Below are 66,504 nucleotides of genomic sequence, written 5' to 3' on the forward strand. Positions count from 1 at the left end.
CTACAGGGCAGTCGTACAATCTCAGCAACCTCCGCCTCCCAGGTTTAAGGAATCCTTCTGCCTCAGCTGCCCAAGTAGTTGGCACTACGGGTGCACACCACCATGCCTGGCTAATTTTTAAATTTTTTTGTAGAGATGGGGTCTCTTTTGGTTGCCCAGGTCTTCAACTCCTGGGCTCGAGCCTCCAGTCTCAGCCTCTCAAATTGCTGGGATTCCAGGCATGAGACCCGTGCCCGGCTGGGGATTCTTCCAGCTGTTGCATGTTTCTGTCCCAGTTGTTTGCTCTGAGACTGAGGGTGACCACCCTGGGTCCACTGTGAGATGCACGTGTGCTGAAAATCCACAGCTCACCTGATCCCTGAGGCCCTACTCTGGCTGCTGGAGCACAGAGGTGTGTGGATTTCCCAGATGTAGTCTCCATTCACAGCCAGGGTCCACCCCTCCTCACCACACCTGACGATCCCCTTCCCCGGGAACAATCAATCACCATGCAGGTGGCCGAAAGTGCCTTTGGGAGGATGGGAGATAGAATGACCGTGGGAGGTTCTGGCTGTGGAACACGATCCTTTCTTGATTCAAGGGGCCCTGGGTCTGGAGCCTGGGGATCAAGATCCTTACCTCGGTGACATCTGCAAAGTTCCCTTTCCTAAGTAAGGGCACAGTTGCAGAGTCCAGGGACGTGAGTGACCATCCCCGCAACTTCCTCTCTTTCCATGCTCTCGTTCAGGGAAAGCTCCTGGGGGGTGAGAAGCTGTTCTCACCACCTCCTTCCCACAATGACAACTGTGGACAGAGCTCGGTCCCTGCTGCCTGCGCTGGGGTCAGCTCCAGCCAGGTGGGGTCTGCCTACTCTTCAGCGGCTCAGCCTCAGGCTCTTTTACCCAGGGTCTTCCCGGGGGCTCTAGTGCAGGACCCTGTCTGGCCCCTCCCAGCTTCTGGGGGCCCCTGTGTGCCCAGGGTTGCACCTGTATCCCACATGGGTTCTTGGATTTAGGGTCACTTATTGTTGGGTTTAGGGCCCTCCGGATGATCCAGGGTGGCCTCATCTCCAGCTCCCCCCTCCATGACAGCTGTGAAGACCCTCACTCCAAATAAGGTCTCAGTCATGGTCCCAGGGATTAGCAGGTGGACTTGTCTCTGGGCTTCTAATTGGCCCAGTTGCCCTCTTAACTGACTCTGGTTTAGGCCTCCCACTGCTGTGGGGATGGGGTGCTGGGGGAATGAATGGGTGTCCCCTGTTGGGTTGGCGTGGCAGGGCTGGGAGGTGAAGGTCTTGGGCAGAGCTGGCCCGGCCACCACCACTTGCTGCCCTACCTCCAGGATGGGCTGCAGGGTGGACAGCAGGTGCCACTTGGCCCTGGGCTTCCTTCTGGGGGAGCGGGTGGGAGGCGAGGCATGCACCCTGGCACTGACACACTCACATGGGTGTGCACACGCAGGCATGCACACTCCAAACAGCAAGGCTCACCTGGGAGACCAGGGAGGGGGAGGGCTCTGTGGGTGGTGGGGTCTGAGGGCCTGGGATGACAGGGCTGGAGGAGCAGGGTAAGTGCTCCACAGGGGAGAGTATGGGGGTGAACGTGGGGGTAAGCGTGGGGGCCTGGCATCTCAGGAGGGCCCGGGAGTAGAGTCACCACCATGAGTGTGTGTGAAGGACTCCATGCTTGCAGGTGATGGTGCTCGTGGCCCTTCTCGTGTGGGCTGCAGGGGGTCTGTGCTGGGCTGGACCTGGACAAATGTCCTTCCAGAAACTTCTGAGCTTCCCTCTCAAATTCCTTCCTGTGGAGCCCCTTGAAAGGGGAGTTTATTTGCTTTTCCTTTTCTCAGAATGAGGCAAGTGCCCTTGAACAAAAGTGCCTGAAACCGGAGCCGGACAAGCCTACAGGGGACACCTGAGCAGGAGTGGGCGGGGCTGTAGGTTCAGGGTTCAGAGCCAAGTTCAGGGACAGGTGAGCTCTGGGGGTGTTGGAGGGACTGCCCTCGGGCATCTGCTGGGAAAGAGCTGCCTGGCCGAGCTCAGGCCTCGAGGAGGACAGAGTCCAGGTGGGGCGGGGTGGGGTGGGGGTGAATGGGTTCAGGGTGCCCGACAGAGCTGGAGAAGTAGGGGGGCACAGTACGTGGCCCTGACCTGAGGCCCCTCCTGAGGTGGGGCAGCCTATACCAGGGACCCCTCAGAAAAGGGACACCTCTGCAGGCCAGGTCCCAACAGTGTCCTGGAGCAGGAGGTGGCTTGAAGGTCCTTGGAAACCTCCACATCTGGAAGGTGGGGCCGGGGGAATCCGTGGCCACATTCTCAGGGCCCCAGAACATGGCGTGGCAGGATGGTCCCTGGGCCTCCCACACAGGGTGCCCCAAGCACAGAGAGGGCTGTGGCTGAGGGGACCCCTGTACCGTCACCCTGGCCCTGCCCTCCTCATTGCTCAGCCAGAGCCCCCGCTTGTTCCAGACCCATCCTGGTCCTCCGTGGGCTACTGGGTGACCCCTGGCCCTACTGCTCCTACTGCATTAGAAGCTTTCAGTCTGCCCCGTCCCTTCTCCCCAAGGCAGGATCCCTGTGTGGCTTCTGGGCCTCCACCCCAGCCTCCCTCCTGGCCACCTGGCTCTGCTGCCTGAACCTGCCCAGCTCCCAGCCTCACTCCTGCACATCGTCCCCCCCGCCCTCTGGGTGAAGTCGTAACCTCGAGTCACTTGAGCCTGTCCACACTGGCACGGGGCTCAGCACTGGCCACTGCCCGCTGGGCTCTTCACTTCCTCTTGGCCTCTGCACTCAGCTGGGAGTCAGCTCCTCTGAAGGTCACCCCTCTGGGCTCCTGTACCCACGGTGTGGCTCTCAGCCCCACACCCCATATCACCCATGTTCTCCATGCCTCACAGGAGCCGGAGCCCGGAGGAGGTGCTGCTCTGTGTGAGGTGCCCCAGCACCTGGCCGGCTATGTGCATCCCATAGTGTGCATCCCATGGCTGCCAAGAAGCAACGAAAGAGTGAAGGGAGCAGGGGAGAAGGAGCCTGGGGACGAGGGGTGGGAGGGAACAGGCTCAGGGGAGACAGGGAGCCTGGGGGTGAGGTGGTGGGAACAGGCTCAGGGGAGACAGGGAGCCTGGGGGGCCAGGGGGTGGGGAGGGAACAGGCTCAGGGGAGACAGGGAGCCTGGGGGCGAGGGGGCAGGAGGGAACAGACTCAGGGGCATGATTTAAGAGAACAGCAACATTGGCCGGGCGCGGTGGCTCAAGCCTGTAATCCCAGCACTTTGGGAGGCCGAGACGGGCGGATCACGAGGTCAGGAGTTCGAGACCATCCTGGCTAACACGGTGAAACCCCGTCTCTACTAAAAAATACAAAAAACTAGCCGGGCGAGGTGGCGGGTGCCTGTAGTCCCGGCTACTCGGGAGGCTGAGGCAGGAGAATGGCGTAAAAACCCGGGAGGCAGAGCTTGCAGTGAGCTGAGATCCGGCCACTGCACTCCAGCCTGGGCGACACAGCGAGACTCCGTCTCAAAAAAAAAAAAAAAAAAAAAAGAGAACAGCAACAAAGACCTCTGCCCCTTGGCTGGTTCCAGGCCTAAGGAGGAGGCTTTGTCACTCTCCTGGGACCATCACCAAGAATCGTCAGGACTGAGCCCTTAGTGGGAGCATAAATTGGTTCAACCATTGGGAAGACGTGTGGTGATTCCTCAAGGATCTAGAACCAGAAATACCACTTGACTGAGCAATCCCATTATGGGGTATATACCCAAAGGATTTTAAATCATTCTACTATAAAGACACAGGCAGCACTATTCACAATAGCAAAGACTTGGAACCAACGCAAATGCCCATCAATGATAAACTAGGTAATTAAAATGTGGCAGGCCAGGTGAAGTGGCTCACGCCTGTAATCCCAGCACTTTGGGAGACCGAGGCAGGTGGATCACATGATGTCCGGAGTTCGAGCCCAGCCTGACTAACATGGAGAAACCCTGTCTCTACTAAAAATACGAAATTAGCCAGGTATGTGGGCATGTGCCTGTAATCCCAGCTACTTGGGAGGCTGAGGCAGGAGAATCGCTTGAACCTGGGAGGTGGAGGTTGCAGTGAGCCAAAATCATGCCATTGCACTCCAGCCTGGGCAACAAGAATGAAACTCTATCTCAAAAAAAAAAAAAAAAAAAAAAAAGGCCGGGCGCGGTGGCTCACGCCTGTAATCCCAACACTTTGGGAGGTGGAGGTGGGCAGATCACGAGGTCAGGAGATCAAGACCACAGTAAAACCCCGTCTCTACTAAAAATACAAAAAATTAGCCAGGCACAGTGGCGAGTGCCTATAGTCCCAGCTACTCGGGAGGCTGAGGCAGGAGAACGGCATGAACCCGGGAGGCGGAGCTTGCAGTGAGCCGAGATCACACCACTGCACTCCAGCCTGGGCGACAGAGCAAGACTCCGTCTCAAAAAAATAAAAGAAGAAGAAGAAGAAAATGTGGCATATATATGCCACGGAATACTATGCAGCCATAAAAAAGAGTGAGCTTGTGTCCTTTGCAGGGACATGGATGAAGCTGGAAACCATCATTCTCAGCAAACTAACACAAGAACAGAAAATCAAACATCACATGTTCTCACTCATAAGTGGGAGTTGAACAATGAGAACACATGGACACAGGGAGGGGAACATCACACACCGGGGCCTGTCGGAGGGTTGGGGGCTAGGGGAGGGAGAGCGTTAGGACAGAACCTAGTTCATCTGGGGCTTAAAACCTAGACACAGACACACCCACCAAACACACCCACACACCTCACACCCACACACATTCACACCCTTACACACACCCATACACACATACACCCACAACCACAAACTCCCACATCCCCCCACACCCACACCCACCCTCACACACATCCCCACATGCACCCACACATCACACACACGCATACACACACACCCTGCACTCACACCCACACACCTCCCCCCCCACACACCCACACACATCCATACACTCGCCCCCACACACACCCACAAACACACCCACACACACCCCCACCACCCTACACCTTCCCACACTCCCGCACACACCCACAAACACACCCACACACACCCACACACACCCCCACCACCCTACACCTTCCCACACTCCCGCACACACCCACATACACCCACACACACCCACACACACCCCCACCACCCTACACCTTCCCACACTCCCGCACACACCCACATACACCCACACTCACCCACACCTATGTACACACACCCTCCACACACCAACACACCCACCCACCCACACACCCACACCCGTGCACACACAACCCACACCCTCACACCCCCACACCCCACACATCCATCCCCACACACAACCCAGCACACATACCCACACACACCCCAACACACACAGCCACAAACCACAGATGCACACCACACACCCACCCACATGCACTCACACATTTCCGTGCACACATAGACCCCACACATTTGCACACAGTCCCACACAGTCCCACACACACTTGCAAACACACATACCCACACACACACAGCCCCACCCCCTACACCCCTTCCACACACACACCCACAGACACCCACAAACACCCACAAACACCCACACACACCCACACACACACCCATACCGCCCCCACACACACCCACACACACATACCCAGCTTCAGGGCGCTTTCACAGGCATGTGTGTGCACACACCGGTTGTTCCACAGGGCACTGAGATAGCAGCACAGGCTCGGGGAGGGCCTCCCAGGACAGCTTTGCCTGGTTTCCCTTGCTCCCTGCAGGACCCTGTGTGCTGTCCCCCGCTGTTGAGGGGCTGCCGGGCTGCAGGCTGGAGGGCTACCCGGAAGTGCCTAGTTGGGCTCTTCCTCAAGCCTGGCTGTGTTCTGTGCGGCACGCCCCTGGGAGATGACGCTGGCCTCGTGCTCCTGCACCCGGGCCCTGCCGTGGTTCCTCAGGGGTTCTCAGGAGAGGACACCCTCCAGGCGCAGCTGGCTGCTGGGTAGGCTCTGCCCTTCCACGTACACAGGGCCCACTGCCTGCTGGCACCGAGGCTCATCTGCCAGGCCTGGGAAGCTCCTTTGGGATGTCCACCCTAGACCATCGCTGCAACCTGGCCACCCGAGACTCCACACCTGCCGCGCCGTACCCGAGACACGCAGGGAACATCTCAGCAAGCGGGCAAACCCCCGAGTGCAGCGTGGGCAAGTGACGAGTGCGGATCACTGTAGAAAGCAAGCCATGCTCCACGTCCCCAGACGCCTGGGCCCAGCCACCAGCCTCTGCCACTGTCCCTATGCATTGGCCTGTTCTGCATAGTTCGTGTCTCTGCCTCTGTCCCTGTGCGTCAGCCTGTTCTGCATAGCTCGTGTAAGCAGAATCAGACAGTGTGGTCTTTGGCGACCGGCGTCACTCACTGACCATGTTTCCGGGCCCATCCTTGCGGAAGTCTGGGTCCAAACGTCACTCTGTGTGTGAATGAAGGGCAGCACTTTGTGTGGGCAGACCACAGTTCGTGCGTCTAACCATCAATCAATCGGCGCTGTTTCCACCTCTTGGCTATCACGAATAAAGCTGCTGAGAACATTCGTGTACATGTTTTTTTGTACATGTTTTTTGTGGACACATGGTTTTTTTTTTTTTTGAGACGGAGTCTCACTCTGTTGCCCAGTCTGGATGCAATGTCGCAATCTCAGCTCACTGCAACCTCCACCTCCCAGGTTCAAGCGATTCTCCAGCCTCAGCCTCCTGAGTAGCTGGGATTACAGGTGCACACCACCACGCCCAGCTAATTTTTGTATTTTTAGTAGAGATGGGGTTTCACCATGTTGGCCAGGCTGGTCTTGATCTCCTGACCTTGTGATCCATCCACCTTGGCCTCCCAGAGTGCTGGGATTACAGACATGAGAAACCATGCCCTGCCCCAGCTTTCATTCTTTTGCATGTGTATGTCCACTTGTTCCAGCATCCTTTGTTGAAAAGACTTCTTTCCCCCACTGAATTATCTTGGCACGCATGTCAAAATCATTTGGCTACAAGTGTCAGACTTTATTTCTAGACTCCATTCTCCTCAGTGACTGTATTTCCATCCTCTGTCAGTGTCTTTCTACCTGATTCTTACAGTTTTGCGCTGTTTAGAAATCTTCCAGTTTTCTTCTTTATCAGCATTGTTTCGCCTCTCCTGAGTTCCTTGTATTTCCATGTGGATTTTAGGATAAGTCCGTGTTTGTCAGCCTCTTCCAAAAAGCCAGTGGGGCTTTGATGGTGACTGTGCTGCGCGTGCTGGGGAGTGTCTGGGCAGCACGGCCACTCCAGCGGTGCTGTCTTCTGATCGCAGCCACGGGATGTCTCTCCATTTAATTGGAGCTTCTTCATTTCTTTCTACAATGTTTTGCTATTTTCTGAGTATAATTTTGTGCTTCTTTTTGCTGAATTCATTCCTAAGTATTTTATTCTTTTTGGTACTATTGGAAACTGCAATCACAGCTCACTGCAGCCTCAAACTCCTGGGTTCAAACCATCCTCCCACTTCAGCCTCCCTAGTAGCTGGGACCACAGGTGCACACCACCACTCCCAGCTAATTTTTTTTTTTAAATTTTTTTGTAGAGATGGAGTTTCACTTTGTTGCCCAGCCTGGCCTTGAACTCCTGGGCTCAAACGATCCTCCCCCTTGGTCTCCCAAAGCACTGGGATTGCAGGCATGAACCACATTGTGTCTGGCCTGGAATTGTTTTCTTGATTTCAATGTAAAGTTACGTGTTGCTGGCTGGGCGCGGTGGCTCACGCCTGTAATCCCAGCACTTCGGGAGGCTGAGGCAGGCGGATCACGAGGTCAGGAGATCGAGACCATCCTGGCTAACACGGTGAAACCCCATCTCTACTAAAAAATACAAAAAATTAGCTGGGCGTGGTGGTGCGCGCCTGAGGCAGGAGAATGGCGTGAACCCGGGAGGCGGAGCTTGCAGTGAGTCGAGATTGCACCACTGCACTCCAGCCTGGGCGACAAAAGCGAGACTCCGTCTCAAAAAAAATAAATAAATAAAGAATAAAGTTACGCGTTGCTTGTATATAGAAAAATAAATGTATTCATTTGTACTTTGTTCCATGTGAGATTAAGAACGGTTTCTTGGCCAGGCGCGGTGGCTCAAGCCTGTAATCCCAGCACTTTGGGAGGCCGAGACGGGCGGATCACGAGGTCAGGAGATCGAGACCATCCTGGCTAACACGGTGAAACCCCGTCTCTACTAAAAAAAAAAATACAAAAAACTAGCCGGGCGAGGTGGCCGGCGCCTGTAGTCCCAGCTACTCGGGAGGCTGAGGCAGGAGAATGGCGTAAACCCGGGAGGCGGAGCTTGCAGTGAGCTGAGATCCGGCCACTGCACTCCAGCCTGGGCGGCAGAGCGAGACTCCGTCTCAAAAAAAAAAAAAAAAAAAAAAAAAAAAAAAGAACGGTTTCTTGTCTACTGATCCTGCAAGCACGCGTGAACTCATTATTAGTTTGAATAGCTTTTTGTGAACGCCTTCAGATTTTGTGCATATAAGATTGTGTAATTCACTGCCGGGTGTGGTGGCTCACACCTGTAATCCCAGTACTTTGGGAGGCTGAGGTAGGCGGATCACCTGAAGTCAGGAGTTTGGACCAGCCTGACCAACATGGTGAAACCCCAACTCCACTAAAACACAAAAATTAGCTGGGCGGAGTGGCGGGCGCCTGTAATCTCAGCTACTTGGGAGGCTGAGGTGGGAGAATCGCTTGAAACCAGGAGGCGGAGGTTGCGGTGAGCCGAGATTGCACCACTGCACTTCAGCCTGGGCGGCAAGAGTGAGATTCCATCTAAAAAAAAAAAAAAGATTGTGTAATTCGCAATCCTTTCTTTCCAACGTGGATGACTTTTATTTCTTTTTCTTGCCTAATTGCCGTGGATAGATCCTGCAGTCGAAGAGTGGGAGCAGACATCCTTGTCTTCTTGCTGCTCTTAAGGGAAAGCATCCCCTTCTCCACCAATACATACGACTTCCTTGCACGTGTGTGTTTGCTTAACAGATGCTCTTCATCGGGCTGACGCCGCTCCCTTCATGGCCCGGTTCGTTGAGTGTTTTCTCGTGGAGGCGTGCCGAGTTTCCTCCTACGGGCTTTCTGCATCTCGATGATAGTGTGTTTCTGTTTTTTATACTATCGATATGGGGTATTCCAGTATTTTAGTTTATTATTATTATTAGTTTTTGAGACAGGATCTGGCTCTGTTGCCCAGGCTGGAGTACAGTGGTTCAACCGTCGGCTCACCGCAACCTCTGCCTCCCTGGCTCAAGTGATCCTCCTACCTCAGTCTCTTAATTGGAATCACAGGTGCGTGCCATCAAGTCTGGCTAATTTGGGTGTTTGGGGGGGGGGGTGTGTGTGTGTGTATTTTTTGCCATGTTGCCCAAGCTAGTCTCAAATTCCTGGGTTGAAGCCATCTGCCCACCTCGGCCTCCCAAAGTGCTGGGATTATATAGGCATGAGTCACCTGGCCTGGCCCATTAACTGAGTTTTGTGTGTTAAGTCAACCTTGTATTCCTGGAACAAATACCACTAGGCTACGGCGTATAATTCTTTTCTATGTTGCTAGATTCAGTTTGCTAGTACTTGGTCGAGGATTTTTGCATCTATATTAATAAGAACTACAGGTCTGTAGTTTTCTTGTGATGCCTTTGTCTGGTTTTGGTATCAAGATAATATTGGCCTCATAGTATGAAATGGAAAGTGTTCCCTTCTCTTTTCTTTTTTAAAAAAGTTTGTGTTGGCCGGGTGCGGTGGCTCAAGCCTGTAATCCCAGCACTTTGGGAGGCCGAGGCGGGCGGATCACAAGGTCAGGAGATCGAGACCACAGTGAAACCCCGTCTCTACTAAAAATACAAAAAATTAGCCGGGCGCGGTGGCGGGCGCCTGTAGTCCCAGCTACTCAGGAGGCTGAGGCAGGAGAATGGCGGGAACCCGGGAGGCGGAGCTTGCAGTGAGCCGAGATCGCGCCACTGCACTCCAGCCTGGGCAACAGCGTGAGACTCCGTCTCAAAAAAAAAAAAAAAAAAGTTTGTGTTAATTCTCAAAACTTGGTAAAGTTCACCAGCAAAATCGTCTGAGTTTAAGCTTGTTTTTGTGGGAATAATTTTTTTTATTACTAATTCCATCTCATTGTTATAGGTCTATCCAGATGGTCTAGTTCTTCTTGTTTTTATTTTATTTTATTTTTGAGACGGAGTCTTGCATTGTTGCCCAGGCTGGAGTGCAGTGGTGCAATCTCGGCTCACTGCAAGCACCAACTCCCAGGTTCAAGCAATTCTTCTGCCTCAGCCTCCCGACTGGCTGGGACTACAGACCTGTGCCACTATGCCTGTAAATTGTTGTATTTTTAGTAGAGATGGGGGTTTCACCATGTTGGCCAGGCTGGTCTCAAACTCCTGATCTCAAGTGATCTGCCCACCTCAGCCTCCCAAAGTGCTGGCATTACAGGCGTGAGCCATCATGCCTGGCCTCTGTTCCTTCTTGAGTCAGTTTTGGTAGCTTGTGTGTTTCTAGGAAGTTGTCTATTTCACCTAGGTTATCTAACGTTTTGGTAAACCATTATCCACAGTATTTCCTTATAGTACTTTTTTTCTGTCTCTCACATGCACACACACACATACAGTTTTTCTCTGTCTCTCACATGCACACACACACACACACACACACACACACACACACACACACACACACACACAGTTTTTCTTTTTGGTCAGCCTAGCTAAAGGTTGTCAATTTTGCTAATCTTTCTTTTCTTTCCTTCTTTCTTAAAAAAAAAATTGTTTTTTTTCCTAATAGAGACAAGATCTCACTATGTTGTCCAGGTTGGTCTTGAACTCCTGGACTCAAATGATCCTTCTGCCTCCAGCCTCCCTAAGTTCTGAGATTACAGGTGTGAGTCACCATGCCCAGCCTACTCTTTTCAAATAACCAACTTTTAGGTTTTTAAAAATTGTTTTTCTATTCTCCACTCATCTCTGGCCTAATCCTTATTGCTTCCTCGTTTCTGCTAGCTTTTGGTTTAGTTTACTCTTCATTTCTAGTTTCTTAAAGTGGAAGTTTATGTTACTGACTTGAGATTTTCTTTTTTTTTTTTTTGAGACCGAGTCTCGCCCTGTCGCCCAGGCTGGAGTGCAGTGGCCGGATCTCAGCTCACTGCAAGCTCCACCTCCCGGGTTTACGCCATTCTCCTGCCTCAGCCTCCCGAGTAGCTGGGACTACAGGTGCCCGCCACTTCACCCGGCTAGTTTTTTGTATTTTTAGTAGAGACGGGGTTTCACCGTGTTAGCCAGGATGGTCTCAATCTCCTAACCTCGTGATCCACCCGTCTCGGCCTCCCAAAGTGCTGGGATTACAGGCTTGAGCCACGGTGCCCGGCCAAGATTTTCTTTTTTAATACAGGCGTTTGCAGCCAAAATTTCCTTGGAAGTTCTGCTTTTGCTGTATCCCGTACACGCCTGTGTTTTTGTTCTCATCACCTCAGAGGGTTTTCTATTTTTTCTTGTCCCATTTTCTTTGACCCATTTGTTATTTAGGAGCAGGTTGGTTAATTTTCACATATTTGTGAATCTCCTGATTTCCTTTTCATTATTATTGTTATTTTTTTAAAAAACAGAGTCTCACTCTGTCTCCCAGGCTGGAGTGCATTGGCCCGATCTTGGCTCACTGCAAGCTCCGCCTCCCGGGTTCACGCCATTCTCCTGCCTCAGCCTTCCAAGTAGCTGGGACTACAGGCGCCGCCACCACGCCCGGCTAATTTTTTTGTATTTTTAGTAGAGATGGGTTTCACCGTGTTAGCCAGGATGGTCTCGATCTCCTGACCTCATGATCCGCCCGCCTCAGCCTCCCAAAGTGCTGGAATTACAGGCGTGAGCCGTCATGCCCAGTTTTTTTTTTTTAGACCGAGTTTCACTCTTATCACCCAGGCTGGAGTGCAATGGTGCAATCTTGGCTCACCGTAACCCCCATCTCCTGGGTTTAAGTGATTCTTGTGCCTCAGCCTCCTGAGTAGCTGGGATTACAGATGCCTGGCTAATTTTTGTATTTTTAGTAGAGACAGGGTTTCACCATGCTTGGCCAGGTTGGTCTCAAACTGCTGACCTCAGATGATATGACCACCTCCGCCTCCCAAAGTGCTGGGATTACAGGAATGAGCCACTGCACCCGGCCAGTTCTTCTTTAAATGTTTGGTAGAATTCAGGAGGTTTTTGATTACTGACAAGGCTGGAGTGCAGTGGCACCATCACAGCTCACTGTAGCCTCAACTTCACGGGCTGAAGCCATCCTCCTGCCTCGGCCTTCTGAGCAGCTGGGAGTTCACGTACACACCACTGTGCCTAATTATCAATTTTTTTTTGTAAAGATAGGGTCTTGCTAAATTGCCCAGGTTGTGTTCAGGTGATCCTCCCATCTCAGCCTTGCAAAGTGCTGGGATTATAAGCATGAACCACCATGCCTAGCCTCTTTTTCAATTATTATTTCATTATTTTTAAAATTTTTTGTGGGTACATAGGAGGTATATTTATGGGGTACCTGGGATGTTTTGATACAGGCGTGTAGTGTGACAGGCACACATCACAGAGAATGGGTGTCCCCCCCTCAAGCATGTATACTCATTTTAGTATTATTATTATTATTATTATTTTTGAGACAGAGTCTTGCTCTGTCGCCCAGGCTGGAGTGCAGTGGCCGGATCTCAGCTCACTGCAAGCTCCGCCTTCCGGGTTCCCGCCATTCTCCTGCCTCAGCCTCCCGAGTAGCTGGGACTACAGGCGCCCGCCACCACCCCCAGCTAATTTTTTGTATTTTTAGTAGAGGTGGGGTTTCACCGGGTTCGCCAGGATGGTCTTGATCTCCTTACCTTGTGATCTACCTGCCTCAGCCTCCCAAAGTGCTGGGATTACAGGCATGAGCCACCGTGCCCGGCCTATTTTGGTATTATTTTTAAGCTGCTCCACACAGAGCAGGGCTATGCCACAGGCAGCATGGTCCAGAGTAGCCTTGTTTTTTAATGTAAAGTTTCCAACTATAAATAACTCCATTAACAAAACGGCATCTCCTAAATTTTAAGTTCTCACCCTTGTCCATGCTGTCCCTCTGCAGCTGAAGCCAAATGGGTCCAGCAGGGACTCGGGCCTGGGACAGCCAGAGTCTCTTCCCAGAACATTGAGTCTGGGACTGGCCCTGCCCGGGAATGGTTATCTGAATCAAAGCGGAAAACTGCTAGTTTGAAATGTCTATAAACATAACCCAACAATACAAAAGGGAGCAGCGTAACTGATCGTTTAGGAGAAAAGACTCAGGACCTCGTGGACCTGAACTTAGACAAAAAAAAAAAAAGGGAGGAAAAACGAAGCACGGTGACCTCCCGGACTGGGCACTGTGCAACCTTTCAGTGTGGCTTAAACATGAACGACCATCTCCTTTCAGGTAGACAGCAATAACATGCTTTAGGTTTTAAGACTAGTGTTGATGGAGTTGAGGTAAAACGGATACATTATTTTCTCAGAGGAGCTGCAAGCTGGACTCTTGGAAAGCACGTGTCCACCAAGATTTGCTAGAGCCTCATGCCCTGGAAAAACCCACTCAGAGCACTTTGTCCCTAGACACCCTTTCTGGTGGTGCGAACGCACTCTAGTCCACGTTCCCCACACTCCAAGGACACCAGGCCCGTGTGGCACAGGCTTGGGAGGGAGGGAGGGCCATGAGGTCAGAGGAAGAGGAGTGTGCAACACCCAAACCCCGCATCCAGGGGAGCCAGCGTGCAGGACCCAAGGCCATGTGGCCAGACGCCCACCACAGACACAGGGGATACCTTCTCTTGGGGCATCCACAATTCTGCAGCAACTTTAAAAATTCGCTATTTTCTCGCTTCTGTTGAAATGCAGGTTTTGGACTTGCTGAAATTCACCCCTGACACTTGTTCTGAACCCCAGAATTCCTCTCCCAGCCCAGAGCCTGCAGTGGACAAAGCCAGGCCCCTGGGCTTTTGGCGGTCCCAGGCCCTGAGGACCCAATCATGATTAACCTCAAGTCTCTCTGGGGTGCCCTCCTACTCCAGGCTGAGCATGAACAACTGAGACAGAAACCAGCCAACTCCACGCGGTTATGTGGGGCCTCCTCTCTGCCCTCCATACACCCATGCACAAGTGCACACACCCACGCATGCAGACCCTGCCACGCACAAACCCACTGATGCACACAGACACACACGGGTAGATACTCACCTATATGCACGTACACACTCGCTCTCCATGTGTCCACTCAGCCTTGTGTACACGGCCATGCACACCCACCCTCATACACACCCACCTGCACCTGGCTCCACACAACACACATGAGAAGGCAAACATGACGCTCAGGAAGGCGGCCTTTCAGGGCAGCGTCCAGTGTCCATCTCTCCCGGCAGGACCCCCACATGCCACCCCTGCTGGAGGCTTTGGCTTCCAAAGAAGAATCTAGTAGGTTCAAGGCTGGGTGGGCAGGACGGCAAGGATATAGCCCTGCCTGGGACAGAGCCTTCCTGGGGGAGGAGAGGGCACGGCAGGGACCCGAGGAGAGCTGGGCTGGGGTGATTAAGACAGGAGCCGTGTGGAGTAAGAACAAAGCCTTTACTCGCGCTGCGCTCGGCAACAGCAAAGCAGGAGGCGGAGGGGAGGTGATGGCCCCTGGCCCGTTTCCCTCCAGGGAAGGCAGCAGGCGGGGAGGTGGGTCTGCTGGGATGGGCGAGTCAGGGGCAGTCTCACCCCAGGGGGCCCCAAACAAAAGGCTCCTGCTGTTGACGGGCCCAGGCACAGTGGGGCAGGAGCATGACCCAGGAAGGAGTCCTGAGCCACAAGTCAGAGCAGAGAAACACCTCTGTGGTCCCAGTCAAGAGGCCTCTGAATGAGGCACCTGGGCTGGGAGCAAAGCTCTGGCTGAGAGCATGACCTTCCCGGGCCTGAGTCCCACTGCGGTGCCCGGCTGTGCACCCAGCCTGCAGCAGAGAGGGCAGCATCCCCCACAAAGCCTGCCAGGCTAAGCCCTTGCCATGGCTGTGGCTGGGCCAGGACCTTGATCTGGAGCCTGCTCCTTGGCACCTAGCCAGCCTGGCACCCGCCTTCAGCAACAGGTAATGGAGCCTGGATGGCAGCTCCCTCCCAGGTGCCCAGGTGCTGGGGTGGACGCCTGTTGCCGTGGGATCAACTCTGAGGCTGGGTCAGTGGGAGGGGCACTGCGGCCCCGGCCCTCAGCCTGGCTGTCTTTGTTCTCCCCAAAACACCCATCACTGCAGTCCACCGGGGGCTGGGAGACGGGGGCTGCAGGCTATAGTGCCAGAGGGTGTGCCAGGTGCTTGCATCTCACTGGTATGGCCATGGCACCTGAGGGAGTCCACTGAGGCCATGGGGGGCTCCAGCTCCCTGCACCTGGGACAGAGCGAGGCAGCCCTGGGTCAGGGATGGTTGGTGTCACCGAGAGATCGGGGCACCCTGCTTCTGCCTGGGACACCAGTCCGTGTCTGGGTAGAGAAGGCAGTGGACAGACTTAAACCTGGGGAAGGAAGAAGTGGGGGTCAGGGCTGTGGGTGGAGAGAGCAGTGGAGGTCAGGGCTGTGGGTGGGCGTGCTGATGCCAGAGCCCCTGTGGGGCTGAGGGCTGCCCATACCACTGCCCACTCACCGTGTGGGGTCCTGCTGCACGCTGAAGCCTCCAGCCACGTTCACCACGTTATGTGGGTTCTCAGGACCCCCATAGCTCAAGGTAACCTGGGAGAGAACGGTGTGGGCAGAGAGTGTGGCCTGGTCTGGTCTCGGGCCACGCTTCCCCCGGCCAGGAGCCCTGCTACAGCCCCCTTGCCCACCCACTTCTCCCCAAGTCCTCAGGGAGGCCAGGCTTGGGAACAGCATTGAAGGGTGCCATGAGCTGAGTGGGGGACACCTCAGGCGGAGCCTGGGGGACAGGAGCGAGGGATCTGAAACCTCCAGAGCAAAGCTGACCCTCATTCCGTCCCTGCTCCACGTGATGGGACCTGCTCAAGTCCCCATCAGCACACAGACCACGCCCACTGCCCAGCTGGCATGGGGCCTCCCTGGCCCGAGAACTGTGCTTCTTCCCTCGTCCCTCCACCCCAGACACCACGCCCACACCCCTTCTGTACCTGAAGACCCTGTATCCAGCAGACCAAGCGGCCTTTCCAGGGTCCACCCCCAGCCACATGCAAATCCCACCTGCCTGCTCAGCCGGGCATCAGGCCAGGGCAGTGGGGCCCCTGGGGGAGTCAGGGTGAGGCAAAGCCCACATGGCAGAAGGACGCAGAGTGGCGCCGGTACCTGCTGGAGCAAGGTGTCTGGCGGTAGCCTCTGCAGGTTCTCCAAGTGGGAGTGGAAGAGGGGGCTGTGCAGCAGGCGGGCGCCCAGAAGCCCCTCCACGATGTAGCCCACCGTGCAGTCGTCCGGCAGCCGCACCTGCTCAGCCGTGCTCATGAAGCTGCCCAGGCTGGGGGGAGGCCGGTCAGCAGCTTTCAGGTCTCAGCCTCCGCCTCCCAGCCCAGGCAGCTGAACCCCCACTCACCTGGCCCACGGGCTCATCTTGAGGGCGAGGCCTCTGCTGAGGCAGAACCCGGCCCCACCAGTAGCAAACCAGAACTTGACCGTGGTCACCTGGGGATGGGGCGCCAGTCAGAGCTTCCGGGACAGGGCTTCTCACCCCTGACTCTTCATGGGACTCCCCAGGCATCTTTCTTAAGCTGCCCCTTAGGAGATCCCACTCAGGTAACAGAAGTTTCCTGGGGTAAGAGGGGCCGGGGGCTTCTGCAGGCCATTGATCCGTGGCCTGCAGACCCTCCCCACCTGGTCCAGACACCCCCTCTCTGCCCAGTACAATGAGGGCCTCCTGGCCTGCTCCTGAAACACCACGTGCAAACTACCTGGGTGGATCAGCTTGGGCCCCCAGCCCTATGCCCTTCTCAAGCCAGCTTTCCACGCCCTCTGCTGTGCCTCCTGGGCTGGCATCAAGAAAGGAATCTGCTCTGGCACTCACAGTTCTGCCACCCTGGACCCTCTCGGTGGCCTCGATGGGGTGGTCCAGGCTGGGCCGCCCCAGATAGATGTCCTGGCTGGGTGAGAAGCTGGAGAGCAGGTGCAGGAGGCTCCTGGGGTTCACATAATTGTCATCGTCCACGTGGCAAAACCACCTGTGGGCAAGGGGAGTCCTGGGCATGAGGGCCTGGCACAGCTGGACAGGAGGTCCCCACCCAGCTTGGCTCTGGGCTCTCCGTGGGTCGGGTCAGTGCCGCGTACTTGCGCCCAGACTCGATGAACTTGTCGTACTCCACGGACATCTTGCAGCAGAGGGCCTGGCGGGTGCGCACGGCCGAGCAGTTGGTGTTGATGACACGGCCACCACCTGCGAGTCGGAGACAGGGGAAGCACGCAGATAGAGGCTGGCACAGGAGTCAGGATAAGGCCTGGGCCCCACCTGCCCCCAAGGGCCAGGGCATCATGTGGCTGTCTGACATGCCTGGACTCCTTGCCTGGGTCCAACCACAGCCCTAGCCCTCACGGGCTGACCCTGCTGGTGCCCCCGAGGCTGAAGCAGACGCCATCAGTTGGGATCTCTTGAAAGGAAACAGGACGGAGGCAGCTCGTCCTGACCTGGCCTGGAAGGGCGGGTTCCCTGCTGGGGCTTCTTCAGGGGACGTGGCACTAGCCCCACGCCCTGGGAAGCAGCCAGTGTGAGAGGCTGGTGGGCAGCAGAGCTTGGCTGGCAGGGTGTGCCCTCCGCAGGCCGTGTGACCTGGGCAGCGTCGTGGCCTACCCGGGCCTCCGGAGCCTCGACAGAGAGGGGCACCCACAGCAGCGCAGTGGCCGCGGCTCGGGGGTCTCGGGGGCCAGGTCCCGCAGGCGCCGGGGCTGGGGGACACTCACCACCCTGGAGCTCGAGCTCAGGGTCGTCCCCGTCGGTGAAGATGAACGTCTGGGGGGAGAAACAACCTATGAGGCGTCGGGGGCGCTGCCCAGGCTGGGGACCGACCCGCCCCGCGCGGAGCCTCCAGGGGCTCGGGCCGGGCCTAGACCCTGGGATCCGGGGAGGGTGGGCGTAGGGCTCGCCGTTGCGATCGGGGTCCGGCGCACCTGCCGGCGGGCCCGGGAGATCCAGGTGTGCAGCAGCAGTCGCAGGCGCGGCCCGTGGTTCTTCCGGGTGGTCTTGACGGCTATGAAGACGTCGTCTGGCCGCAGGCTGGGGGCGGCGGGCGGGGACGGGGGCGCGCGCGGGGCCGGGGCGGGGGTCCGGGCCGGGCCGGGCGCGCGGGGCAGCGGCAGCGGCAGTAGCAGCAGCGCGGCCAGGGCCGCGGCCAGCGCGAGGCAGGCCCGGCACAGCGCCCCACGCGCGCGGCTCATGCGGCCGCCGGGACCCCCGGCGCCGGGAGACGAGAACCGGGCCGGAGCCGTGGGTGGGCTGCGGCCCCTTTAAGAACGCAGTGGTCCCGCCCCGCCCCGCGCCCCGGAAGCGACGGCTCCGCTGCCCCGGAAGTGGACGGCACGCCGCGGCGGGGTGGGTGCAAGATGCCGCTGCCGGTTCAGGTGTTTAACTTGCAGGTAACGAGCCGAGGCCGCGCCAGGCCTCCGCGCCCCCGCGCCCCCCGCCGCTGGGGCCGGGCTGAGGTCGAGCAGGGGCGCGGGGCCTGCGCCAGGAGTCGACCGGGCGCGCTCCGTGCGGGGTCTCCGCGGGCAGCGGCGTCGGGGGCTGCAGGGCCGAGGGCGCGTCTCCGCCGTGGCTGCGCGCTGCGGTCGGGGGCCGCCGGGCCGCGCCCGCCCCGCCTCCCCTCCCAGCAGCTCACGGGAGAGGTTCCCGGCCGCCCCGACGCTAACGCTCTTTCTCCCTTCAGCAGCCAGCCAGCTCTGTGTCAGGGTCGGGGGGTGCAGAAAGTCAGGACAGAATGAGGGATAGCTCGGCCCCCAGCTCGGCCTCCTCGTCAGTGACAGATCTGTACTGCACCCCTCACAGCAGTAGGTCAGACCTCCTCCTGCCCGGTACGGCCGGGGACTTCAGCCTGAGCGCCAGCCTGTCGGCCTGTACGCTGCTCTACGAGGTACCTTCCAGGACAGGGACCCCCGAGCGAGGGAGGGGGGAGCAGGGCCCCGGCCGCCCCTGCTGTGGCTGGGCCCCTGCTGCTCTGCCGGCCGAGGACAGGGACGCAGTGCCAAGCGCAGGAGGGGAGGGTGCCCCGGTGGGCCCGGGGCCTGCGGAGGGAGCCGAGCTCTTGGTGCTTTTCCCAAAGGAGCGCGGAAGGCCCACGGGTCCGGCGGGTGCCCGGCATGGCGGCTTTTCTAGCCTGCTTTAAGCCGAGGTCCTGGCTCCTCTGTGTCTCCCAGCTGGGGGCCGTGGGGCTCCCTGAGATGACTCTTTTTCCCTTCTCCCAACCCTGTGGCTTGATTCTCAGCCCAGTATTGCTGCTCCGGACAGATTCCGGGGGCTGGGCCTCCTGCCTCCTGGGGTTGAGGTGGCGTCCCGTTCTTCTCCGTGGCTTGGAGGAAACTGCATCAGGATGGTGGCTGGGAACGTGTAGGGGCTCTCGGTCCCTGTGTAGTTGGTTGTCCCGTGTCTGCTTTCTGGCTTTCAGAGACGAGCGACTAGAATCAGGCGAGGGGTTTCTGCTTCTGAGCCTTAGAGTCTTGTGAGGAGACCCCTCCCTGATGTGGTGGCACAGGAGCCTGGCTGGGGGCGAGGGTGACTGGGAGGGCACGCCTGGGGGACAGCAGCGGCGGGAGTGTGGTCCGATTGGCCTGGAAGATCTCGGGCGGAGCTGACCTCAGAGAAGAGTGCAGGTCTCTCGCCCTCCTGGGGCAGTCCCCAGGACGAGGTGCCAGGTGCCTGGCCCATGTTGCAGGGGGCTGTGGAGCCCATGCAGATCGACGTGGACCCCCAGGAAGACCCGCAGAATGCACCCGACGTCAACTACGTGGTGGAGAACCCCAGCCTGGTACGGAGCCCAGTGGGGGAACCTTGGGTGTCTCAGTCCTACTGGGGGGTCCAGGGCAGACTCCCCACTGCAGCCTGCACAGCAGGTAGAATGATCCTCCTCAGTGATCTCTGTTCTCTTTTCCTGATGCGAAAACCATCAGGATTTCTGATCGCTCACTCATGTGAGGCTTGTAGCCCAGCTTCAGACACTGCTGATGGAGAAGCCAGGGCAGGTCTCCTCCCCGCTCAGCCTAGCGACCAGCAGTCAGTGTCCCTTCCCGAAACCCCCTCAGTGCAGAGCCCACTCCCAAGGCTCCTACCCCGGGCCCACCCCAGGGGTCTCTGCAGGGCCTGGACCAGCAGTCAGTCTCGCCCCCATGCCCGGTTCCGGTTACGGGCCCAGGGTGACATTCTGGCTAGGACAGTCAGGCCCCGACTCCTGACCCTCAGGGCCTGGGGCCAGGGTCCCGCCTCACACCCTGCCTGACCCTGGTGTGCACCCGCTCCCAGGATCTGGAGCAGTATGCAGCCAGTTACAGCGGCCTGATGCGCATCGAACGGCTGCAGTTCATTGCTGATCACTGCCCCACGCTGCGGGTGGAGGCCCTGAAGATGGCCCTGTCCTTCGTGCAGAGAACCTTTAATGTGGACATGTATGAGGAAATCCACCGCAAGCTTTCAGAGGCCACCAGGTGAGGCCAGGGGCTTGGTAAGAGGAAGTAGAGGCCACCAAGGGAACAGGTGCCTGGGGCTGGGCCCCCTTCCGGTGTCCTGCAACTTCCACCCCTGCGCTGGGAAGTTGGGCAGGTAGATTTCTCGCTGTCTCTTGGTCAGGAGTAGAAGTGCCCTGTGTGTGTGCACACAGGGATTTGATTCCAAGGGAAGCTGTTGGAGACTGTGGCTCAGGGGCTGCCTCCCTGCTGGCTTCCCCACCTGGCTGCAGGCTCCTGGGGGCAGCAGTTCTCTCTGGGTCCCTGGTGCAGACTGGTCCCTGGAGGTGGGGTTTGAGGCTAGTGGGAGGTGCCCACCTGTGTGCCAGTTGGGCCTTTGAGGGCAGCCTGAGGTTGGCGGCTTCCTCCCCTCCCCCCTGGCCCCTGTGACCGTCACCATCCTGATGGCCAGGTCCTCTCTCAGGGAGCTGCAGAACGCACCCGACGCCATCCCTGAGAGTGGCGTGGAGCCCCCACCCCTGGACACGGCCTGGGTGGAGGCCACGCGGAAGAAGGCCCTGCTGAAGCTGGAGAAGCTGGACACGGACCTGAAGAACTACAAAGGCAACTCCATCAAGGAGAGCATCCGGCGCGGCCACGACGACCTGGGCGACCACTACCTGGACTGTGGGGACCTCAGCAACGCCCTCAAGTGCTACTCCCGGGCCCGGGACTACTGCACCAGCGCCAAGCACGTCATCAACATGTGCCTCAACGTCATCAAGGTCGGCCTGCCTCGGCTGGGGGCAGCATGGCTGGGCCATCGGAGCGCCTAGGCTCACTTGGCCCTGCCCCCTTGTCCACCAGGTCAGCGTCTACTTACAGAATTGGTCTCATGTGCTTAGCTATGTCAGCAAGGCTGAGTCTACCCCGGAGATTGCTGAGGTACGGGCCACCTCCTCAGAGACCTTGTCCCAGGATTGCTGACCACCGCTGGCCCCTCCTATCCTCCCCCACCTCATTCTCCCCCAAATCTGAATCTGCCTTCATCCCCTCTCTGGGGGCTGGGCATTGAGCTCCAGGAAATGTGGGGCGTGGGCCTCACGCATGTGGCTTCCCCCAACAGCAGCGAGGAGAGCGTGACAGCCAGACCCAGGCCATCCTCACCAAGCTCAAGTGTGCCGCAGGTGAGGGCCTGGGTCATGCCCAGCTGGCCCCACGTTCAATGTGTGTTGCTCTTCCAGCCCAGGGCAGTAGGCTGGTCCCTGCCTCAGCCAGGGAAACCTTCCCTGGCAGGGCGCAGGATGTTGTGGGGCACATGTGCGGGTGTAGGTGGCACCTAAAGTCTGCCCTGGGGAAGCCAGTGGGTGATGTGTGGTCAGGGTCTGGCTGCTGTCACTGTGGGCCTGAGGCAGGTCTGCCAGCCCGAGCTGCTCTGAGCCCGGGTGTCCTTTGCAGCCATGCTAGCACCTAAAGCTTCCTTGCACGCCTGGCTTCGGGGAACCTGCTTGGCACTGGCGGGGCTGTTTCCACGCATGATTAGGGTATCTGTGCCCAGCACTGAGGAACAGCTCCTGGGGCAGGAGAGGCCAGCAAGCTGGCTGGTGGTCGCGTTCTCCCTGGTCCCCAGGCTCTGGGTCTCACCCCCTCTCCCCGCTGCCCCGGGCTCCCTCCACTAGGTTTGGCGGAGCTGGCCGCCAGGAAGTACAAGCAGGCTGCCAAGTGCCTCCTGCTGGCTTCCTTTGATCACTGCGACTTCCCTGAGGTGAGGAGCCCTCTTGGGGACTTGGGAGGCAGAGCACGGGTTCATGGGTTGGGCTGCTTTTGTAGGAGGGTGAGGTTTCTCACAGACGGGGTCTTAGGCGTTCTCTGAGTGGGTGATGGGCAGGCAGGGGTGGCCTGGCCCTTCACCCTCTGTGACACCAGGTCTCTGCTCCTCAGCTGCTGTCCCCCAGCAACGTGGCCATCTACGGTGGCCTGTGCGCCTTGGCTACCTTTGACCGGCAGGAGCTGCAGCGCAACGTCATCTCCAGTAGGTGGGTGCCCTGGTCCGGCAGTCCCTGTCCCTCTCCACGGCTGCCGCTTTGGCCTTGCACGTCCCGGACCCCTGGCCCTGCCGTTTCCTCAGGTGTTTTGTCTGGGGACTGGTGTCCCACTGGCCACTTGGAGGGAGGGGCAGGCAGAGGACAGAGCTCTGAGGGGTCTGCCTCGCCAGCTCCTTCAAGTTGTTCTTGGAGCTGGAGCCGCAGGTCCGAGACATCATCTTCAAATTCTACGAGTCCAAGTACGCCTCATGCCTCAAGATGCTGGATGAGATGAAGGTGGGGTCCTGCCTGGGGTGGGGTTGAGGTGGGGCTCTGCCTGGCCTCCTGTCCTGGTCCTCACCAGCCCCTTCCCTAGGACAACCTGCTCCTGGACATGTATTTGGCTCCCCACGTCAGGACCCTGTACACCCAGATTCGCAACCGTGCCCTCATCCAGGTAATGTGGGGGTCAGGCTGGCACACGGCAGGTGGGCATACAGGGGGCTGTGGAGCTGACTTCCCTCCGCCCTGCAGTATTTCAGTCCCTACGTGTCAGCCGACATGCATAGGATGGCGGCGGCCTTCAACACCACAGTGGCTGCCCTGGAGGACGAGCTGACACAGCTAATCCTGGAGGGGCTGATCAGTGCCCGCGTGGACTCACACAGCAAGGTGGCTGTGGGCTGCAGGGTGGTGGGGGCAGCTGGGGGTGAGCCTGGGCCCCGCTGAGCCTGTGCCTGCACAGATCCTCTATGCCCGGGATGTGGATCAGCGCAGCACCACCTTTGAGAAGTCTCTGCTGATGGGCAAGGAGTTCCAGCGCCGCGCCAAGGCCATGATGCTGCGGGCAGCTGTGCTCCGCAACCAGATCCATGTCAAGGTGGGCAGGCGTCAGTGGGTGGGTGCACAGCGTGTGGGGCCTGGTGGCTGAACTGCTGCTTGTCTCCCCTGCAGTCCCCGCCCAGAGAAGGGAGCCAGGGGGAGCTGACTCCAGCCAACAGCCAGTCTCGGATGAGCACCAACATGTGAGGGGTGGACGTTGACCTCCAGGACATCTGCATCCCCTCCCCATCTCCACGGACCTCCTGACCTCCAGGCGGCTCAGTGCTGCCTGCAGCCCAGCTAAGAGGCCTGGCCACTGGGTGCCCCCCAGCCTGCATGCCCTTGCTGGGGCTGGGGAGGCAGGCGGCTGCTAGTTGTGGCCCTTCTGGAAGGAGAGGCCTGCAGGGCTCGACCCTGTGGGTTTCCATCCCCAGGGAGCAGACTGTGTGGCACCCAGGCGCAGCGGCCCCGCTTCCCAGACCCCTCCTGTTCCCGCCTTGGTCAGGTGCAGACAAGTGGGCGGTATCCATTAAAGAGCAGACTGAGTGTTGCCCTTGGCTGTTCTTTCCTGCTGTGCAGGAATTCCTGAGGGCTGTCTCCCTGGGGCTGGGCTTGGAGGCAGGGCCTGGTGAGACAAATGGGCAGCCTGGCCCGCGGGCTCAATAGCCCCCAGCAGCGGCCACTGTGGCCCGCAGGCTGTGCTTCCAAGGCTGTGCGGCATCAGGAAACTCCCGGAGGCTCTGGCCACTTGCCTATGGAGGCGCCTAGGGGAGGTGGGGAGGGGACCTAAGCCCCCACTTTCCTCTGCACAGATGCCCATGCGCTGCCTTCACTTAGTCATATCATTGTTCAGAAGCCCCCACTAGCCCCAACCGCACCTGCCCCGGCTCGTGCCTCCGTGAGTCTGGGGGGCGGTGGTCACAGGCTGTGGGCTCTTGCATCTTTGAAATGATTTATTCGCTTTTGCACACGCGTGCTGAGGACAGGGCAGGTCCAGCCTGGGGCCTGCTCCCCACTGCAGCATCTCCAGGCCCCAGAGTGGGCCGAAGGGGGGCATGGGCGTGTCTTTCCACATTAAGTAGCAGGAGATTCCCTGAGTAAAAGGCGTTTCCTTAAGTAGGACGTGTCCAGGCTCCAGCAGCAGTCCTGGGGGTGGGGGTTCTGGGCCTTCAGGCCAGGGCACTGCCCATGACTTCGGAGAAGCCACCTGGTGTTCCGGGTGCTGCCGGCTGAGGCTCCTGCAGCTCAGGCTGGGCCTCTTTCCAGGCCAGAGACTTCTCCAGTTTGGTTTTAAAAAGCAATCCGTGACCTGGCAGAGTGAGTGAGAGGAGTCGGGGGTCAGGAGGCGGAGGGGCCTGTTTGCCTGCTGTGGGGCGGGGGGCAGGCGCCCTCACCTGGGCAGTCCGCAGTCTCTTTGGAGGCTCGCTTCTTGCAGCAGCCGCGGCACAGGCTGAACACACATCTGTTGCCCTGGGCACAGGAAAGCTCGGGAGCCTGTGGCCAGCACCACTCCTGGGGCCAGGCTGGCCAGCAGGGGAGCAGCCCCGCTGGGAAAGTCTCTGCCAGATGCCCACGGCCTGGATGTAGCCCTGGGGACCGCCCCCAAGCCAGGTGCCTCTCCCTCACCCAACCACCCAGACTTATTCCCACTCCAGTCCTGGGCAGGGGCTTGGCTGGAAGCAAGGAGCCGTCCTGAGGCATCCATGCCACCTTGGGCCACACTGCAAACCCAGCTGGGCGGGCACCAGACCTGCTACCCCGAGTGCGGAGACCACCCTGCCCACCCACCAGAGCTGAAGCCTTGGTGGCCGGAACCCACTCACCTTTGGGTTTCCACACTGGTCACACTTTGCATATTTTGCTAGGAAAAGAACAAAAGGGTGCTGGTGAGTGAGGGCCGGGGTGGCCTGGCTGTGGGGGCTGCCCCGTCCACCTGCATGGAGCCTGCTGACGGCGTCTGTGCCAGCTGTGGCCAGCCAGGCCAGGAGGCTCAGGGAGGGCAGAGGATACAGGCTGGCCACATCTGCTTTTCCTTCTGCGAGCAATGGGTGAGGGGATGCGGGGGGCACCATCCTGCAGGAAACGGACACGAAGCAGGTGGTCTGGGGGCCCCAGCAGGACAAGCAGCCTCATCTGTCCCACCCCCAGGCAGGGACAAGGGGAGTTGTTTTCCCGCCCACAGGGTCCGGGGGGTTCCATGCCCTTCAGTTCCAGGTCTCCCAAGCAAAAGGGCCAAGAAGGGTCAAATCAAGAATTCAACCCAAAGACTGACTTCCTGCCTCTCCCGGCTGCCTCATGCGGTGGCCTAGGGGGCAGTGTGGCAGGCGGGGACTGCTGGCACCGGGCTGACGTGGCAGCTGCTTGTGGACCGGCCAGCGCCCTGGGGGTTACATGGGAAGGCTTCAGGGTCATTGCTGGTCTTCCCTGCAGCTTGTAAAGCTGTCAGAGAAATCCGGGAGGCTGCCACCTGCTGAGGGCCCAGATGAGCTGGCCCAGGATACGGCACAGGGGTCTCAGGGGAGACGGCACTGGGCTGAGGCCTTGCCGCTGGTGGCCAAGAGGAGAGGGGTGAGCAGCCTCATCCCATCTCTCCCAGTCCACCCTGCTGGCACCTTTGGCCCAGCACACACTCGCGGGGACCCCAGCCTCCCTCTCAGGTGTCCTGTGTGAGGCTGGGCAGGGACAGCTGCAGAGACCCGAGGCCCTGAGCTGTAGACAAGCCCCTCGGTGGCCACCGGGGTGGCACCTGGCTGAGGGGCTTGTCCCACAGCCCCATCTGACTCACTGAGCCCATGTCCCACATGCCTGGGCTGTGGCCTGCACAGGTTCCCTGTGCTCAGGCCCCAAGTCTGGCTGACCACTCTGCCAAGGCCCCCAGGCATCTGCTTCCAGCTCTGGGCCTTGAGCCTTGCTGACCGCAAGTATAGGTTCCTGTCACTGGCAACAGGGAGGATGGGGGTGATGAAGAGGCTCTCTCAGGCCCATCAGCAGAAGCAGCACTTACGCTTCAGAGAGGGGTCGAAGGTCTTGTGGGGGTTCCTCAGCTGCTTCTTCTGCTTGTTCTTGGACAGGACTTCCGTGCCACACTCCTCCTCCTCCAGGGCCCGCTTGCTGCGTGCACCCGCCCTCTCCTTGCTCCCCTCCCTGGGCCTGAGGGGAGGACAGCGGGCAGAGCCCAAGGACACCGTGAGAGGCCAGCAGCCACAGCCACACGGGCCTGAGCCCGGGTGGGGCCCCAGGGTGAGGAGGCGCCAGGCGGCCATGGTGAGTGCTGTTGCTGTGAGGAGCATGGGCAGTGCGCAGCCCACTCAGAAGTGGCCACTAGGGAGTCTGGGGCCTCCGAGATGGAGTCCACAGCTCGGGCAGCCCCGAGCTCTGAGCCACCAGCTCCAGGCAGGGCTGTGGCCACAGATGGCCTCACCTCTGAGAACCCAGCAGAAGCTGGGGTCAAGCTACTGACCCACGGGCAACTCCAGGATCAGAGGAGCTCAGAGAAGTATCTTATGGAAAAAAAGATTTAAAATCTCAGTGTCCACTGAGGGAGGATACAGCTGAGTCACCAGCACCCGCCACCTAGGACACCGAGGGGCACATGGCAGGTGTGTGCTGCTTGGAGCTGAAACCTCCCTCCTCCTTTCCCTCGGGCAGGAGCTGACTGGCCATAATGGTTGAGGACAAGCGGCGCAGGCGCAGCACTGTGGGCACAGGGTAGAGCCCACACCTTGGCGCACATCACTGCCCAGGGCTGGCTGGGCTCTCACCCCGGCCGGATGTAGGGCTGGCAGATCCAGTGGAAGGGCAAGTCGCCGGTGGGCTTCGCTCCCTCCTGCCTGGATATCTCCTCCTGCAAAAGCCCAAGGCCCTGGTCATGGCCCCTGGCCCTCACCCCCCGCAAGGCCAGGCTCCCACCAGCCCCAGCGCCTGCCTGACACCGCAGCTTCAGCTCCTGGCTCACGGCAGCGATGCCCTCCAGGGTCTTCACCTTGGCCAGCTCCTCTCGCAGCTGCTGGTACACCTGCAGCCTGAGACAGAGGCCCCGTCATGCAGGCTGGGCTCCCGGCTCCACCATCAGGCCCCAGGCTGAGCACTGGGCACACAGGGACCTGTGTCTCTTCTTGTCCAACTCCACTCCTAAGTCACCCCAGCCCCTCAAGACCTGACTTAGCAGCAAGTTGTTTTGACAAAACCTGCTAAATGCCCCAGGTGGGCTCTGACGGTATCTGCCTGGGCAACCCCCCAACGTGGCTTCCGCCTTAGGGGGCGACTCACGTGTGGTGCCACAGCTTGAAGAGGTGGGCCCGGACATAGGACAGCGGGCAGGGGTGCTCTCGCACGATGTCCAGGTATTCCTCGGCCAGCTCCCACACTGCAGGGCTCCGGCCCTCAAACAGAGCGGGGTTGTGCAGATTGCCCTCTGTGGGAGGAAGGGGAGGAAGGACGCCTCAAGGGCTGCTCCAGGTGGATGGCATAGGAAAGACTTGGACACTCAGGACACCCTCCTGTGCCACCTCACAAGGGACAAGGCCAGGTCAGGCCCCTCAGAGCAGACTGGGATTGATGAACACCATCTGCGAACAGCGCGGTGGGGAGGGCAGTAGGCATTGGGAAGGACCGACCTGGGTGGTGGCATCAGGCCTTGTGCATGGGGCCCCAGCTGCTGTCCCGGGCCCTGCCCACCTGCACTCATGACGCCCTGCACACCCGTGTCCCGGAGGCAGCGCTCCACATCCTGCAGGCACTGGATATTCCCATTAGCAAACACAGGGATGGCCACAGCCTTCCTGTTGACAGAAGAACACCTGTCCCTCCACCTGCCCAGCACACCACCAGGCCCCGGACAGCCCTGACTCCATCCTGGCAGGGAGCTTCTGCTCCCAGGCGATGCTGCCCCCAGCCACGGCCCTAGCCCCCTCAGTGGTCATGGGCATCAGGTGAGCCGAGCACCCTGCGGTGTGGAGCTTGGACCCTCTAGCAAGGCCCCAAGGACTGAGGGCTGTGTCACCCACCGCCCACATCCACTCACCGCACAGCCTTGATGTGCTCCCAGGATGCTGCACCTGACAGGGGCCCTTTTCTGCTCCTTGGTGCGCCCGTGCACCGTCAGCAACTAGGACAGACCAGCCGTCGCTTGACCCCTCCAAGCCCCCTCCACCCCTCAGAGCCCCTTCCCGCCCCTCCAGGCCCCTCCACCCCTCCAAGCCCCCTCCACCCCGCAGAGCCCCCTCCGCCCCTCCATGCCCCCTCTGCCCCTGCTCTACCCCTCTGAGCCCCCTCCACCCCTCCATGCCCCCTCTGCCCCCGCTCCACCCCGCAGAGCCCCCTCCGCCCCTCCAGGCCCCTCCGCCCCTCCATGCCCCCTCTGCCCCCACTCCACCCCTCTGAGCCCCCTCCACCCCTCCATGCCCCCTCTGCCCCCGCTCCACCCTTCTGAGCCCCCTCCACCCCTCCATGCCCCCTCTGCCTCCGCTCCACCCCTCTGAGCCCCCCCTGTGCCCGTCCGTGCCCCCTTCACCCCTACTCCACCCCTCTGAGCCCCCTCTGCCCCTCCAAGCCCTGTGCCCCATGCCCGACTCCAGGGACCTTTCCCTCACCATCTCAGCTCCTGAAGCAGGGCTGAGGAAAGACCATCTGGGGCCTGCCCCAAAGGCTCTGCACTCTGTGGGAGCCTCAGGCTGCATGTGCTGCCCAGGCCCATGCAAGAGTCAGGCCAGGAAGTGGCAGCATCCCCACTGCCCAAGGCCAAAGGTGTGGAGGGACTAGCTCCAGGCTGGTGGGGCACAGGGGGAAAGTGGGGCCTGGGCCCAGCAGCCCCTGTGCAAGCTCATCCCTGGGTCACCAGGGTTGCTGTCTACCTTCAGAAGGTTGAGTGTCTTGAGGGGCACCCCTGGAGACAGCAGCCCATCCAGGCCTGCCCCAGGCCAGGCTCGGTGTGCAGGGGACCCAGGCAGGGGAGCAGCTCTGCTGACAGCCTGTTGGCCCCTTCCTGACCCTCTAGGGAGACTGGATGCTGAGTATCCCCAAAGGAGGCCCTGCCGGCCTCTGTGACACTAGAAACATGGTAGAGATGCTGACATTACTCTATCCACAGGGACAAAACTCTGGAGCCAGGAAAGCAGTTTATGTTGCGAAGGCCTGGGCTTGGGGTGGTGGCACTCAGAGTCAGTGGGGGCAGGCCAGTCAGGAGGGCCACTGCCCCCATGAGGCCGACAGTGCACAGTGTCTGAGTGGACACAGGAAGAGCCTCAGCTGTGTCCTCTGCGCAAAGGCCCAGCCAAGGCCCACGACACCCCCGCGAGACCAGGGCTCACCTGGCAACCGGCCTTCTCCAGCATCTGGGCGTACCTCACGGTCTTGTCAATCTCCGGGAAGACACGGATTTTGCACGTGACAGGAACAGAGAGTTTCTCGTGGGCCAGCAAAACTGGGGAGAAGAAAGGCAGCTTCCGAGGGGGCCATGGTGTTCCCACTTTAGCGGCCAAGCCCCAGAGCCCAGGGCCCCGCAGATAGCGGAGTCCAGGCAGCTTTGCTGGGAGGTTGGGAGGCAGCCTGGGCCACCATCTGGGTGTCTCCCTCAGGTTGCTGGGCAGGCTCCCTCCGCCATTCCCCCAGCCCTCCCAAGTTCAAACAAGCAGGGCCGAGGCCAGCTTTATCTCCCAGAACATCTGGGGCTGGGCCCGAGCAAGGACTCTGTCCTGGCACCTACTGTCTGGTTTTAAGGGGTGGGTGGCACAGGACAGGCAACTTCACAGCCACCTCCTTCCAGCAGAGAGGCTGCTTTGAGCAGGAAGCCCCAGGGTGATGCTGAGAGCTCCTGCCAACGCCTGTCCTCTCCTAAGCCCCAACCAAGTAGACAGTGCCCATGTGTCCCTCTCGAGGGTCTCTGGGGGTCCTTCACCACCCACCCAGCCAACTCACTCATTCTTTGGAGCAGGTCCCACTCATCCTGCAGGAAGGCACCATAGTGACCTGCAAAGAGCAAGCATGGCCTGGCTGGCACCTGTGTTAAGGCTGGTGGAGCCGAGGCCTTGCACCCCCTTCTGCACCCTCTCCTCCATCCATGCAGGCCAGAAGCTGCCCTGCCAGGCCGGACGTAGGTCCCCAGAACCAGCAGTGTCTCTAGTTGGGGCAGTGGGACAGTCAGAGCAGTGGTTTGTCGGCATCAGATTCAGGGGCTCTATTTGCCCAGCTGCCTAAGCTCAGAAGGTGCTGAATGGAACCCCCACCGCCCCACGGTCTGGGACCAAGTAACACCTCCTCAGGGGCCCAGTGAGGTAGACAGGCTCAGCCCCACACACAGCAGTGCAAGGGGGTGGCGGGGACCCTGTATCAGCAATCATGTTTATGCAGAGGGAGCTCCCTGAGGGAAGGGAGAGCCAGTAGGGCTCAGCCCCCAGCCCCGAAGGCCTGAGGACAGCCACCCTCCAGAGGCAGAGCACAGAGGACGGCTGGCTCCAGCCTGAGCCAGTCACGACAGAGGCAAGGCCTGCCATCCTCCAAGCTCACCACACCTGGGGCTGCACTGAGCTGGCTCTGGCCCCTGCCCCGGGTGCCCCCATGCTCCACATGGAGCTCACCTCTCTTGGCTATCATCTGTGGGCAGCCCAAGTTCAGGTCAATGGCGTCACAGTAATCCTGAGCCAGGAGAGCCGCCTGAACAAACACTTCCGGGTCATTGGCACAGAACTGGAGAAGACGCAGGAGTCAGCGCTGCACCCAGCCAGGCGCTAGTCCCTTGCTGCCCAGCCCTACGAGAGGTCCAGTGTGACCCCAGGAGGGTGTGGGCCCAGGTTCACCGCAGGAGGGTGCCCTGTCCTGCGAAGGCTTACACTATGACAAAGCCAGGAGTCCCCAAACCACCCGGATTTACAGATTTCCTGAACTGTGGCAGAAGCCACAATCACTGACTTCTGAAGAGCAGAGCCATCTCTACTCGCTCTGAAGAGGGAGTGTGAGTGTGAGAAGCAGCAATCCAGAGGCCCCAGCAGGGCTGCGAACCTCACAGCACCCCAGCTGCCTCAGCCAGCTCCTAGAGAATAGGGTTGGATTCTGGGAGGTGCACCTGGCAGCCCTGGCTCCACCACAGGAACCACTGCTGTGGCCATGTGGACTCTACACGCCTGGTGCCACCTTCTCCCTCTCCTCCTGGAACTGAGCTGTCTGGAAAGGCTGGAAGTGATGTCCGGCCACAGAGAGAAGGGTTTTTCCCCAGGCATTCCAGGGCCTGGGACCCAACCGCTGCCGCCGCCACAGCCCCTCCCGCGCACCTGCACGATGAGGGGCCGGTCCTCGGGGCACACCTCGCAGTACAGGTTCTCCTTCCGGTAGTTGGCGTCGCGGACGAAGACCTGGGCGTGCAGCATGGGCGTGTAGCAGAGCTGGGCTCCGTGGCGCCGGCTCAGCAGCCTCCAGGCCAGCTCGCTCTGGTCCACCATGGGGGCCACCACGTGGCGGGCGCCACGCAGGGTGCGGCTCCAGAACTCGAAGCCCTGCAGCTTTGGCATCGTCTCCAGGCTGGGAAAAGGCGCAGACCGGGGGCTCAGCCAGGCCCAACGAGGGGCTTAAGACTCAACTCAGAGACAGCGGTCAGTCTCTAAGGCCGCTCCGGTTCCACCGTTGGTCACACGCAGGGGCACTCAAGGCGGGGTCGGTGCAGGCTGGAGAAAGGCCACTCCAGTGCCGCCACCTCCTAGCGGACCTCGGGGCAGCCGCTGGACCCCTGGACCTTGACCCTCCCTGGGGAGCGAGACTCGATGTCGGCCTGGTAGGAGTGGCGTGAAGGGGGAAGACACCGTGGCGCCAGCGTCCCCACGGGCCTGGCCCTGATCAGGCCGCCCTGCGGTGAAGTTCGGACCCCGGCAGGGTCACGCCGCGGCCGGGCCCTGCGAGGACCCCCGGCCCCTTCCCGGGAGAACTGGCTCCGCGCCAGGCCAGGGGAAGGGCAGAGCTTCCCTCTCCGCAGGCGGCCCGGCTGGCTCGAAACGCCACAGGGGCGCCCCTCGCGAGACTCGGCCAGAGCCACGCGGCGGCCAGCGTTCGCGATGTGAAGTGACAGGAGCCCACACGCCTACGCGTCCTCACCGCGCGAGGGCCCCGCCGTGTCCGCCGCGCGCCTTTGGCTCCGAGGGCGCCGGGAGCCGGTGTCCCGGGCCCGCCCCGCTCCGGCCTCGCCGCCGCCCGGGGCCCCTGCCGCTCCCGGGCCGCCGCGAACGCGCGCACAGCGCCGGGGCCGCCGCCGGGCCGCAGCCGGGCCCAGGGCTCCGCGCCGCCACCGGAAGGTGCCCCGTCCTGCGCGGTCCGGGCGGCCCACGGTGCGGCGGGAAACGCGTTCCCCGGAAACCGCGCCCGGCTCCGAGGGGACCGGCGACGAGAGGTCGCGGCGCGGGGTCGGAGGTCAGAGGACGAGGTCAACACTGTGCCCGTCAGGCCGTGGCTAGAGAGGGGTCGGGACTCGCCGGGACTCACCGACAGCTCGCTGGAAACGAGGCACCGGCTGTGTGGAAATTGGGCCTCGCTGAGGCGCACATAAGGCCCGGGCCGCGGGTAGACCGTGGGCGCTGAGGCCCAGCGCTGCCCAACCCCCGGGTTCGAATTCAGGGCTTCATCAGGTTCTCGCCTAAAGCGGCCCCAGAGCCCTGCCTCGAACCCACGCACCTGCCGCCTCGGAAAGCCGATCCGTTGCGGAAAATCAACCTCCAGGGACCCTCCTTGCCCGCCCTGGGTTTCCGCAGCCGCCAACCTTTCATCGACTTTCCTCCACCCCGTGGACCCTCCTTGGGTGATTTCGAGCTGTGGGGACCCACTCGGAACCCCAGAGTGGATGTGAAGGTTATTTTAAACTGAAGGCATTTGAGACCCGACAGATGCAAAAGGAAGCTTTGTCAGAGCTCTCCATATCTGAGAGCGAAGTCGAAAGTTGAACCAGAACATTCAGTACATAAAACATGGGAAACCAAAATCTCTTGGGCCCCCAGAATCACTAAGGAAAGCTCAGGCTGGAAGCTGCTCAGGGCAAACCTGCGTCCCGCTCTGTTCAGAGTCACCCTCTGCTCACTGATAGATGCACATCTGACCGCCTCCTTTGAAAAGCCTCATCAGGAGGTTGGGTGCGGTGGTGCACATTGAGACCAGGAGTTCAAGACCAGCCTGGCTAACACGGTGAAACCCTGTCTCTAGTAAAAATGCAAAACTAGCCAGGCGTGGTTGCGGGCGCCTGTAGTCCCAGCTACTCGCGAGGCTGAGGCAGGAGAATCGCTTGAACCCGGGAGGCGGAGGTTGCAGTGAGCTGAGATCATGCCATTGCACTCCAGCCTGGCTACAGAGCAAGACTGATCAAAAGGGAAAAGAAAAAAAGAAGGCTAATCAGAAACTCAAAACATTGTAACCGTTTGTGTATCACCTATCTGTGCCCAGGAAGCTCCCTCCCCCATGGCTTTTGCTTTAAGTTGTCCCACCTTTCCAGACCGAATCAATTTTTTTTTTTTTTTTTTTTTTTTGAGACGGAGGCTTGCTTTCTGACCCAGGCTGGAGTGCGGTGGCACGATCTTGGCTCATTGCAACCTCTGCCTGCCGGGTTCAAGCGATTCTCCTGCCTCAGCCTCCTAAATAGCTGGGGGATTACAGGCACCCACCAACACACCCAGCTAATTTTTGTATTTTAAGTAGAGACGGGGTTTCACCACGTTGGCTAGGCTGGTCTGGAACTCCTGATATGAGGTGATCCGCCCGCCTCGGCCTCCCACAGTGCTGGGATTACAGGCGTGAGCCACCACTGCTGGCTGCAGTGTTTATCTCACATGTATGATTGATGTCTCACGTCTCCCTAACACGTATAAAACCAAGCTGTGCTCCGACCACCTCGGGCACACGTCGGGACCTCCTGGGGCTGTGTCATGGGCACGGCCTCAACCTCGGCAAAATAAACTTTCTAAATTAACTGAGACCTGCCTCAGATTTTCTGCATTCGCAAATAGAACAACCTCGGTGGTCTTCAGAGGTGGCCAGGTGTCCCTGGTGGTCTGCAAGGCCAGGTGCACACTATGGAAAGACAGGCGAGGACCCCAGCTGTCCACCGCCCTGGCTGAACATGAGACTTTATACAAGCAAAAAGTAAAAGCCAAGGCCAAATTGTAAACTGCCTGAATTCCAAATGCACCCACATCCCACACAGCACCATCAGCAGAGGCTGGAGGCCCTAGTGGTTCAGAATGTTTAAGCACAATATCGAACCAGTAATTGTAAAAGGCAAAAGATTTATATGATCTGGGCCGGGCGCGGTGGCTCACGCCTGTAATCCCAGCACTTTGGGAGGCCGAGGCGGGCGGATCACAAGGTCAGGAGATCGAGACCACGGTGAAACCCCGTCTCTACTAAAAAAAAAAAAAAAAAATACAAAAAATTAGCCGGGCGCAGTTGTGGGCGCCTGTAGTCCCAGCTACTCGGGAGGCTGAGGCAGGAGAATGGCGTGAACCCGGGAGGCGGAGCTTGCAGTGAGCCGAGATCGCGCCACTGCACTCCAGCCTGGGCGACAGAGCGAGACTCCGTCTCAAAAAAAAAAAAAAAGATTTATATGATCTGAAGAGAAAGCAGAGTATTCAAACCAGTAATTATCCATTATGCTACACTGACCCCGGGGCCAGTCTTAGGAAGCCAGACTTAAATGTTATAGAAAAGAATTCTTTTTTTAACTTACAAACACATCTGTAGACACAGCCTGCAGGGGAAACACCCTGCAGAATTCATCCGAGCAAGTCACTAAGCCAACGAAAACCACCACCAACCAGTGGGTTCGAATCCGGAGTTTCCATTCTACAATATATTATCTAAAGTAGTATCAATTTAAAAATTATGAGACATACAAAGAAACAAGAACATGGCCAGTCGTGGTGGTTCACGCCTGTAATCCCAGCACTTTGGGAGGCTGAGGCGGGCAGATCACTAGGTCAGGAGATCGAGACCATCCTGGCTAACACGGTGAAACCCCGTTTCTACTAAAAATACAAAAAATTAGCCGGGCGAGGTGGCGGGCGCCTGTCGTCCCAGCTACTGGGGAGGCTGAGGCAGGAGAATGGCGTGAACCTAGGAGGCGGAGCTTACAGTGAGCTGAGATCGCACCACTACACTCCAGCCTGGGTGACAGAGTGAGACTCTGTCTCAAAAAAAAAAGAAAAAGACTGGGCAGGGTGGCTCACGCCTGTAATCCCAGCACTTTGGGAGGCTGAGGTGGGCAGATCACCTGAGGTCAGGAGTTCGAGACCAACCTGACCAACATGGTGAAACCCTGTCTCTACTAAAAATGCAATAATTAGCTGGACATGATGATGGGTGCCTGTAATCCTAGCTACTTGGGAGGCTGAGGCAGGATAATCGCTTGAACCTAGCAGGTAAAGGTTGCAGTGAGCAGAGATTGCGCCATTGCACTCCAGCCTGGGCAACAGAGTGAGACTCCGTCTTAATAAAAATAATAAGTAGGCTGGGCACAGTGGCTCACACCTGTAATCCCAGCACTTTGGGAAGCCGAGGCGGGTGGATCATGAGGTATATATTTCATATATATATTCGAAATTAAAGTGGTAGAGTGGAAAATATCCATTTAACACAACAAAGGCAATAACGGAAGAACAGAGGAATAAAAAAATACATACGAAATACATAATTTTTGTAAAAATACAGAAATTAGCCGGGCGTAGGGCTAATTTAGTAGAAACCCCGTCTCTACTAAAAGTACAAAATTTATCAGAGTATGGTGGCGTGAGCCTGTAACCCCAGCTACTTGGGAGACTGAGACAAGAGAATTGCTCGAACACGGGAGGCAGAGGTTGCAGTGAGCCAAGATTGCACCAACTCACTCCAGCCTGGGTGACAGAGTGAGACTCCATCTCAAAAAAAAAAGAAAAAGAAAAGAAAAGAAAGAAATTAGCTGGCCGTGGTGGCAGACCTCTGTAATCCCAGCTACTGGGAAGCCTGAGGCAGGAGAATCTCTTGAACCAAGAAGGCGGAGGTTGCAGTGAGCTGACATCACTCCACTCCACTCCATTCAGGGTGACAGAGCAAGACTCTGTCTCAAACAAAACAAAGCAAAAACTAAACAAACAAAAAAACCAGTGGCATATGTAACTCTAACTGTATCAATAATACTATTAAATGGTAATGAATTGAACACTCCAAGTAATAGGCCAAGATTTTCAGAGTGGGTTAAGAAATAAACAAGATCCGGCCGGGCGCGGTGGCTCAAGCCTGTAATCCCAGCACTTTGGGAGGCCGAGACGGGCGGATCACGAGGTCAGGAGATCGAGACCATCCTGGCTAACACGGTGAAACCCCGTCTCTACTAAAAATACAAAAAAAACTAGCCGGGCGAGGTGGCGGGCGCCTGTAGTCCCAGCTACTCAGGAGGCTGAGGCAGGAGAATGGCGCAAACCCGGGAGGCGGAGCTTGCAGTGAGCTGAGATCCGGCCACTGCACTCCAGCCCGGGCTACAGAGCAAGACTCCGTCTCAAAAAAAAAAAAAAAAGAAATAAACAAGATCCAACTATATGTTCTTTACATTCTAAACGCCTTATTTTTTATTTTATTTATTTTTTTGAGACAGACTTTCACTCTTGTTGCCCAGGCTAGAGTGCAATGGCACAGTCTTGGCTCACTACAACCTCTAACTCCTGGGTTCAAGTGATCCTCCTGCCTCAGCCTCCCAAGTAGCTGGGATTACAGGCACCCACCACTATGACTGGCTAATTTTTGTATTTTTAGTAGAGATGGGGTTTCACCATGTTGGCCAGGTTGGTCTCGAACTCCCGACCTCAGGTGATCCACCGCCTTGGCCTCCCAAAGTGCTGGGATTACAGGCGTGAGTCACCTCGCCCAGCCACTATGTGGTGTCGAACTCCTGACCTCAGGTTATCTGCCCGCCTCGGCCTCCCAAAGTGCTGGGATTACAGGTGTGAGCCACCTCACCTGGCCGCAATCTACACACTTTAGACTCACAGACACAAACAGGTTGAAAGTGAAAATATGAGAAAAGATATACCATACAAACAGTACCCCAAAGAGAACTGGAATGGTTATACTAATATCAGACAAAATAGACATGAAGATGAAATATATCACCAGAGACACATACAGACTTTTTTCCTTTTTCTTTTTTTTTTTTTTTTTTTTTTTTTGAGACTGAGTCTGGCTCTGTCGCCCAGGCTGGAGTGCAGTGGCCGGATCTCAGCTCACTGCAAGCTCCGCCTCCCGGGTTTACGCCATTCTCCTGCCTCAGCCTCCGGAGTAGCTGGGACCACAGGCGCCCGCCACCTCGCCCGGCTAGTTTTTTGTATTTTTTAGTAGAGACGGGGTTTCACTGTGTTAGCCAGGATGGTCTCGATCTCCTGACCTTGTGATCCGCCCGTCTCAGCCTCCCAAAGTGCTGGGATTACAGGCTTGAGCCACCGCGCCCAGCTCCTTTTTCTTTCTTTCTTTTTTTTTTTTTTTTTTCTTTTGAGACGGAGTCTCGCCCTGTTGCCCAGGCAGGAGTGCAGTGGTGCGATCTGGGCTCACTGCAAGCTCCGCCTCCTGGGTTCATGCCATTCTCCTGCCTCAGCCTCCCAGTGGCTGGGATTACAGGCGCCCGCCACCATGCCCGGCTAATTTTTTGTATTTTTAGTAGAGACGGAGTTTCACCGTGTTAGCCAGGATGGTCTCGATCTCCTAACCTCGTGATCCGCCCGCCTCGTCCTCCCAAAGTGCTGGGATTACAGGCGTGAGCCACCGCGCCCAGCCTTTTTTTTTTTTTTTTTTTTTTTTTCTGAGGCAGGGTCTTGCTCTGTCACCTAGGCTAGAGTGCAGTGATGTGAACATGGCTTCACTGTAGCATCAACTTCCTGCGTTCAAGCGGTCCTCCTGCCTCAGCCTCTCAAGGAGCTGGGACCATAGATACCATAGAAACACAAAACTCCGTCTCAAAAAAAAAAAAAAAAAAAAAGCGTAGATTATTGGTTTGAGATCTTTCTTCTTTTCTAACATAGATGTTGATACTTAAAACTTTCCTTTGTTTTTTCGAGACAGAGTCTCGCTCTGTCGCCCAGGCTGCAAAGCAGGGACATGATCTCAGCTCACTGCAGCCTCCACCTCCTGGGTTCAAATGAGTTTCCTGCCTCCATAGAAACACACCACCATGCCCAGCTAATTTTTTTTTTTTTTTTTTGTAGAAATGAGGGTCTCACTCTGTCACCCAGGGTGGTCTCAAACTCCTGGGCTCAAGCCACCCTCCCACCTTTGCCTCCCAAAGTGCTGGGATTACAGGTGTAAGCCACTGCACCCAGCCCATACACATAGTTGATGATGATAAACATGTCCATTCATTAGTAGATGTAACAATTATAAACAAAACTTATTCCTAAAAGGAAAATTTTGGCTGGGTGCAGTGGCTCATGTCTGTAATCCCAGCACTTGAGGAGGCTGAGGCAGGTGAATCACCTGAGGTCAGGAGTTTGAGACCAGCCTGGCCAACATGGTGAAAATACAAAAATACATAATACTAAAAATACAAAAATTAGCCGGGTGTGGTGGCGTGTGCCTGTAATCCCAGCTCCTAGGGAGGCCGAGGCAGGAAACTCACTTGAACCCAGGAGGTGGAGGCTGCAGTGAGCTGAGATCATGCCCCTGCTTTCCAGCCTGGGCGACAGAGCGAGACTCTGTCTTGAAAAAACAAAGGAAAGTTTTAAGTATCAACACCTATGTTAGAAAAGAAGAAAGATCTCGGCCGGGCGCGGTGGCGCAAGCCTGTAATCCCAGCACTTTGGGAGGCCGAGATGGGCGGATCACGAGGTCAGGAGATCGAGACCATCCTGGCTAACACGGTGAAACCCTGTCTCTACTAAAAAAATACAAAAAAAAACTAGCCGGGGGAGGTGGCGGCGCCTGTAGTCCCAGCTACTGGGGAGGCTGAGGCAGGAGAATGGCGTGAACCCGGGAGGCGGAGCTTGCAGTGAGCTGAGATCGCACCACTGCACTCCAGCCTGGGTGACAGAGCGAGACTCCGTCTCAAAAAAAAAAAAAAAAAAGAAGAAAGATCTCAAATCAATAATCTATGCTTTTTTTTTTTTTTTTTTTGAAACGGAGTTTTGCTCTTATTGCCCAAGCTGGAGTGCAATGGCAGGAGGTGGAGGTTTCACTAAGCTGACATCGCACCACTGCACTCTAGCCTGGGCGACAGAGAGAGACTCTGTCTCAAAAAAAAAAGGACAGAAATGTCCCTATTTGCACAAACTATGGATACATAAAACAACATGGATGGTTCTCAAAGTTGTGCTGAGTGAAACAGAAAGGCCGATCTCAAGAGGTATATATGATTCCATTTATATAATGCTCTTGGAACAATGTAATTTTGTAATTCTATTATTTTTGTAGATGGAAAACTGGTCACCAGGCCCCTGGCTTGGGGTGTCTTCCTTCCCCATGATGGGACACCTGCCTTTGGATTTTGCCTTCTCACCCCCTCTGGGCAATGGAGGTGATGGGCTCGGTGGCCAGAGCCAGGCTGGGTTAACCCTCAGAACTGGCTAAGCTTCCAAGACCCTCTCTTTATCATGAAGTCTATTTTTTCCATTAACAATATAATTAGACCTGCTTTTTAATTCTTACTGTTTTCTTGGATTTGTTTTTATTTTTCTTTTTCAACTAATTGTCTCTGTATATTTAAAATCTGACTCTTTTGACAACATGTAGTTGAGACTGCGTTTTTATTCTGATCATCCTCTTCCTTTTAACTGGAATGTTTAGTCCATTTACGTTTAACACAGTTATGATGGTTGAGTTTATGTCTGTCCTCTCCCTTCTTGTTTCTACTTGTCTCTTCTGTTTTGCGTTCTTCTGCTGCTCCTTTCCTGCCTTCTTCTGGGATAATAAAATAGTATTGTTTTAGTGTTCTATTTTATGTGCTCTATTGGCTTCTTAGTGATACTTCATTTTATTGCTTTCTAGTTGTTCTAGGGCTACTCAACATACATCCTAAGTTTTCCAAATCTCTTTTTTTTTTTTTTTTTTGAGACAGAGTCTCGCTTTGTCACCCAGGCTGGAGTGCAGTGGCCGGATCTCAGCTCACTGCAAGCTCCGCCTCCCGGGTTTACGCCATTCTCCCGCCTCAGCCTCCCGAGTAGCTGGGACTACAGGCGCCCGCCACCTCGCCCGGCTAGTTTTTTGTATTTTTAGTAGAGACGGGGTTTCACCATATTAGCCAGGATGGTCTCGATCTCCTGACCTCGTGATCCACCCGTCTCGGCCTCCCAAAGTGCTGGGATTACAGGCTTGAGCCACCGCGCCCGGCCTGACACTTCCCTCTTTCTATCATACTTTCAGCTGTAGAAATGTAATAAATTTATGATTACAGTTTCCTTGAGCCCTTGGTGACATATATTTCCTTGTTCCTTGTTGACATATATTTTACAGCTAAAAGAGTTACGAAGGCCACCCTACAAAACTTTTTTTGTCCTGTAAGAAAATGATGAGAGAACAAAAAGCATATTTCTTATGTTTATCTGCTTATTTACCACTTCCAGGTGTTTTTCCTTTCTTTTTTTTTTTTTTTTTTTTTTTTTTTTTTTGAGACGGAGTCTCGCTGTGTCTCCCAGGCTGGAGTGCAGTGGCGTGGTCTGGGCTCACTGCAAGCTCCGCCTCCCGGGTTCACGCCATTCTCCTGCCTCAGCCTCCTGAGTAGCTGGGACTACAGGCGCCCACAACCGCGCCCGGCTAGTTTTTTGTATTTTTAGTAGAGACGGGGTTTCACCATGTTAGCCAGGATGGTCTCGATCTCCTGACCTCGTGATCCACCCGCCTCAGCCTCCCAAAGTGCTGGGATTACAGGCTTGAGCCACCGCGCCTGGCCTTTTTTTTTTGTTTTTTTTTTTGAGACGGAGTCTGGCTCTGTCGCCCAGGCTGGAGTGCAGTGGCGCGATCTCGGCTCACTGCAAGCTCCGCCTCCCGGGTTCCCGCCATTCTCCTGCCTCAGCCTCCTGAGTAGCTGGGACTACAGGCGCCCGCCACTGCGCCCGGCTAATTTTTTGTATTTTTAGTAGAGACGGGGTTTCACTGTGGTCTCGATCTCCTGACCTTGTGATCCGCCCGCCTCGGCCTCCCAAAGTGCTGGGATTACAGGCTTGAGCCACCGCGCCCGGCCGGTGTTTTTCCTTTCTGTAGATCTGAATTCCATCTGGTATCTTTTTCTTTTAGGCTAAAAAAACATCCTTTAGCCTTTCTTATAGTCTGGGTCTGATAGAGATGAATTCTCTCAGCTTTCATTTATCTGAAAATTTAGGTTGGGTTGGGCATGGTGACTCACACCTGTAATCTCAACACTTAGGGAAGCCAAGGCAGGGGCATTGCTTAAGCCCAGAAATTCTAGACCAGCCTGGGCAACATAGCAAGACCCTGTCTCTACAAAAAATGTAAAACATAAAAACTAGCCAGGTGTGATGGTACACAGCTATATAGTCCCAGCTACTTGAGAGGCTGAGGCAAGAGGATCCCTTGAGCCTGGGGGACTACAGTGAGCTATGGATGGACCACTGCACTCCAGCCTGGGCAACAGTAAGATGTTATCCCAAAAAAGGAAAGAAAAAGAAATAAAAGAAAGAGAAGAAAGAAAAAGAAATGAAAGAAAGAAAAGAAGAAATCAAAGAAAAAGAGAAGAAAGAGAAAGAGAAGAAAGAAAGAAAAGAAAGAAGAGAGAGAGAAAGAGAGAAGAGAAAGAAAGAAAGAAAGAAAAGAAAAGAAAAGAAAGAAAAGATAAGAAAGAAAGAAAAGAAAGAGAGAGAGAGAGAAAGAGAGAGAGAAAAGAAAATATTGGCCCGGTTGGTGGCTCACACCGGTAATCTTAACACTTTGGGAGGCCACAGTGGACAGATCACTTGAGGTCAGGAGTTCGAAACCAGCCTGGCCAATATGGTGAAACCCCGTCTCTATGAAAAATACAAAAAAATTATCTGGGCATGATGGTGCATGCCTGTAATTCCAGCTACTCGGGAGGCTGAGGCAAGAGAATCACTTCAACCCAGGAGGTGGAGGTTGTAGTGAGCCAAGATGGTGCCACTGCACTCCAGCCCGGGCAATAGAGCGAGACTCCATCTCAAAAAAAAAAAAAAAAAGAAAGAAAAAAGAAAAAGAAAAAAAGGACCGCGTGCGGTGGCTCACGCCTGTAATCCCAGCACTTTGGAAGGCTGAGGTGGGTGGATCACGAGGTCAGGCGTTCAAGACCAACCTGGCCAAGATGGTGAAACCCTGTCTCTACTAAAAACACAAAAATTAGCCAGGCGTGGTGGCAGGCGCCTGTAATCCCAGGTACTCGGGAGGCTGAGGCAGGAGGATCACTTGGATATGGGGGGCAGAGGTTGCAGTGAGCTGAGATCCCACCCCTGCACTCCAGCCTGGGTGACAGAGTGAGACTTCATCTGAAAAAAAAAAAAAAAGAAAAGAAATATCTCTATTTTACCCTTGTTTTTAACGGATTTTTTTTTGGCAACTATAGAATTCAAGATTGGGCCGGGTGTGGTGTCTCAAGCCTGTAATCCCAACACTTTGGGAGGCTGAGGTGGGCGGATCACGAGGTCAGGAGATCGAGACCATCCTGGCTAACACAGTGAAACCCCATCTCTACTAAAAATACAAAATATTAGCCGGGCGTGGTGGCGGGTACCTGTAGTCCCAGCTACTCGGGAGGCTGAGGCAGGAGAATGGCGTGAACCCGAGAGGCAGAGCTTGCAGTGAGCCGAGATGGTGCCACTGCACTCCAGCCTGGGCGACACAGCGAGACTCCATCTCAAAAAAAAAAAAAAAAATTCAAGATTGACATTTTTATCCTTATAAATGACTTTCCACAAAAGGATAAATTCCATATAAGTGAAATCACTTATATGGAATACCTAGAATGGGTACATTCATAGAAACCAGAAGTAGATTCGAGGTTGCCGGTGAGAAGGGGGTAGTTCGTTGGGGGACAGAACCACTTCGCATTGTCTTCTGTGAGAGGCCAAAGATTATTTGTACCGTTGCTACCCTGTGTGTGGTGTTCTCCACCCCCAACCCCATTTCAAGACTTTTCTCTTTCTCTTTGGTTGTTAGTAGCGTGTCCAGGGCAGGCCTGGCGCTGGTTCTGTTCGGATTCAATCTGTTTGTGGGGAGCTGAGCTTCTTTTTTTTTTTTTTTTTTTTTTTTTTTGAGACGGAGTCTCGCTCTGCCACCCAGGCTGGAGTGCAGTGGCCGGATCTCAGCTCACTGCAAGCTCCGCCTCCCGGGTTCACGCCATTCTCCTGCCTCAGCCTCCCGAGTAGCTGGGACTACAGGCGCCGCCACCTCGCCCGGCTAGTTTTTTGTATTTTTTTTTTTAAGTAGAGACGGAGTTTCACCGTGTTAGCCAGGATGGTCTCGATCTCCTGACCTCGTGATCCGCCCGTCTCGGCCTCCCAAAGTGCTGGGATTACAGGCTTGAGCCACCGCGCCCGGCCGGAGCTGAGCTTCTTGCACCTATAAATCAGTGTTTTCAACATATTTAGCAAATTTTCAGCTATTATATTTTCAAAAATTTTGCCCCATTCTCACTCCAAATTGTTTACCACCAAAATCTCTATTGTATTTTATTTTATTTTTATTATTTTTTTGACATGGAGTCTCGCTGTGTCGCCTAGGTTGGAGTGCAATGGCGCGATCTTGGCTCACTGCAACCTCTGCCTCCCAGGTTCAAGCGATTCTCCTGCCTCAGCCTCCCGAGTAGCTGGGATTACAGGCATGCACCATCACACCCGGCTAATTCTTATATTTTTAGTAGAGCCGGGATTTCACCATGTTGGCCAGGCTGGTCTCGAACTCCTGACCTCAAGTGATCCACCCACCTCAGCCTCCCAATGTGCTGGGATTACAGGTGTGCGCCACCACGCCCAGCCTCCATCCACCCGCCTCGGCCTCCCGATGTGCTGGGATTACAGGTGTGCGCCACCACGCCCAGCCTCCATCCACCTGCCTCGGCCTCCCGATGTGCTGGGATTACAGATGTGCGCCACCACACCCAGCTTCCATTGTGTTTTGATGGTGCAGTGGGCTTGACATCCCCTGAACTTTGTTCCCTTGGGTTTCCCTGGGAAGGACTGGGGAGCTCTGTGTTCTTGAGGCCTGACTGTCCCCTGGTAGACCCTCTCCAGCACTCCTTCACAGCTGGCAGTGGCATAGGCCGTTGCTTTGAGTGGCACACCAGCCTTATGAATGGGACCCTAAGCAGGGGCAGCAGCCCGTGGTCTTCTCAACTGGCCTCTCCTGGCATGGACTCTCCACCCTACAGGAAAGCTTGGGTAAGGGGGCTGGGGGATCATAGCCACCAGCCCTGGGGTTGAGCTTTCACCCCAACAGAGGGCTTGGCTGAAAGAAGGCAGCCCTAGCCTTCCCAGCTTCTCTTGCTCAGAACAGAGCTTCTGCAATACCGAACACGGGGGTGAGATGTGCTGGCGGCCGGCCCCTCTCTGGGAGATGTTGCAGCCCTAGGCCGGCCGCTGGGGACAAGGGAGCCTGTGTCCGTGGCTGCCTCTGCTCTGAGTGGAGCTTCCATCATGTTGAGCAGGGGGAGCAAAGGGGGTGAAGGTGCTGTGACCCACTGATCTTGCCAGAATTTACTAGATTCTCCTGAATAATAGTTCTCCTTTTGCTGTGCGCCCTTAGGACATTTCCAGAGATTTTCAATGAATTTCCAGAGACTTTTCAAACTAAAAAGTTTCCACCAGTTGTGGTTATTTTGCTGAGGAGAGAGCCTACAGAGCTCCACACATCACCATTCTGATAGTGTGGATACCCTTCAACTATATATATGTGTGTGTGTGTGTGTGTGTGTGTGTGTGTGGGTATGTACATATAATTTGTATTTTATATATAAAATATATATATATATTTTTTTATGAGACAGGGTCTCACTCTGTTGCCCAGGTTGGAGTACAGTGGCACAGTCATGGCTCACTGCAGCCTTGACCTCCCAGGCTCAAGCAATCCTCCCATCTCAGCCTCCCAGGTAGCTGAGACCATAGGCAAGCACTGCCATACTCATCTAATTAAAAAAAATTTTTTTTTTTGTAGAGATGGGATTTTGTCATGTTGCCCTGGCTGGTCTGTAACTCCTGGGCTCAAGCAGTCCTCCTGCCTTGGCCTCCCAAAGGGCTGGGATTATAGGCGTGAGCCACCGTGCCCAGCCTGATGTGATGTTTTGATTTTTTTTTTTTTTTTTTTTTGAGACGGAGTCTCACGCTGTTGCCCAGGCTGGAGTGCAGTGGCGCGATCTCGGCTCACTGCAAGCTCCGCCTCCTGGGTTCACGCCATTCTCCTGCCTCAGCCTCCTGAGTAGCTAGGACTACAGGCGCCCGCCACCGCGCCCAGCTAATTTTTTGTATTTTTAGTAGAGACGGGGTTTCACTGTGGTCTCGATCTCCTGACCTTGTGATCCGCCCGCCTCGGCCTCCCAAAGTGCTGGGATTACAGGCTTGAGCCACCGCGCCCGGCCTTTTTTTTTTTTTTTTTTTTTTTTGAGACAGGGTCTGGCTCTGTTGCGCAGGCTGGAGTGCATTGGCATGATCTTAACTCACTGCAACCTCTACCTCCTGGGCTCAAGTAATCCTCCCACCTCAGCATCCCAAGTAGCTGGGACTACAGGCACACACCACCACACCTGCTAATTTTCGTATTTTTTGCAGAGATAGGGTTTCACCATGTTGCTCAGGCTGGTCTTGAACTCTTGAGCTCAAGTGATCCACCTGCCTTGACCTCCTAGGCATGAGCCATTGTACCCGGCTAGTTCGATGTATGTTTAACTCATTACTGCTGTGATTCATTTTGTTGCTCAAATTGTCCCAGATTTGGCCAGTGCAAGCCACTCCGTGTAGTCTGGATCCTGTGTTCACATCACGGTTTTTTTTTTTTTTTTTTTGAGACGGAGTCTCGCTCTGTCGCCCAGGCTGGAGTGCAGTGGCGGGATCTCAGCTCACTGCAAGCTCCGCCTCCTGGGTTCACGCCATTCTCCTGCCTCAGCCTCCCGAGTAGCTGGGACTACAGGCGCCCGCCACTTCGCCCGGCTAGTTTTTTGTATTTTTTAGTAGAGAGAGGGTTTCACCGTGTTAGCCAGGATGGTCTCGATCTCCTGACCTCGTGATCCGCCCGTCTCGGCCTCCCAAAGTGCTGGGATTACAGGCGTGAGCCACCGCGCCCGGCCCACATCACCGTTTTGTTTTTGTTTTTGTTTTTGTTTTCTGAGCACATCCTTGTTTTCTGTACTTTCCCTGCCCCAACCCTGGAATCAAGCACGTTTTGTAGGGAGCCCTGGTTTTGTCATTGGGTAAATGGTATTTAGAGATCAAGATCTTAGTATCAGGTGTCCTCATTACTTTGGGGCTATTGTCATTTTCAGGCTTTTTTAGCAGGCCAAATTTAAAATGATATAAATACAGATTGCATACGTGTGTGTGCATGTATATCGTTTTAAAGGCATGGGTCTACTGATGACCGATGCCTTCGGTTTCAGTCCATCACCTTGGCTGTCTTCTCTTTCTCCCATTCTGTATTTCTCTTCTGTCTCATTTACAACACATCTTCTAAAAAAGATCAAGATTTGGCTGGGGGTGGTGGCTCACACCTGTAATCCCAGCACTTTGGGAGGCCAAGGTGGACGGATCACCTGAGGTCAGAAGTTCGAGACCAGCCTGACTAACATGGTGAAACTCCATCTCTCCTAAAAATACAAAAATTAGCTGGGCGTGGTGGCGCGCGTCTGTAATCCCTGCTACTCGGGAGGCTGAGGCACAAGAATTGCTTGAACCCAGGAGTCAAGGGTTGCAATGAGCCAGAATTGCACCAGTGCACTCCAACCTAGGGGACAGTGAGACTCTGTCTCAAAAAAAAAAAAAAAAGTTTTTTTGGGATTCTTTCTATCTTTAGAACACACTCATGGAAGGTGGCTCAGGTTTTCTCTGCTGTGTGGTCACCACATCAGTTTAACGTGCAGTTTGGTTCATTTGTTTCTGTTTATCCTCAACTTTAGTTTTGTACCCAAGTTTGCAGACTTAATTTTTTTTTCACATGTATAGGGTGAGGGTTAGGGTTAGTTTTGACTTTCTAAAACATCAAAACTATATTGAAAGGCATACTCAGAGAAAGGTCCCTTTTACTACTATTTCTTCGACTCCTTTCCACTCACACTGGACTTATCCTTCCTGTGTTTCTTTCTGTAAAAATGAGGACACACACACATACACACTCCGATTTCTCCTTATCTTTTTTTTTTTTTTTTTTTTTGAGATGGAGCCTTGCTCTGTTGCCCAGACTGGAGTGTAGTGGCACAATCTTGGCTCACTGCAACCTCTGCCTCCCAGGTTCAAGCGATTCTCCTGCCTCAGCCTCTCGAGTAGCTGGGATTACAGGCACCCACCACCATGCCTGACAAATTTGTGTATTTTTGTAGAGACGGGGTTTCACCATGTTCGCCAGGTTGGTCTTGGACTCCTGACCTCAGGTGATCCACCCACCTCAGTCTCCCAAAGTGCTGGGAGTACAGGCATGAGCCACCACTCCTGGCCCATTTCTTTACTTTTTGTAGAGATGAGGTCTTGCCATTTTGCCCAGGCTGGTTTCAGACTCCTGGTCTTTTTTTTTTTTTTTTTTGAGACGGAGTCTCGCTCTGTCGCCCAGGCTGGAGTGCAGTGGCGCGATCTCGGCTCACTGCAAGCTCCGCCTCCCGGGTTCACGCCATTCTCCTGCCTCAGCCTCCCGAGTAGCTGGGACTACAGGCGCCCACAACCGCGCCCGGCTAATTTTTTGTATTTTTAGTAGAGACGGGGTTTCACCGTGGTCTCGATCTCCTGACCTCGTGATCCGCCCGCCTCGGCCTCCCAAAGTGCTGGGATTACAGGCGTGAGCCACCGCGCCCGGCCTGGTCTTTTTTTTTTTTAAGACAGTTTTGCCCTGTCGCCCATGCTGGAGTGCAGTGGTACAATCTCGGCTCACTGTGAGCTCCACCTCCTGGGTTCATGCCATTCTCCTGCCTCAGCCTCCTGAGCAGCTGGGTCTACAGGCGCCCACCACCACGCCCGGCTAATTTTGTGTATTTTAGTAGAGACGGGGTTTCACCATGTTAGCCGGGATGGTCTCAATCTCTTGACCTCGTGATGCGCCCTCCTCAGCCTCCCAAAGTGCTGAGGTTACAGGCGTCAGCCACCGCACCTGGACTATAATAACTAATGTCTTTGGTTGCTGATTCCAACATCCGTGTCTGGTCAGGGTCAGTTTTGATTGATTTTCTCTCCCTTGTGGGTCTTGTTTTCTTGCTTCTTTGGCTGCTAATGTTTCACTAGTTGCCAGGGATTGTGAATTTTACCTAAATATTTTTGGGCTTTGTTCTGGGATGGAGTAAGTGTACTTGGAAACAATTTGAAGCCAGGCGCAGAGGCTCACACCTTTAATCCCAGCACTTTGGGAGACCGAGGTGGGCAGATCACCTGAGGTCAGGAGTTTGAGACCAGCCTGGCCAACATGGTGAAACTGCATCTCTACTAAAAATGCGAAAATTAGCCGGGTGCCTGTAATCCCAGCTACTTGGGAGGCCGAGGCAGGAAAATTGCTTGAACCTGGGAGGTGGAGGTTACAGTGAGCTGAGATTGCGCCACTGCACTCCAGCCTGGGTGACAGAGCAAGACTCCGTCTCAAAGAAAAAAAAAATTGATGCTTTGGGGTTTTTTTTTGTTTTTTTGTTTTTTTTTTTTTTTTTTTTTTTTTGAGACGGAGTCTCGCTCTGTCACCCAGGCTGGAGTGCAGTGGCCGGATCTCAGCTCACTGCAAGCTCCGCCTCCCGGGTTCACGCCATTCTCCTGCCTCAGCCTCCCGAGTAGCTGGGACTACAGGCGCCCGCCACCTCGCCCGGCTAGTTTTTTGTATTTTTTTTTTTAGTAGAGACGGGGTTTCACCGTGTTAACCAGGATGGTCTCGATCTCCCGACCTCGTGATCCGCCTGTCTCGGCCTCCCAAAGTGCTGGGATTACAGGCTTGAGCCACCGCGCCCGGCCTGGGGTTTTGTTTTTAAGATTTTTGTTTTAGGTGGACCACAGCTAACTATTAACTAGTTAGCTAATAGGTCTTGGGCCTTGAGACAAACCCTTCCGAGTATTCAATGTCTTATGAATTCTGAGGTTTTCTAGTCTGGTTGGTAGGAACAGGCACTGGTTTCCAGCCCTGTGCAATATCTGGCACTGTTATCTCTAATCCTTTGGCTGGTTTCCTGCTCATGTGCACTGATTGTGCTCAGCCTGGTGCTCACTGGAGAGCCGCGTAGCCCCCTGCCCGGCGGTCCTGGGAGAGCCCCTGCACCCCCCCCGCCACTGTCTGCCAGCTCCTCCCGGGGGCTGTCCCACAATCCCAAGCCTCATTCTCCCCCTGGACTCTCAGCTCTACCTTCCTCAACTCAAGGAGCCTGCTGGGCTCCACCTCTCCCTGTGCCCGGCCTGGAAGTTGCCAGGCATAAAGCTGAGGTTACCCCAGGGCTCCCGGCACCTCGTTCCCACCCAGGGGTCACTGTCCTTCTTTGGCCAAGGTCTGGCATCCCCACAGCTATAGCATCTCCTGTCCTTTGCCTGGATTTTCAGCTGTTTCCGGTGGGAGGGTGAATCCAGGCCTTGCTACTCTCCGGATGAGAACTCCAATTCATTACATGAATGTTCATTTTAATTCAAAAGAAAAAATAACTGAAGTGAAGATAATCGCATCACTTAAAGTAACTGTATCTTCCTAACGAAGATATGTGGCTTCTCTCAGGTGTCCCTGAAGCTAATTTGCAACTTGGATGCACCCCAGGCACATCAGAGCCCGTCCTCCCCTGGCAGGGGCTGTGCCAGGAACGAGACCCCTGGACACCACATGCTGGCACCAATGAGCCGGGAGAAGCGGGGAGGTGACAAGAGCCCATGTGCTGGGCACTGCCTGCCTGCCCTGCAGGGCCTGAGGCTGTGGAGCTAAAGCAGTTGGGTTCTGAGGCCAGATCAGCCCCAGGCCACCCCCAGATAGGCTTGTGAGCCTCGTCCTCCCTGGTGGCCCTGAGCCTGTGTGCATTGGCTGGGGTGGAAGTTGCTGGAGGAGGGGTGGACAGAAGCCAGAGGGGGCCACAGCTGAAGGGAGCACCTGCCCAGTGTTGGGGGACTGCAGAAGGGGTGTGGCTGAGCCTCGCTCCAATGCCTGCCTGCTGTTCACACTCATGCCTGGATACTGCCCACCTGCAGCCGCTGCACCAGGCCCACCCCCCAACAGGCCCCTGGTATTCACTGTAGTCCTGGCCACCTGTGCCCATCTCACCCTCAGCCTTTCTGTCAGGCCGGGCCCACTACCCTGCCCTGGGAGATGACCCCGGTGCCCTCCCCTGCCTCTCCAACAGGGGCTCTCTCAGCCCCCACCCACCTCTGTGCCTTGGCATTCACTGGAAGGCCTCTTCTGTGGGCGCGCTGTGCTTTCCGGAACCCCAGGCTGGCCTGTTCTGCCCATTCCCAAAATTCAGTCCAGGCTCTCGCCTCCTGCCTCTACCCCAAGCTCATGTCTACCCAGTGCCCCTGCACAGCCACCCGTGGGGTGCTGCCCTTATGGGTCCTGGAGGCTGCATCCACCCCACCCCTCAATGCTGGGGGTCCAGGTTCCCAGGGCTCCCTGCTCCTTGCTCCCTCCCAGCCTCTACTCCTTTGCCTAAACCCAAATCTTCTGTGTCAGCCTGGCAGCCCGTGGCGCTACTGTGTTGGTGAGGCTGTGACGGCATCTTTGGCAGGGGCGAATGCCTACAATCTGCTGACTTCAAGCAAATACTATTCTCCACAATGGGCCTCTCCTCGTCAGCTGAAGCCAACTTCCCAATGTCTGCACCTCCTACACGTTTCTTACTGGTGCTGTTTCTTGGCCAGAACCTTGATACACCGCCAGTCCCAGTGCCTTCCAGGGAAACCCGGGGCTGCCACGCAGGCTCCTTCCTCACTCCCTGGCCCAGCCCCGGCTCTGGGACATGGCCTAGGGATGTGCGGGAACTGGGGATCAGAGGACAGAGAGCATCCCCTTCACGGCCCCATGACTGGGTGGGGCGGAGCTGGAGAGCTTGCAGCTGCCGGGTCAGGGAGGAGGGAAGAAAAGATGGCGGCAGAGATCACATGCGGTTTAATTGTGGGAGGCTGAGAGCAGCATTTTTACCAAATTGGTGTAAAAATGAAACGGGGTCCGGACGTGAACACTGACAGTTACAGTAAATTTCAAAACCCGAGCAGCAATTTGAATCATTTCTTGAAAAACAAACACAGACAAACACCAAACACGGAGTTGGTGCCCGGCGCGGTCCGCAGGGTTGGAGGCCAGCCCTGCATCATGGGTGTGGCCAGGCACTGTGTGCCTGTGCAGGGACCCAGCTCCTCGGGGACTGGCCCACACGACCTCCCACGCAGCGGGCTGAGCCAAGGCCTGGCCAAGAGGGGGCCGCAGCCAGCAGGCCTGGGTGGCCACCCGTGCCCGCAGGGGACATCGGGGAAATGAGGGCAGTGTGCGGGACCCACACGCTGCCTGAGGAGTCTTTGCAGGGTGGACAGGCCTGGGGTCTCTACCAGCAATGCAATAAATATGCAAATCCAAGCGCAGAAAGACCAAGCGCAGACCCCACGGGCGCAGGAGGCCCAGCCCGGTTCCTGCAGGCATCGCCGGCTCTTCACAGACCAGGAGTCTCCAAGTCGGCGGCTCTGGTGTCCCCGAGGTGCCGTGGGAGGCGGCGGGTGGGTGGGACATGCCTAACGCCTACGTCTAGCAGCCTCGGAGGGCAGTGGCACTGGGCCGGGCAGGGTCCTACCGGCAGGACCCTTCCTGCCCCGTTGTGTGGCGGGGGGTGGGGATGGCGGAGTGGCCTCGGTGGCGGGGGGCACGGGCCTAGCCCTCCCGCACGCTCACACGTGGCTCAGCCAGGGAGCTGTGGATGATGCTGACGATGGACTCCAGGCCGCTGCCCTCCAGCAGCGTGCGGTGGTCACCCTCGATGACGTGGACAGACACTTTCCCGTCGCATACCTGCAGGGGGTGCCATCAGCCGCTGCCCCACCCACTCCCGTCCCCATTCCCGTCAGGCCGCTTGCACACCTGGGAGAGGTTGTAGTCCGCGCCCAGGTCCTCGCCGTAGGCGCCACCCGTCTTGGCACGCAGCAGCATCACGTTGCCATGGTACTTGGCCTTGGGCGTGTACTGCTCGGCGGCGCGCAGCTTGTAGTAGAAGGACAGGGCCGCGAAGCTCAGCTCCTGGCGGTCCAGGCCCTGGTGGCTCTTGATGATCAGGTCCACGGCGGCCGCCACACGCTCCTCCAGGCCCTTCAGCGGCAGCAGCGCCTCCAGCACCTGCGGGGTTGGGCTCTGAGCAGGTGCCGGCAGCACCCACAGCACCGTGCTGCGCCTGCGAGGTGGGTTTTTTTTTTTGAGACAGAGTTTTGTTCTTGTTGCCCAGGCTGGGGTGCAATGGCGTGATCTCAGCTCACCACAACCTCCGCCTCCCGGGTTCAAGCGATTCTCCTGTCTCAGCCCGAGTAGCTGGGACTACAGGCGCCCACCACCACGCCCGGCTAATTTTTGTGTTTTTAGTAGAGAAGGAGTTTCTCCATGTTGGTCAGGCTGGTCTCGAACTCCCGACCTTAGGTGATCTGCCTGCCTCAGCCTCCCAAAGTGCCGGGATTACAGGCGTGAACCACCGCATCCAGCCGGGGTCGGCTATTAAAGGGGTGAAGCTAGGGGGCCTTTAATAAAGCTCTTGGCGTCCCATCCCACCCTTCCTTTCCTGCCCAGTGCTCTGGGTCGGGCGGCCTCAGGGGTGTCGGGGACCAACCCTGTTGTGCTCCATGTCCGTGAACTGCTGCACGAAGAAGCATATGGCCTCCGTCTCGGCCTCAGCCTCGCAGCCTGGGGTCAGCTTTGCCCGGTAGCTCTGAGAGGAAGGAGGGGCTGCTGAACAGATGGAAGGGGCGGAGCCTCCCAAGCGACCATCCCCCACAGCCAGGCACAGGGAGGGAGCCCAGATTTGTGCCACAGGCCTCTAGGGCTGGCCTGGCTCTCACCTGGGTGTAGGCCAGTACGTAAGTGTGCGAGCCATCGAAGAGGAAGAGGCTGTTGTGGGTGGGGGCTGGGTTCTGCTGGGCCTGCAGCTGGGAGCACATTTCAAAGGCCACGCAGGCCCCATAGGAGTAGCCGGCCACGCGGTAGGGGCCCTCGGGCTGCACCTGCCTGATGCAGTCGATGTAGTAGGCAGCCAGGCTGTGGATGCTGTCGAGGGGCGCAGCTGCAATGGCAGTGCCAGGCACTCAGCATGTGCAGGTGGCAGCCACGGGCCCCGTGATGGCCAGCACTGACCACCGCGTCCAGAGGAGGGCCCGGGAGTACCTCGGGTGCACTGCAGGCCATAGGTGGGGATGCTGAGCCGGGAGGCCAGGCTGTGGAACACGGTGGTGGAGCCCTCGATTGGGTGCACCAGGAATAGGGGTCGCTCAGAGCTCTGCACTGAATTGAGCCGCATCAGGGTAGGGCCCTCGGGGTTCACCAGCAGGGAGCGCAGGTTCAGTTGAGTCTGCTGCCGGGCCGGACCGTCCTCCTTGGGCGTGGGGGATGCCAGCTCTGTGAAGACAGGGGCAAATGCCAGGCTGGTCTGGCTGCAGGGCCCTGGCACCCACGCAAGGACACAGACACGTACGCAAGTCCCCACGGTGCTATGTCTGGTGGGAGTCGGGGTGGAATGCTCAGAATGGCACCGTGATGAAAGGTGGGATGCCTGCTGGGACATGGTCCAGACAGCAAGGAGGAAGGGCTGGGTCAGTCCGGGGACCCCACTCCCGCCTGGTCACTCGCACGCACCGTTGGCCGCATCTGCCTTCAAGGACAGCTCCTGCAGTCTCCGGAGCGTTAGTTGCCGCACCTCGCGCATGGACAGCACCAGGTTGAGCTCGCGCTCCAGTGTCTGGCGCACCTCCACGCTCATTAGCGAGTCCAGGCCCAGGTCCGCCAGTGAGCTGTCCAGGTTGATGGCAGCCAAGTCGCGGATGCCTGGAAGGGATGTGCTCGGTTGGCAATTCCGGGGGGGGGCGTGGGGACGGCCTGCGTGGGGCAGGGTTGACACCCAGGCGTGTGCAGGCTGTGCATCTCCCAACGCACCATCACCACAGTGACACCTGCGCCCGCACCCTGGCTCTGCAGATGGGGAAACTGAGGCACACAGGGCCATGACTGCTGTGTCCATCCCAAGACCCTGATGCCAGCAGGGGAACCGCGTGGCACGGCTCCTGCTGGCAGTGCTCACCTAGGATGTGTGCCACGGCCTTCACCAGGTCCTGCTCGCCGTCCCTGTCCCTGTAGGCCGCAGCCTTCTCAGCCAGCACGAAACTGCTCAGGACCATGTGGGGCTGGTTCAGGAAAAGGTCCAGCACCTCCAGGCAGGAGGCCACACGCTGGGGCAGCGTGCCACCGATGACCGTGGCGTTGATGTTCACTGTGTCCGCCAAAATGCCCACGTCGCCGATGGCGCCCCACTGCACGGCCAGGCCTGTGGGCGAGGGGGCAGGTGGGCAGGGCTGCGGGGAGAATGTGGGGGTGGGGAGTGGCCACTGGGAGAGGGGGGGTGGGCAGGGCCAAGGGGAGAGGGTGGGGCCCACCTGGGAGGCCTTCGTGCCGGCGTTTCTCGCAGATGCGCTCCATGGCAGAGTTGGCAAAGCCATAGTTGCTCTGTCCGGCATTGCCGCGCCCGGAGCTCACAGAGGAGAAGACCACAAAGTAGTCCAGCTCAGGGCATGCCTCCCGGGTCACCCTGTGGGCACGCGTGTCACTGCCCATCGGCCGGCACCCCCAGGAACCCCCAACCTCCCACCCCAGGAAAGGCCAGAGAGGGCTGTCAGCGAACCACCTCGGCTCCCACAGCCCTGAGCCCAGACCCCAGCAGAGGGGGGAGCAGGGCTGCGCGGTGCCCACCTGTCCAGGTTCAGGGTGCCACTGTACTTGGGCTTGCAGACGTCCTGGAAGAACTCCGGGGTCTGGTTCTCCAGCATGGCGTCTCTCAAGACCTGGGGGAGGCATCCTCAGCACTCCCTGCGGCTCCAGGGCCTCACCCGCCCACACAGGGCCCTGCCTTGGTCTCGGGGCTTCCCCTCACCATGGTTAGGTTGAAGATGCCGCCCACGGGCCCGAGCTGCGCCGCCTCGGCGATGAGGCCCCGGGCCCCCTCCAGGGAGCTGATGTTGCTGGTGGACACCAGCACCTGCACGCCCTGGCGCCTCCACTGGCGGACCTGCTTGGCCTGGTAGCCTGCGGGACACAGGACTGTGGGCTGGACCGGGCCAGGGTACACAGTCTCTTCCCCACATGCCAGGCTGGGGAAGTGGGGAGCAGCTGCAGAACCCTGTCCAGCAAGCGCCCGCCAAGATGGAGGGGAACAGACCCCACACGCTGTGACAGCCCACGATGGTGGGCTGCAGAGAAGGACTCAGGGTCCCGGGGCTGCGCCTGGCCCAGGCTGGTCCACAGGCACCCCTGCCGACTCACCTGTCCGGACCCCGGAGCGAGAGGTCAACACGAGCTTCTGCGCCCCACGCTGGATCAGCCACTGTGCCAACTCTAGGCCGAGGCCACCCAGACCTCCAGCGATGACGTAGCTCTTGTAGGCCGGGCAGAAGGTCTTGGAGATGGCCGACATCAGCGTGGGTTTGGCCCCCTTCAGCACTGCCTCCGGCTCCTCCGCAAGCACCTGCGTCCGGGCAGCAGCACCCACCAGCTCAGGCACTGCCTGGGGACCAGAGCCTGGGATGCCCGAGGCGCCAGGACTCCTCCTCTCACCTGCACGATGACTTTGCCGATGTGCTTCCCCTGGGCCATGTAGCGGAAGGCGTCCTCCACCTGGGCCCCAGGGAACACTGTGCACTTGAGGGGCTGTACCACCCCATCCCGGATGCCGGCCTGCAGGAGCGCTGCCACCTCCTGCCATTCAGCGCTGCCATCCAAGAGCGCATCCAGTAGGATCCCGTGGAATGTCACGTTCTTCAGGAAGATGGCCATGCCTGTGTGCAGGGGACGTGCTCACCCAGGGCCTTCCATACGTCCACCCACACCCATCCATGCCCACCCCCGCCCAGGTGCTGCCGGCCTCACCAAGTGGGTGGTTCTGAGAAAGGTCGAATTTGCCAATTTCCAGAAAGCGACCGTGCTGAGCCAAGCACCTCACGCTGGCCTGCAGCTTCTCTTCCGCCAAGGAGTTCAAGACCAGGTCAACACCTACGGCGCCAGAGGGGCCAACAGTCACACCCACTGCAGGCCCAGCCACCGCCGCCCAACGGGCCAGACCCCGCTTCTCCCTGAGCAGGAGGCAGGCGGGGGCTGTGGGGGCTGTGGGGGCTGCTCACCCTTCCCGCCCGTGTGCCGCAGAACATGCTGCTCGAATGATGTGTCCCGGGAGTTGGCGAAGCTGGTGCTGTCAAGCTGGGGGAACCTGGCCTGGAGGTATGCCCGCTTCTCGGACGACCCTGGTGGGGAAAGGAGGTGCCGCTGGTGAGCCGGAGTGGTGGGGCTGGGAGGGCGGCGCCCGGCTCTGGGGGCAGGGCCTTACCCACAGTGGTGAAGACGCGGCAGCCCAGACTGAGGGCGATGGCGATGGCGGCCTGGCCCACGCCGCCGGAGCCCGAGTGGATGAGCACTGTTTCCCCGGGACGCACCCGCCCGCGCACCACCAGCGAGTAGTAGGCTGTGCAGTAGACGACGGGCACTGAGGCCGCCTCCTCCAGGGTCCTGGGGATGCAGCAGGTGGGTCAGTGCAGGCCTGGCCACCATCCACGTGGGGCCCAGGCTCACACCCCGGACACACTCACCAGTTGGATGGCACGTCCCAGAGAAAGTCCGGTGACAGCAGGACAGAGGTGGCCAGGCCCTCGGCAGGCACCAGTCCCATCACACGCTTGCCACTGGGGTCTCGGCCCGAGAACTCCATGCCTAGCAGGTTGTCCTGGGAGGCCCACTTCCCTGGGGGAGACGGCACTGAGCCCCCCACTGCCCACCCTTCCCTCCCAAGGGGCTTCCAGGCAGGTCCTGGCTGCTGGGGTCTCTGTTCCCCGGTCCGGTCCACTCCCACGGCCCCACGCCACCCATACCTGGAATGGCCTCAGGGGACAGCTTGCCGGTGGCCAGCATGATGTCGCGGAAGTTGAGGGAGGCGTAGTAGACCGTGCAGAGCTGGGCGCCGGGGCGGGAGGGCTGGGCATGGCGCAGCGAGGAGCAGACCCAGCGGATGGAGGACAGGTCCCCCCGGGTGAGGGTGGTCACAAAGGCGTGTGCCGTGGGCTCCTCAGGCTTGTCTAGGGAAACAGGAGGTGGGGCTACTGCGGGGCCTGCAGGCGCAGTCTCCCGGGAGGGGCAGGGCAGTGTGGGGGGCTCACCCTCCTCCAGCAGGAAGTGGCGGAAGGCCCCCCAGGCCCCGTCGCGGTAGACGTTCATCACCAGGTCTCCCTGCAACACCTTTTGCAGCTCTGCGGAGCCCGGGTCCACCTCCGGGACGCGGGAGGTGCTGCTGAGGTTGGACAGCAGCACGCACCTGGGGGCAGAGGCGGTGAGCTCAGGCTGGGGAGGGGGAGGCGAGTGGGGAAGGGGAAGAGGAAGGGGTGAGGGGCCGTGCTCCTACCGGAGGCGGTGCCCGCCGGGCTCTTGGCGGAGACAGTTCACCAAACCCACCACGCCTGAGGTGGCACAGTTGACGGCCTTCAGCCACACAGGCCGGGAGGAGTCCTCGTCAGCCAGGATGCCCTGCAGCGGGACAGGGATGGTCAGGCCACGCTCCGCAAGCTGGGCAGTGGGGCGGGGCCTGGAAGTGGGGCGGGGCCTGGAACAAGCCGGGCAGTGGGGCGGGGCCTGGAACAAGCTGGGCAGTGGGGCGGGGCCTGGAACAAGCTGGGCAGTGGGGCGGGGCCTGGAAGTGGGGCGGGGCCTGACCTTCAGCGACTCCACCCAGCGGAAGCTGGTGTCGTCCACCGGCAGGAAGATGGGGCTGTCCTGCGGGGCGGGCCGGCGGCACAGGAAGAGTGCAGAGCCGTAGAAGGACTTCTTCAGGCCCACCAGGCGCAGCGACACACCGGAGAAGAGGCTCTCCCACGCGTCCTGTGGGGGCGGCGGTCAGCACCCGGCCGGCCTGGTCCTCACCCGGCCCCCACCCCGTCCCCCTGCCCGGTGGCCGCACCTGGCTCAGGATGCCCTGGCCGTACTGAGGCTCAGCGGAGGTGAGGAAGGCCACGGTCTCCCCGAGGGGGTGCCCCCGGAGCAGTGTGTGCAGCAGCAGGAAGCCCCCTTCTCTCAGGGTAGCCACCATGTTGCTGAGAGCTGAGGCCGGGTCCCCGAGGGCAGCCACAGCACAGTTGCACACCAGGAGGTCAGTGCTGCCCAGGGTGCTGGGGGCAGGGTCCGCAGGGTCCCACTGGCCCTGGGCAATGTCGTGCTGCTGCAGCTGGGCCTCGGCAGCCTCCAGGGCCTGAGGGTGGCGGTCGGTGGCCGTGTAGCTCAGCTGCAGCAGGGGCTGGGCGCCAAGCAGGCCTGGGATGCGGGAATACAGGTGGCCGTGGCCAGCCAGCACCTGAAGGGGGTAAATTCTGGAATCAGCCCCACACCAGGCCGGTGCCCCTGACCTGGGGCTGAGCAAAATGTCTGAGACCAGAGTCTGGCAGAAAGGCTTCCCCGTCAACCCGATGATGGTGCCAGCCGCGGGCACGCACAGATGTCACTGGTCTTATCCCTGGGGTCCTGCCTAGGTGCACCTCTTGGAGCCCACGGGCCCTCCACGGCGGCTGTGTGGACTGCACAGAACCACAGGTGGCTGGCCGGCCCCTCCCACTGCCCAGGGCCTCCCCGTGTCTGTGTCTCCTTCTGTGACTGATGTTGGGGTGGGTCGTGCGACGTTCAGGGCAAGGGCCTGGCTGCCAGGAGGCACCCACCTCCACCACCTTCATCTTCCGGCTGGGCATGTTCTCCACGGCAGTGTCCAGGCAGGCCCTGAGCGCCGGGGAGTCCAGGAGGCCGCTGAGCAGAGGGTCCTCTGACAGCTCAGGCCTCTTCTGGGCCAGTACCTGCGCCAGCTCCAGCTGCAGGTTCCCGTTGAGCTGAAGCCTGCAGGCAGCTGACAGCAGCTGGGGCAGTCCCTGCTGTAGGGGGTCCTGGGGGACCTGGGCCCCATCCAGTCCAGGCACCACCATCCTCAGCCCCTGCTGGGTCACCTTGGTCTGCAGTGCCTGCGCCAGCCCTGGGGAGGGAGGGAGGCAGGCCTGGTGTTCCCAAAGCCCCAGGGCATCTGCCTGGCATGGGCCCTCAGACCCACGCTGTCCTTCTGGGGCCAACACCCAGCTCTGCCTACAGGACAAGAAATAGCTGAGGGATGAGGAGGGGGCTGCCCACCATTGTGACGTTGACTCCTGACCACCGCGGACACAGTGAGGGGCCGCATTCAGCTGCAGAGGCTACTCTGCCTAGCCAAGGTGTGACCTGGGGCTGAATCTGTCATCTTTGCCCCCAAGACCCCCTTCAAGACTGAGAAAGTGACCAGGGACAAGGAAGACGGGGGGCTGGGGAGGGAGGGACGCTGCCGTCATGAGCTCCGGCCGGAGAGTTGGGCTGGGGTTGCTGACTCCGAAGGGGGCCCCGTGGAGAGGCAAGTCTGGGGTCAACACGAAAGGGCGGCGATCGCTCCCCATCGCCAGGGGTGTCCGAAGTTGGCAGGGCCGGGACCTCACCCTTGCACAGCTGCAGCTCCTTCTGCAGGGCAGCACGCTCAGACAGGCACCCCTCCTCCACGTGGGGCGTGAAGCAAAACTTCTCCAGGATGGGCACCTGTTGGTCCTGCTGCCGCCGCGGGGCTGACTCAGTGTGGACACGGGACATGTGGACGCCTCCGGCCACTGTGATGCTCAGCCACCTGCTCACCACCACGTCAGCCACTGTGGGGACAGCCGGGTGAGTGTGGCACAGTTGGCTGGGAGCCCTGGGTTGGGGCCGGGGCGGGGCTACCTTGGGCGTCGTCCTGCAGCGTGTACAGCTTCTGCCTGTGGGTGGCAGGGTCGATGTGGATGGCGGTGATGCGGGTGGGCAGGTGCAGGCTGCGCTTGGCCAAGCCCAGGATGGATATCTGCAGCATGGCGTCCAGGAAGCTCACCCAGTTGTCCTTCCACAGCAGCCTCCCCGACTCACCTGCACACAGGGCCTGGTTGGTGCTGTGGAGCTCCCAGGTCCCTGGGCCACCTCCCAGAGCCCGCCGGGCCCCTCGGCTCCCTCTGAGGCTGCATGCCCAGCCGTGGGTGCCCTCTGTGGCCCCCACAATGGCGACCGCCCTCCCCGGTGGCTTGGGCAGCAGCGCGGTCAGTACCCACCTTCCAGGCTGGCCTCCAGGATGCCATGGAAGTGAGGGCCATAGTCGTAGCCACGCAGACGCAGCTCCTTGTAAACCTCAGCCTGGGTCAGGAAAAGGGGCTCCTCGGGGTTGGGGGGGGGGCTTTCCGGGTGGTTGAAGAGCCTGGGGTCAGGGTCCTCCCACTGGTACACCTTCCCTGCAGGCAGGCAGGTGTGGAAGAACCTGAAGACGGGTGGCATGGCCAGCGGGCACAGCCCCCGCAGCTCCCACGCCACCAGCCCTGCTTACCACTCACTATCAGGTTGCCGTTCTGTGACACCTCGAAGGCGCGGGAGGCCTCCAGGAGCCGTACCTCCAGGGACACGGTCCCTGCAGAGCAGGAGAGTCAGAGATCAGAGGGCAGCACCTGCCCCCAGCTGCCCCCGCCTTGGTCCTGGGGTGCCCCTCACCAGTCTTGGGCAGGATGGTGGCCTGGTGCAGCACCACGTCTTCAAACACCACAGGCAGCTGCTCCACGGCCAGGCCCAGGGCCCGGGCCAGCGTCTTCCACACTATGCACAGGTAGCCAGTGGCGGGGAAGATGACGCGGCCGTCGATGGTGTGATCCACCAGGTAGTGGTCGGGAGACTCGGGGCTGGTGTCTGCGGGAAGGCACAGGCCTCAGCACTGGTGTGGGGAGGGAAGAGCTTGCCCACCCGCCGGGCCCCTGCTCACCGATGTTGTAGACGGCGGCCGAGGGGGAACCAGAGCCGTTGGGGAAGTCCTCGGCAGCTGGCACGTCCCAGGCCAGGCTGTGGTCCCACTTGATGAGTGGGGAGATGAGGGGGGTTCCTCGGGGAGCTGGGAACTCCACAGGCGGGAACAGAGCATTGGGGTTGGCGTCGATGCTGTGGAGAAGGGAGGCACAGGCAGCACATCCGTCACCGGGGTCCAGGGGCTCTGGGTTCAGCCGACCCACTCCCTGTGGTGGACCATCCAGGGCTGCTCCCACCAGCCTGGGTCAGTGAGGGTCCGGCAGCCCTGCTCACCCACCCCACGCTGTCGACTGCAGGAGATGAGGCCCGCGATGGGAAGGGACCCACCCTGAGAGGTGCAGCCTGCCGATGCCGGTGAGGAAGAACTCCAGGTTGTCCCTGTGATCCTTCTTCATCAGGGGGATGATGGTGCAGCCCGGCTTCAGGCCACGCTTCAGGACAGCCTGGGGACGGCAGGGCGCGTGGGCTCCCTTGGTGCTCAGCCGAGGTGCCCGTCCCAGATTCCCGGCGCCCGCCGCCCCCAGGCTGGGCCTACCTGCAGCAGGGCATGGGGCGCAACCTCCAGCACCACCGCGTGCTCGGGCACGTGACACAGGGCCTCCTGGAACAGCACGGGGCTCACCAGGTTGTTGACATTGTACTCGGCGGAGGACGTGCGTGCCAGGCTGCTGTGCCACTGGGCCTCGGGGATGGAGGTGCTGAGCCAGCGGGCTGAGCGTGGCTTCGGCTCCCGGATCACCTGCACGAGGGGCCAGGTCAGTGCTGGGTCACGGGCACCCCGGCCCGCCCCGCGCCCCCCGGGCCGAGTCAGCACCTTCTTGAGCGCCTGCAGCAGTGGGGGTGCGATGGCCTCCATGAAGTAGGAGTGGAAGGCCATGCCGCCGGTCCGCACCTCCTTGGCAAACACACCCTCCTTCCTCAGCTGCTCCATGAACTCGAACACAGAGGCCTGGGCATTGTGGGAGCCTGGATGAGCATCCTGGCCGGGCACCCACCTCAGGCTCAGGGAGGTAGAGAGAACCAAGAGGGAATGCGCAAGGGACCTGGGGACAAGCCTGCCCCATCCCCAGGCCCGTCAGAGCCTCACGGGGCATAGACCGTGGCCGCATGTCCCTGCCAGACTTGCAATGGCAGGCGCAGGGGACAGAGGAGCCAGCCTGGGCCGCAGCACCCACCTGAGGTCCCGAGATGGTGACTGTGTCCTTGGAGTTGTGGCAGGCGGGCACCACGCCCGGGGGGCAGCGCTGTTTACACTCCTCCCAGGACAAGCCTATGGCAGAGCCAGCCTCAGAGGCTTAGCGTGGGGACTGAGCCGCTCCCAGCCACCCACCTACCCAGGACACCGCCTGCAGCTGGGGGCAGTAATGATAGGCGTGGTAAATGGCAGCCTTGGAGCCTTCATGAGAAACGTTCGCCCCCTGCTGTGTTTGACCCGTGGGTGGAGGTGTCATTACAGAGCTGCCAGGGGCAGCTCCTGGGAGCCCAGTCCCAGATGGTGGCCCCTCAGTCCTCTGCAGTCCCAGTTCTTTCCAAGCCCTGCCCACATGTGGCCCACAGGGCTGAGATGGGTGTCAATGGAGGGCACCAGTCTGAGGGAACCCTGGCGACCTGTGTGTTGGCTTCACTAAAGCCCCTGGGTTCTTACTATGCCGGGGCTGTGTCCCAGGGGGCTCCACGCAGGCCTGATGCCCATGGGCACGTGCCTAGGCCCAAGGCTGCCAGGTGTGGGAGCAGTGGGGCAGCTGCACGGGGACTTGCGCACGGCTGTGTCTGAGCTGGGTGTCCCCGGGCCAGCAGGGGCCACTCTATCCTACAGGGGCCAGGCCAGGGCTACAGGTGAGGACCCCACAGCGAGAAGGCAGCCTCCTTTCTTGGAGGTGCTGGGGGCTCCTCCGGGAGACCTCGGGGACACCTACCCACGGCTGCCATGGCGCCCGGCGGGAGATGGGCTTCTTTGATGCATTGCCCCCTCCAGTAGGCAGCGAGGACGGCCTCCTCCTGGGACAGGCAGCCGTCAGCGTAGCCACAGGCCACCTCCCCCAGAGAGTGGCCGATGATGCCGTCTGGTCTCAGCCCCATGCAGCTCAGCAGGTCTATCAGGCCTATCTGGGGTAGAAACAGGACACTCAGCTCGCAACCTCCAGCAGGTGCAGCTGTTGGGGGCGGCCCCCCGGCCCCACTGGGCCATCTCCACACCGGCCGCATCGACCCTCGCAGGTCTCCTGGCAGGAGAAGCCCCTGTGGCCCCAGCACCCAGGCCCCACTGAGACCCCTCCCCTCCCTGCTCCCGTCCTACCCCCAGCACAAGGCTCTGCCCGGCAAAGAGGCTGTCAGGGTCCTGACTAGAGACTGCAGCTCCTGGGCTCCAGGGAAAGCCAGAGCCCTGGGCTGGCATTGCACACACACGGGCAAGCTGGGTCCTACCTGGATGGCAGTCAGGCTCACGAAGGCGTGGACGATGTCGTCAAAGGTGCTCTCGTCCATGCTCAGAAGCAGCTGCGACACCTTCAGGCCGAACGGCTTCACAGCCTCGTCGGAGCGCAGGATAGAGTCTCGGAAGCGGTCCAGGCGCATGAGGCTCAGCCCCATCCCGCGCCACTGCGTGCCCATCCCTGTCCCAGAGAGTATGTCACGAGGCTTAGCGCCATCCCGCGCCACTGCGTGCCCATCCCTGTCCCAGAGAGTATGTCACGAGGCTTAGCGCCATCCCGTGCCACTGGGTGCCCATCCCTGTCCCAGAGAGCACCTCAGGAGACCACCGGCTCCAGCTCGCCTGCCCTCTCCGCAGAGAAGGGACCACCTTGGGGACAGAGTGTGGGCTCACCAGAGCAGATGAACCAGAGCGGGCGCTCGCCAGCGGGCACCTGCTGCACCTCTGGGCCACTGTGCTCGCCACCCAGCACGGCATAGCCGCGGAAGGGCATGGCCGTGGTGGGGATGGCCGCGATGTCATTCAGCATGCTCAAGAAAGCCAGCTCCTGGCTGTGCTGGAGGCCCTGCTCCAGCAGCTCCTGCACGGCCTCAGGGGTGCGTCCACTAGCCCGCAGCAGACGGGGCAGGCTGGCGTGTGGGGCGGGTGCCGGGGGCGGCTGCGTGTGGGGCCTCAGGATGACGTGCACGTTGGAACCCCCAAAGCCAAAGGAGTTGATGCCCACGTTGCCACCACGGACGGGCAGGGGCTGGGCCACCACTTGCAGCCGCCCATCCAACAGTGCTGGGATCTCAGGGTGGGGGCTGTGGAAGTGCAGGTTGGGGGCCCAGAGCCCGTGCTCCAGGGACAGCAGCACCTGTGGGGGTACATGGTGGGTGGGCAGCCGCCCCACTCCCTGCACTGCTGCCTGAGCTGGGGGCAGGCGCCGCCCCGGGACGCTCACGTGGGGCCAGGGTTCCAGGGCCCTCTCCGACACACTTCCTGTCCCCAACCTAATCCTGCCATGGCACAGGGGTCTGATGACTGAGCCGCCGTGGCCCTGCCCTCAGCTTGGTCCAAGACCTCCCCTTCGGGCCTTGCTGCCTCCCAGCCTGATGTGGACCCTCCAAAGCCTGGCTGTGGCCTGAACACTAAGGCCCCCTTGGTCCAGATGTTGCATCTCAGAGGCTGCATAAGGCCCGAGTGACTGCGGGTGTCGGGGCTCCTGTGCCTGGTCTCTGAAGAGCCGCAGGCCTCTGTTAGTGGGTTGGGAAGCTGTAGACACGGGTGGGCAACACGGGAGACCCTGATGCTGCAGCTGACCTCCCCCAGGCCTGCCCCTGTCTCGCTCTTCCAACCCAAGCGGCTCCTCCAGCTTGGCTCCATGTCTGGCAGGCGCTCGGCAGGACGTGAGACCCCCAGGGAAGGTCCAGTGAGCCTGGCTATGAGCTCTCCCTGCTGTCAGCCTCAGTGCCTCTGCTCAGACCCGAAGCATAGCCCGGGGGACAGGGGTTCCTGGTGGGGAAGCCCCTGCCTCCACTTGGCAAATGGGAAGCAGCAGTGCCCAGCCATGGCGCAACCCAGTCCCAGGGAGCAGGGGGCTGAGGGTCCCCCAAGCCCAGCTCCACCTACCTTGGCCAGGGCTGCCAGCCCCGAGACTGGCTCCGGGTGCCCCATGTTGGACTTCGTGGAGCCGACGAGCAGTGGCTCCTGGCGGGTGGCGCACAGGGCTCGGGCGATGCCATTCAGCTCCTGGGGGTCACCCACCTGTGGGAAACACGGGGGGGTCAGGGGCTCTGGCCAGGCCACCTCTCCAGGCGTGGGCATGGGTTAGGGTCATGGGGTGGTGAGTTGGCGGGGGCGCATCACCTTGGTGCCTGTGCCGTGGGCTTCGATGTACTCAAATGACTCAGGGGCCACTCCAGCCGACTGGTACAAGGAACGGATGAGCTGCTCCTGGGCCTCTCCAGAGGGGAAGGTCACGCCTGCGGAGGGCTCGGCTCAGCGCTGCGGCCCCAGCCCCGGCTCCCACCTGCCCCCAGGCACCCCGGCAGCGCCCACCTTGCTCCTTGCAGCCATCTGTATTGGTGCCGGCGTTCAGGATGGTGGCGTACACCCGCCGGGCCAGGGACTTCTTGGTCAGCAGGACGGCCACCACACCCTCCGAGCGGCAGTACCCGTTTCCTGGGCGGAGCAGCACCTCAGGCCCCAGGCTCAGCCCCACACTGGCCCTCACCCCACCAGGAGGAGCTCTGGGGTGTGGCGTGGGTGTTTGGGTGGGGGTCCTGGGAGCTGGCAGAATGCTACACAGCATGGGACGGGTGCAGGGGGCCATCCTGTGCCACTGTCCTGGCTGCCCAGGACGCACCGGCCACACACTCCCATGTCACTGTCCTGGCTGCCCTGGCCGCGCCGGCCACACACTCCCGTGCCACTGTCCTGGCTGCCTCGGCCGCACCGGCCACACACTCCCGTGCCACTGTCCTGGCTGCCCTGGCCGCG

The 66,504-nt window shown here is 58.5% G+C and overlaps 4 protein-coding genes across 16 annotated transcripts in view; 1 reads left to right on the forward strand and 3 right to left on the reverse strand.

The window, feature by feature from the left end:
* Window positions 1-14,601: 14,601 nt before the first annotated feature.
* On the reverse strand, window positions 14,602-18,448 carry LOC105469329 (RFNG O-fucosylpeptide 3-beta-N-acetylglucosaminyltransferase). The gene is made up of 8 exons (XM_011720259.2): window positions 18,121-18,448; window positions 17,914-17,962; window positions 17,287-17,392; window positions 17,027-17,180; window positions 16,559-16,647; window positions 16,318-16,483; window positions 15,668-15,753; window positions 14,602-15,539 (listed from the first exon to the last, which is right to left on the reverse strand). Exons 1-8 carry the CDS (start codon window positions 18,385-18,387, stop codon window positions 15,458-15,460), a joined length of 999 nt encoding a protein of 332 aa, XP_011718561.2. The 5' UTR covers window positions 18,388-18,448; the 3' UTR covers window positions 14,602-15,457.
* A 37-nt stretch (window positions 18,449-18,485) lies between these two features.
* LOC105469328 (G protein pathway suppressor 1) lies at window positions 18,486-23,997 on the forward strand. Of its 12 annotated transcripts, none has more exons than XM_011720248.3 (14): window positions 18,507-18,585; window positions 18,876-19,079; window positions 19,878-19,970; window positions 20,462-20,643; window positions 21,074-21,386; window positions 21,469-21,546; window positions 21,728-21,788; window positions 22,281-22,366; window positions 22,543-22,637; window positions 22,817-22,922; window positions 23,002-23,082; window positions 23,160-23,297; window positions 23,371-23,505; window positions 23,580-23,997. In XM_011720248.3, the coding sequence occupies exons 1-14, from the start codon at window positions 18,553-18,555 to the stop codon at window positions 23,652-23,654; spliced, it is 1,680 nt and encodes a 559-aa protein (XP_011718550.1). In that variant the 5' UTR covers window positions 18,507-18,552; the 3' UTR covers window positions 23,655-23,997. The 12 variants fall into 12 exon arrangements, with proteins under 12 accessions (XP_011718555.1, XP_024644607.1, XP_011718556.1 ...); XM_011720249.3 differs by having other exon boundaries at window positions 18,508-18,585; window positions 21,731-21,788; XM_011720252.3 differs by having other exon boundaries at window positions 18,509-18,585; window positions 21,086-21,386; window positions 21,731-21,788.
* A 385-nt stretch (window positions 23,998-24,382) lies between these two features.
* Window positions 24,383-32,696, reverse strand: LOC105469330 (dihydrouridine synthase 1 like). Its single transcript, XM_071081854.1, is given in 15 exon segments — window positions 24,383-24,756; window positions 24,842-24,917; window positions 25,271-25,308; window positions 26,452-26,597; window positions 27,209-27,291; window positions 27,373-27,469; window positions 27,717-27,861; window positions 28,125-28,228; window positions 28,471-28,520; window positions 28,522-28,554; window positions 29,756-29,868; window positions 30,363-30,413; window positions 31,022-31,130; window positions 31,712-31,958; window positions 32,526-32,696. Coding segments are annotated over 14 exon segments (1,422 nt in total). The 5' UTR covers window positions 31,949-31,958; window positions 32,526-32,696; the 3' UTR covers window positions 24,383-24,616.
* Window positions 32,697-51,602: 18,906 nt separating this feature from the next.
* LOC105469332 (fatty acid synthase) overlaps window positions 51,603-66,504 on the reverse strand; it is a 20,105-nt gene continuing 5,203 nt past the window's right edge. For both annotated transcript variants that reach the window (XM_071081855.1, XM_071081856.1), the window contains exons 6-43: window positions 66,064-66,186; window positions 65,872-65,987; window positions 65,635-65,769; window positions 64,417-64,879; window positions 64,017-64,204; window positions 63,509-63,698; window positions 62,768-62,862; window positions 62,407-62,541; window positions 62,128-62,331; window positions 61,920-62,035; window positions 61,552-61,724; window positions 61,287-61,478; window positions 61,126-61,206; window positions 60,857-61,033; window positions 60,498-60,677; window positions 60,224-60,427; window positions 59,432-59,736; window positions 58,684-59,073; window positions 58,440-58,604; window positions 58,132-58,253; window positions 57,890-58,044; window positions 57,605-57,808; window positions 57,326-57,476; window positions 57,067-57,245; window positions 56,864-56,983; window positions 56,613-56,735; window positions 56,301-56,521; window positions 56,010-56,211; window positions 55,621-55,772; window positions 55,440-55,531; window positions 55,127-55,278; window positions 54,775-55,017; window positions 54,333-54,521; window positions 53,865-54,095; window positions 53,543-53,763; window positions 53,314-53,412; window positions 52,581-52,832; window positions 51,603-52,511 (exon numbers count right to left, since the gene is read on the reverse strand). In XM_071081855.1, the coding sequence (XP_070937956.1) occupies window positions 52,374-52,511; window positions 52,581-52,832; window positions 53,314-53,412; window positions 53,543-53,763; window positions 53,865-54,095; window positions 54,333-54,521; window positions 54,775-55,017; window positions 55,127-55,278; window positions 55,440-55,531; window positions 55,621-55,772; window positions 56,010-56,211; window positions 56,301-56,521; window positions 56,613-56,735; window positions 56,864-56,983; window positions 57,067-57,245; window positions 57,326-57,476; window positions 57,605-57,808; window positions 57,890-58,044; window positions 58,132-58,253; window positions 58,440-58,604; window positions 58,684-59,073; window positions 59,432-59,736; window positions 60,224-60,427; window positions 60,498-60,677; window positions 60,857-61,033; window positions 61,126-61,206; window positions 61,287-61,478; window positions 61,552-61,724; window positions 61,920-62,035; window positions 62,128-62,331; window positions 62,407-62,541; window positions 62,768-62,862; window positions 63,509-63,698; window positions 64,017-64,204; window positions 64,417-64,879; window positions 65,635-65,769; window positions 65,872-65,987; window positions 66,064-66,186 (6,878 nt within the window). In that variant the 3' untranslated portion in view covers window positions 51,603-52,373. The remainder of the gene's footprint in view (window positions 52,512-52,580; window positions 52,833-53,313; window positions 53,413-53,542; window positions 53,764-53,864; window positions 54,096-54,332; window positions 54,522-54,774; window positions 55,018-55,126; window positions 55,279-55,439; window positions 55,532-55,620; window positions 55,773-56,009; window positions 56,212-56,300; window positions 56,522-56,612; window positions 56,736-56,863; window positions 56,984-57,066; window positions 57,246-57,325; window positions 57,477-57,604; window positions 57,809-57,889; window positions 58,045-58,131; window positions 58,254-58,439; window positions 58,605-58,683; window positions 59,074-59,431; window positions 59,737-60,223; window positions 60,428-60,497; window positions 60,678-60,856; window positions 61,034-61,125; window positions 61,207-61,286; window positions 61,479-61,551; window positions 61,725-61,919; window positions 62,036-62,127; window positions 62,332-62,406; window positions 62,542-62,767; window positions 62,863-63,508; window positions 63,699-64,016; window positions 64,205-64,416; window positions 64,880-65,634; window positions 65,770-65,871; window positions 65,988-66,063; window positions 66,187-66,504) is intronic.

Source organism: Macaca nemestrina, chromosome 17 (assembly GCF_043159975.1).
Source record: "Macaca nemestrina isolate mMacNem1 chromosome 17, mMacNem.hap1, whole genome shotgun sequence".
Classification (NCBI taxonomy): Eukaryota; Metazoa; Chordata; class Mammalia; order Primates; family Cercopithecidae; genus Macaca; species Macaca nemestrina.

What these genes read in the sequence shown, in the direction of transcription:
- LOC105469328 (XM_011720248.3), top strand. Translation starts at nt 18,553, where the DNA reads ATGCCGCTGCCGGTTCAGGTGTTTAACTTGCAG. An exon ending in AGATGCTGGATGAGATGAAG is followed by an intron (nt 22,923 to 23,001) that starts GTGGGGTCCTGC and finishes CCCCTTCCCTAG; the next exon opens with GACAACCTGCTCCTGGACAT. An exon ending in GCGTGGACTCACACAGCAAG is followed by an intron (nt 23,298 to 23,370) that starts GTGGCTGTGGGC and finishes GTGCCTGCACAG; the next exon opens with ATCCTCTATGCCCGGGATGT.
- LOC105469329 (XM_011720259.2), bottom strand. Translation starts at nt 18,387, where the DNA reads ATGAGCCGCGCGCGTGGGGCGCTGTGCCGGGCCTGCCTCGCGCTGGCC. An exon ending in TTCATCGAGTCTGGGCGCAA is followed by an intron (nt 17,181 to 17,286) that starts GTACGCGGCACT and finishes CCTTGCCCACAG; the next exon opens with GTGGTTTTGCCACGTGGACG. An exon ending in GGGTCCAGGGTGGCAGAACT is followed by an intron (nt 16,648 to 17,026) that starts GTGAGTGCCAGA and finishes CCCCATCCCCAG; the next exon opens with GTGACCACGGTCAAGTTCTG.